At 32.6% G+C, this 55898-nt stretch overlaps 3 protein-coding genes across 3 annotated transcripts; all 3 read left to right on the forward strand.

The window, feature by feature from the left end:
• The first annotated feature begins 948 nt into the window (after positions 1–948).
• On the forward strand, positions 949–14974 carry LOC142235324 (arylsulfatase B-like). The gene is made up of 10 exons (XM_075306579.1): positions 949–1031; positions 1169–1196; positions 4946–5105; positions 5184–5410; positions 5479–5731; positions 9171–9328; positions 9393–10140; positions 12197–12206; positions 14764–14874; positions 14953–14974. The coding sequence occupies exons 1-10, from the start codon at positions 949–951 to the stop codon at positions 14972–14974; spliced, it is 1800 nt and encodes a 599-aa protein (XP_075162694.1).
• Positions 14975–21863: 6889 nt separating this feature from the next.
• Positions 21864–29785, forward strand: LOC142235325 (arylsulfatase J-like). Its single transcript, XM_075306580.1, has 7 exons — positions 21864–21980; positions 25529–25688; positions 25750–25973; positions 26137–26389; positions 28717–28874; positions 28933–29677; positions 29739–29785. Exons 1-7 carry the CDS (start codon positions 21864–21866, stop codon positions 29783–29785), a joined length of 1704 nt encoding a protein of 567 aa, XP_075162695.1.
• Positions 29786–36017: 6232 nt separating this feature from the next.
• Positions 36018–49979, forward strand: LOC142235326 (arylsulfatase B-like). Its single transcript, XM_075306581.1, has 7 exons — positions 36018–36131; positions 38492–38651; positions 38714–38945; positions 44235–44488; positions 44553–44710; positions 48922–49669; positions 49732–49979. Exons 1-7 carry the CDS (start codon positions 36018–36020, stop codon positions 49977–49979), a joined length of 1914 nt encoding a protein of 637 aa, XP_075162696.1.
• The last annotated feature ends 5919 nt before the right edge of the window (positions 49980–55898 follow it).

Raw genomic sequence — 55898 nt, forward strand, 5'->3', positions numbered from 1 at the left:
ATTTTCAAAAATATCGAATACACCAAATTACCTAATTGCTTCCCCGAAAAATTTAGCGAGAACGTCTTACAAATCGTCCACGATTGTAAAATAAAAACGTGTAATAATAGTGGCAATAGAGTATGCAATACAATCTATATCCCTCACACCGATGAAATGGAAGTATTCAACATTATTAATATACTAAATATCAGAAAAAGTGCTGGGGTCGACAATATTCGTGTGAAAGATATAAAAAAACCATTCAATTATACTTACTCCAATAATAACAACACTAATAAACATGAGTATGAACGAAGGAGAAATTCAAAACCTGTTGAAAACTGCAATAGTTCGTCCAATATACAAAGGTGGGACATCACACGATTTCAACAATTATCGACCAATATCAATATTGCCCATTATAGAAAAAATATTGGAGAAGATAATCTCAACAAGGATAAATGACTTTGTCGACAAATTTGAACTCATAAATCTAAATCAATATGGCTTTCAGAAAGGAAAATCAATTAATAAACTTCTGGGAAACTTTGCAAACCAAATAAATCAAGCCTTAAATAAAAATTTACATACTATAGTGAGGTTTATAAATTTCAGCAAAACATTTGATATGCTCTCACATACAAAGCTCATAGAATGTTTGGAAAGAAAAGGAATTAGGGGAAATATTCTCTCATGGTTCAATAACTATTTACAATATCGCTCATATAAAGTGAAAATTGGAAATAATATTAGCAAGAGCATGGTTGCAGAATATGGTGTTCCTCAAGGATCAAAACTAGGCCCATTACTCTACATAATATTCGCTAATGACATGCCGACGACACTGCTATAGTTGTTACGCATAAAAATATAAACGAAGCCCATAAAATCATGCAAAACGAATTTAACAATGTAACAAAATGGTGTCATGACAACGGGCCTATTATAAATGCTAGCAAAACCAAAATGATGCACATCAGATCGCCTCAAATGAGCTCATCAATAATCGAACAACATATAAAATATGTGATAAATAAGAGTCATGAAATGTAAAATTTTGCTTAATTCCATAGAGACAATGTTTTTTTTGAAATTTTTTTAAAATGGAGAAAAAAAAATATTTATATAGAATAATTTGTATTAATGAATTAAAAGCTATAAGGATCATATGTACTTTTTCCTGCAGACAAGCCTTTGCGGCTTCGCGGGGTTGTGTATATTGTAATGAATTTTATTATAAATAAATTTATTAGAAAACAAGTAAGGAAAGTCTAAAGTCGGGCGCGGCCGAATGTTATTATACTCTGCACCATTTTGTAGATCTAAATTTTCGATACCATATCACATCCGTCAAATGTATTAGGGGCTTTATATATAAAGGTTTGTCCCAAATACATACATTTAAATATCACTTGATCTGGACAGAATTTGATAGAGTTCTACAAAATCTATAGTTTCAAAATTTAATTCGGCTAATGCACTAGGATGGAACACAATGTTAGTAAAAAACAAGTAAGGAAAGTCTAAAGTCTGGCGCGGCCGACTATATTATACCCTGCACCATTTTGTAGATCTAAATTTTCAATATCATATCACATCCGTCAAATGTGTTGGGTGCTATATATAAAGGTTTGTCCCAAATACATACATTTAAATATCACTCGATTTGGACAGAATTTGATAGACTTCTACAAAATCTATAGTTTCAAAATTTAATTCGGCTGATGCACTAGGATGGAACACAATGTTAGTAAAAAATATGGGAAACATTTAAATCTGAAGCAATTTTAAGGAAACTTCGCAAAAGTTTATTTATGATTTATCGCTCGATAAATATGTATTAGAAGTTTAGGAAAATTAGAGTGATTTTTATAACTTTTCGACTAAGCAGTGGCGATTTTACAAGGAAAATGTTGGTATTTTGAACATTTTTGTCGAAATCAGAAAAAAACATATATATGGGAGGTATTTCTAAACTGAACCGATTTCAACCAAATTTGGCACGCATAGCTACAATGCTAATTCTACTCCCTGTGCAAAATTTCACCTAAATCGGAGTTAAAAATTGGCCTCTGTGGTCATATGAGTGTAAATCGGGCGAAAGATATATATGGGAGCTATCTCTACATCTGAACCGATTTCAATCAAATTTGGCACACATGACTATACTACTAATTGTACTCCTAGTGCAAAATTTCAACCAAATTGAACCAAATCTCTGGCTTCTAGGACCATAATAGTCCATATCGGGCGAAAGATATATATGGGAGCTATATCTAAATCTGAACCGATTTCAATCAAATTTGGCATACATGACTATACTACTAATTGTACTCCTAATGCAAAATTTCAACCAAATAAGGCCAAAACTCTGGCTTCTGGGGCCATATAAGTCCATATCGGGCGAAAGATATATATGGGAGCTATATCTAAATCTGAACCGATTTCAATCAAATTTGACACACATGACTATACTACTAATTGTACTCCTTGTGCAAAATTTCAAGCTAATCGGGATAAAACTCTGGCTTCTGGGTCCAAATAAGTGCATATCGGGCAAAATATATATATGGGAGCTATATCTAAATCTGAACCGATTTCAATCAAATTTAGCACACATGACTATACTACTAATTGTACTCCTAGTGCAAAATTTCAAAATTTCTGAGCATTATTGCCAAAGACACCATATGTCTACCTCGTCTCCTTCTGGGTGTTACAAACATATGCAGTAACTTATAATACCCTGTTCCACAGTGTGGCGCAGGGTATAACAAGTAAAGAAAGTCTAAAGTCGGGCGCGGCCGACTATTTTATACCCTGCACCATTTTGTAGATCTAAATTTTCAATACCATATCACATCCTTCAAATGTGTTGGGTGCTATATATAAAGGTTTGTACACATACATTTAAATATCACTCGATTTGGACAGAATTGGATAGACTTCTACAAATCTATACACTCAAAATTTAAGTCGGCTAATGCACTAGGGTGGAACACAATATTAGTAAAAAATATGTGAAACATTTAAATCTGAAGCAATTTTAAGGAAACTTCGCAAAAGTTTGATTTATCGCTCGATATGTATGTATTAGAAGTTTAGGAAAATTAGAGTCATTTTTACAACTTTTCGACTAAGCAGTGGCGATTTAACAAGGAAAATTTTGGTATTTTGACCATTTTTGTCGAAATCAGAAAAACATATATATGGGAGCTATATCTAAATCTGAACCGATTTCAACCAAATTTGGCACGCATAGTTACAATGCTAATTCTACTCCCTGTGCAAAATTTCAACTAAATCGGAGCAAAAAATTGGCCTCTGTGGTCATATGAGTGTAAATCGGGCGAAAGCTATATATGGGAGATATATCCAAATCTGAACCGATTTCACCCAAATTTGGCACGCGTAGTTACAATGCTAATTCTACTCCCTGTGCAAAATTTCAACTAAATCGGAGTTAAAAATTGGCCTCTGTGGTCATATGAGTGTAAATCGGGCGAAAGCTATATATGGGAGATATATCCAAATCTGAAACGATTTCTGAAATTGAAACTCTGGCTATTAGAACCATATTAGTCCATATCGGGCGAAAGCTATATATGGGAGCTATATCTAAATCTAAACCGATTTCAATCAAATTTTGCACACTTAACTACACTACTAATTGTACTCCTAGTGCAAAATTTCAAACAAATTGGGCCAAAACTCTGGCTTCTGGGTCTATATAAGTGCATATCGGGCGAAAGATATATATGGGAGCTATATCTACATTTGAATCGATTTCAATCAAATTTTGCACACTTGACTATACGACTAAGTGTTGTGTTTGTACAAAATTTCAAACAAATCGGTATAAAACTCTGGCTGCTGGGTCCATATTAGTGCATATCGGGCGAATGATATATATGGGATCTATATCTAAATCTGAACCGATTTCTTCCAAAATCAATAGAGTTCTATTCTGACCCAAATTAGGAACATGTGCCAAATTTTAAGTCGATTGGACTTAAATTGCGACCTAGACTTTGATCACAAAAATGTGTTCACAGACAGAAGGACGGACGGACGGACAGACGGACATGGTTATATCGACTCAGGGACCCACCCTGAGCATTATTGCCAAAGACACCATGTGTCTATATCGTCTCCTTCTGGGTGTTACAAACATATGCACTAACTTATAATACCCTGTTCCACAGTGTGGCGCAGGGTATAAAAAAAAAATATATAAACAGATCCCGAGATTTGATTTTGGAGCCCCTTGGAGGATCAAATTTCATTCGAGTCAGTTGAAATTTGGTACATTGTGCTAGTATATGGCCGTTAACAACCATGCCTAACTAGGTCCATATCGGTCTATAGTTATATATAGCCCTCAGATAAATCGATCACCAATCACACAAAAATTGGTCCATATCGAGTTCATAATTGTATATAGGACCCATATAAGCGACCCCCATATTTCAATTCTGGCTCCCTAAGTACAGTGCAAAAGTCCATATCGATTCGTAATTATTTGTAAACTTCCCTATATATACCTTTTTTGTCTAATTTATACCACTTATGGACTAACTCACAATGTTAAGAAGTTTTAAGATACCTTGCCATCGGTAAGTATTACCATTGTAGATGACAGTCTTTCGTAGAAGTTTCTACGCAATCCGAGGGGGGGTACATAATATTCGTCCTGGCCGAACTTACGGCCGTATATACTTGTTACAATTCAAATCGTTATTGAAGTTGCAAAAATAATCAAATAAAGAATTAAATTATTTAATTAACTTAATTAAAAATAATTGATTCATTTAGATTTGTAATCAAAACAAAAATTAATTGAACTAATTTTTTTAATTCGATCAACTAATTTTTTAATTGGTTGTGGAGATTGACAATATCATTATCGTGATGTAATCAATTTCAATTGAAAATTAAAGATAAATAATTTTTTTCTCTTCAGGGATCCGATGATGTAAGTTTCCGTGGATCCAGGGAATTTCTAACACCCAACATTGATGCCATGGCCTATCATGGAAAAATCCTTAATCGGTTCTACACTCCTCCTGTGTGTACACCATCAAGATCCAGTCTCATGACTGGTTTATATCCAATACGGACAGGTAAAATGACAAAAAAAATGTTCGCAATTGGAAATGCTTAATTTTTAATAATTTGTTCATAAATTTTCCATTCTACAGGTAGCCAATATTTTGTGCTTAAAAACAATGAACCTTGGGATATCTTAGAAAATCACAATACAATGGCGGATATATTCAAAAACCATGGTTATTCCACAAACTTAGTGGGAAAATGGCATCTAGGAAATGGACGCAAAGACTTTACACCAACATTTAAGGGTTTCGATTATCATTATGGATATTGGGGTGGTTTCATAGACTACTATCGGAAACGATCCCAAATGCCTGTAAGTGGTGATTTTAATTTTTGACGATCTCATTGGCTGACACTATATATAAATTTTCCTTGAATCAGGATTCTAATATTGGCTATGATTTTCGTAGAAATCTTGATATTTTATGTACACCAAAAGATTCATATGCCACGGATTTATTTACTGAAGAGGCTGAACGAATTATTTCTATGAATAATGGTTCGCAGCCTTTATTTCTACTTGTATCTCATTTGGCCCCTCACACTGGAAATTTTGATGATCTAATGCAAGCACCACAAGAGGAAATTGAAAAATTCTCTTATATACCCGATAAACAAAGGCAAATGTATGCAGGTTAGTATACACAGATCGAAAAATAGAAAATTTTATTTGATAAATAAGTATATAGGGCCATAAAATCGGCCAGGCCGAATCTCATGTCCCCTCCACCATGGATTGCCTATAAACTTCTCCTAAAGGCTGTCATCCACAATCCAATTACTTGGGATGTGGTAATATTTACCGATGGCAGATACCTTGCTTCTTAACCCTCTAATGCCCCAATTTCTTTGTATGCTGATTAAATATTCAATGTTAGCGACACAAAAGCAAGAAAACTAATCAAGAAAAAATTATACGGTAAAATTCAGTATATGCTGCAAAGGCTCTTGAACAGGTTCAACTAAGTTTTCTTTTTATACCCTCCATCATAGGATATTAAATATACTATATATATTTTAAATTTGTCATTCCGTTTGTAACACATCGAAATATTGCTCTAAGACCCCATAAAGTATATATATTTTGGGTCGTGGTGAAATTCTGAGTCGATCTAAGCATATCCGTCCGTCCGTCCGTCTGTTGAAATCACGCTAACTTCCGAACGAAACAAGCTATCGACTTGAAACTTGGCACACGTAGTTGTTATCGATATAGGTCGGGTGGTATTGAAAATGGGCCATATCGGTCCACTTTTACGTATAGCCCCCATATAAAGGGACCCTCAGATTTGGCTTGTGGAGACTCTAACAGAAGCATATTTCATCCGATCCGGCTGAAATTTGGTACATGGTGTTGGTATATGGTCTCTAATAACCATGCAAAAATTGGTCGACATCGGTACATAATTATATATAGCCCCCATATAAACCGATCCCCAGATTTGGCTTGCGGAGCCTCAAAGAGAAGCAAATTTCATCCAATCCGGCTGAAATTTGGTACATGATGTTGGTATATGGTCTCTAACAACCATGCAAAAATTGGTCCACATCGGTCCATAATTATATATAGCCCCCATATAAACCGATCCCCAGATTTGGTTTGTGGAGCCTCTAAGAGAAGCATATTTCATTCGATCCGGCTGAAATTTGGTACATGGTGTTGGTATATGGTCTCTACTAACCATGCAAAAATTGGTCCACATCGGTCCATAATTATATATAGCCCCCATATAAACCGATCCCCAGATTTGGTTTGTGGAGCCTCTAAGAGAAGCATATTTCATCCGATCCGGCTGAAATTTGGTACATGGTGTTGGTATATGGTCTCTACTAACCATGCAAAAATTGGTCCATATCGGTCCTTAATTATATATAGCCCCCATATAAACCGGTCCCCAGATTTGGCTTGTGGAGCCTCTAAGAGAAGCATATTTCATCCGATCCGGCTGAAATTTGGTACATGGTGTTGGTATATGGTCTCTAACAATCATGCAAAAATTGGTCCACATCGGTCCATAATTATATATAGCCCCCATATAAACCGATCCCCAGATTTGGCTTGTGGAGCCTCTAAGAGAAGCATATTTCATCCGATCGGGCTGAAATTTGGTACATGATGTTGGTATATGGTCTCTAACAACCATGCAAAAATTGGTCCACATCGGTCCATAATTATATATAGCCCCCATATAAACCGATCCCCAGATTTGGTTTGTGGAGCCTCTAAGAGAAGCATATTTCATCCGATCCGGCTGAAATTTGGTACATGGTATTGGTATATGGTCTCTAGCAACCGTGCAAAAATTGGTCCATATCGGTCCATAATTATATATAGCCCCCATATAAAACGTTCTCCAGATTTGACCTCCGGAGCCTCTTGGAGGAGCAAAATTCATCCGATCCGGTTCAAATTAGGAACGTGGTGTTAGTATATGGTCGCTAACAACCATACCAAAATTGGTCCAATCACACAAAAATTGGTCCATATTGGTTCATAATCATGGTTGCCACTAGAGCCAAAAATAATCTTCCAAAATTTTATTTCTATAGAAAATTTTGTCAAAATTTTATTTCTAGAGAAAATTTTGTTAAAATTTTATTCAGTTCATAATAAAATTTTCATTATTGTAAAAATTTTATTTCTATAGAAAATTTTGTTCAAATTTTATTCGGTTCATAATCAGGTTGCCACTCGAGCCAAAAATAATCTACCAAGATTTTATTTCTATAGAAAATTTTGTCAAAAGTTTATATCTATAGAAAATTTTGTTAAAATTTTATTTCTGTAGACATTTTTGTCAAAATTTTCTTTCTATAGAAAATTTTGTGAAATTTTTTATTTCTATAGAAAATTTTATTTGTATAGAAAATTTTATTTCTATAGAAAATTTTGTTAAAATTTTATTTCTGTAGAAAATTTTGTCAAAATGTTATGTCTACTTTGTCAAACTGAATTATATACGTATTGGATCGATCTTTTTTGATTTAATATATACCACGTATGGACTTACATACCATTTAGAAGATGGTGTTAGGAGGTTTTAAGATACCTTGCCATCGGCAAACGTTACCGCAACTTAAGTAATTCGATTGTAGGTGGCAGTGTTTAGAAGAAGTTTCTACGCAATCCATGATGGAGGGTACATAAGCTTCGGCCTGGCCGAACTTACGGCCGTATATACTTGTTATTTTATTCATTTTTGTTGGCTTAGTGTGTGTTTTACTAAAAGCTTCCTTATTTAATGAAGTCCGCCTAAAAGCGGGATTGGACATTAGAGGGTTAACATCGTCTTCTAAATTCAGGGTTCGTCCATACATGGTATATATTAGACAAAAAAGGGCAGATTAAATACGTCTATAATTCAGTTCTTGACCGGTATATATAAGGAAGTCTACAAATAATTACGAACCGATATGAACTTTTGCGTGGTAGTTAGAGAAATATGGGGGTCGCTTTATAAGGGGGCTATATACAATTATGTACCGATATGGATCGATGTGATTTCCCAATTACACAAAAATTGGTCCCAATCACACAAAAATTGGTCCCAATCACGCAAAAATTGGTCCATATCGGTTTATCAGGAGGGTATATATAACTATAGACTGATATGGACCAAGTTTGGCATGATCATTAGCGGCCATATACTAGCACAATGTACCAACCTTCAACTGAATCGGATGAATTTTGCTCCTCCATGAGACTCCGGAAGAGTGTGATTTAGAGTGATTTCAACAGACAGATATTTGAACGATTTTTTGCATTGTAATCAAGATGCAAAAAGACAACAAATTTAAAGACAATTTCATTAAATGTAAAGAAACATTTTTCCAAACATTTTTTCTTTCAATGTATGATACCATTTTTAAGTGAAATCACTTAATTATAAAGACAACATGACTTCATTGAAAAAGTTTATCGACTTTTGGACAAGGAAAAAACTTTATATTGGGGAAATTCGTCTTCTATTCTAAGCAAAATTCGTATTTTAAAGACATGAAATCTTTGATCTCACGACGATATTTTTTTTTCAGTGTATACAATTAACCAAATTATACTATTAACTTTTTAGCTATGGTTTCTAAATTGGATGAAAGCATTGGTCGCATTATTCATGCCCTTGATCAAGCTCAGATGTTAGAAAACTCCATAGTTTTATTCTACAGTGATAATGGGGCTCCAACTATGGGTCTATTTAACAATACAGGATCTAATTGGCCATTAAGAGGGGTGAGAATATTTGTGTTTTACTCATAAGGTTTTTGGGAACGACATTAAAAATTATTCTTTGCAGCAAAAAGATTCACCCTGGGAAGGAGGTATACGTGTTCCTGCAGTTATATGGAGTCCTTTCATTAAAAATAGGGCTTCCATTAATGAAGAACCTATTTATGTAGGAGATTTATTGCCTACACTGGCATCGGCGGCCAATATAAAATTGAATGAGAATTTGGATGGAATCAATATGTGGTCCGATTTGGCAGAGACAGATGAGATACCCCGTTGGCCTCGAAAATATCGGGAACGTGAAATACTTCATGTATTAGATGATATTCGGAATTGTACTTCCTATATGAGAGGACAATATAAATATATAAAAGGCACAACATTGGATGGTCTATATGATGAAGTTCTATATCAGAGAAATCCCAATGTCATTGATCCCAGAGAGTTTACTTATGAGCAAACCATTAGATCATCTTTAGCTTTCCAATCTCTTAGGAAATACGATCTAAAACCATTGACCTTGGGTAAAATGTTGAAATTGCGTAAGCAATCTGGTCTAGTTTGTAGAAAGCCTGGGACTGCTTGCAATCCTCTTGAAGAAGAGTGTCTCTTTAACATTTGGCTTGATCCATGTGAACAAAATAATTTAGCAAGGAATCCGAAATTTGCCAAAATTTTGACAACAATGCGCCAAAAGGTTGAACTCTTAAGGAATAATGCAGTAGAACCAAAAACTGGATCAGGTCTAACGGAATATGACCCAACTCGTCACAATTGCATTTGGAGTAATTTTTTGGAAGAACAACCGACAGATTGTAAGTCAAAACTATTCAAAACAAATAATAATTATTTCCTCCGAAACGAAATTTTATTGGTAAAGATTTTTCTTTAAATAAATATAACCCGTTGTTATATTTATTTCAAACGAAATTTGTTTAGCCCAAAGGTCCAAGGTTTTAATAACAAATAAAAACTATGATGGTCTTAAATTTCGTTTCCCTGAAAAAACAAAAAAACAAAAAATATGTGGGTGCAATTCGTTTATAGAAACCTCTAAAGGATCGAAAAATTTCGACGTTATATCAGATCTAATGCGTATAACCACACTGAGAGAGGAGATTACTTTTCTCAGGAACGAAGTTTATGACCATATTTTCGTTTGTCATTAGAAAAATATTCCTTAAAAGCCAATAGACCAAATTAGAGACTTTGGTTAAATCTCCTGTCAAAAAGTCTGGCAAATTTTCTTAAAACGAATATACTTTGTAAGAAAAGGGGAAATTCGTTTGTCTAAAATTTCGTTCCGGAAGAAAGTATTTTTATACCCTCCACCATAGGATGGGGGTATATTAACTTTGTCATTCCGTTTGTAACACATCGAAATATAGCTCTAAGAGCCCATAAAGTATATATATTCTGGGTCGTGGTGAAATTTTGAGTCGATCTGAGCATGTCCGTCCGTCCGTCTGTTGAAATCACGCTAACTTCCGAACGAAACAAGCTATCGACTTGAAGCTTGGCACAAGTAGTTGTTACTGATTTAGGTCGGATGGTATTGCAAGTGGGCCATATCAGTCCACTTTTACGTATAGCCCCCATATAAACGGCTTGCAGACCCTCTAAGAGAAGCAAATTTCATCCAATCCGGCTGAAATTTGGTACATGGTGTTAGTATATGGTCTCTAACAACCATGCAAAAACTGAACCACATCGGTCAATAATTATATATAGCCCCCATAAAAACCGATCCACCGATTTGGCTTGCGGAGCCTCTAAGCCTGAAATTTGGTATTTACATGGTGTTAGTATATGGTCTCTAATGACCATGCAAAAATTGGTCCACATCGGTGCATAATTATATACAGCCTCCATATAAACCGATCACCAGATTTGACCTCCGGAGCCTCTTGGAAGACCAAAATTCATCTGATTCAGTTGATAGTTGGTACGTGGTGTTAATATATGGCCTCAAACACCCATGCAAAAATTGGTCGAAATCGGTCCATAATTATATATAGCCCCCATATAAACCGATCCCCAGATTTGACTTCCGGAGCCCCTTGGAAGAGCAAAATTCATCCGATTCGGTTGAAATTTGGTACGTGATGTCAGTATATGGTATCCAACAACCATGCAGGAATTGGTTCATATCAGTGCATAATTATATATAGCCTCCATATAAACCGATCCCCATATTTGAACCCCGGTGCCTTTTGGAGAAGCAAAATTCATCCGATCTGGTTGAAATTTGGTAGTATATGATATTTAACAACCATGCCAAAAGTGGTCCATATCAGTCCATAATCATATATAGCCCCCATATAGACCGATCCCGAGATTTGGTTGTGGAGCCTCTTGGTGGAGCAAATTTCATCCGAGTGAGTTGAAATTTGGTACATTGTGCTAGTATATGGCCGTTAACAACCATGCCTAACTAGGTCCATATCGGTCGATAGTTATATAAAGCCCTCAGATAAATCGATCCGCAATCACACAAAAATTGGTCCATATCAAGTTCATAATTGTATATAGCCCCCATAAAAGCGACCGCCATATTTCAATTCTGGCTCTCTACGTACCGTGCAAAAGTCCATATCGATTCGTAATTATTTGTAGACTTTCCTACACATACCTTTTTTGTCTAATATATACCACGTATGGACTAGCTCACAATTTAGAAAACGATTTAAGATACCACAACCCAAGTAATTCGATTGTGGATGACAGTCTTTCGTAGAAGTTTCTACGCAATCCATGATGGAGGGTACATAAGAGTCGGCCTGGTCGAACTTACGGCCATATATACTTGTTTTTGTGTGAAATCTATTTTATTTAATAATTTTAATTTGAATGTAATGACTTTTCTTACAGATACTTTGCAGTGTGACCAGAGTACAATACCATGCCAAAATTATTAACACCCAAAATAGATATAAGAAATGGATCGAGAAGAATAATTTCACTACAAGTAATTTTTGGATTATTTTTACTTTAGCAAAAAAAAAAATAAAATAAAAATATACAGCATCATTGTATATACAGAAATCACGATGTCATAAAATTTTTGAATCACCAACATAATTTGCATATAATAAAAAATATACCAAATTTCTGAAATTTTATGTTTTGATATTGTAACAACCACAACAAAGACCGTGAAAATTGTACACACAAAGAGAATGAGTATCGCAAATGTTGTTATTTTATTACAGTTTTTTTTTTTAATTTCTGCGAAAAGTTCAAACCTTTATCACCAAAAACATATGTCACAAAATTTTTATTTTTGCAATAAAAACTTTTTATTCTAAAATAGTGCACTGCGATTTCGTTTGTATCAGTGCTTTTTTAACTTTTTGTCTTAAATGAAATATATTTTCGAAGTAAAAATTTAATATTATAGTATACTCAAAAAAAAAGTGAACCCTATATGGCACTAAAGCCAATTTAATTTTAGTTCATGGAATTATTATGTTTTGAGTTTGTTTTCTTGACCTTGATAACTCTTTGTTTCGAATATATACACCCTCAAAAAAAATCGCTTCTTTAACATATGTTCCAAACATATTTTGCAGGAAGCACATATATTATTGCATACTGCCGAAACATTAATATGTTTGTTTTATGTGAACATATTATATGTTTGGAAGCATTTTGAGCCAAAAATATTATATGCTTGGAAGAATTTTTCCCAAACACGATTGTGCTCATTCCCTAACATACTCGTAATTTTCACTTCCACGAAATTTTTTAGTTATTGGAACCTTTCTCTGTAATACAAATAATGTTGAAGAAATTATTCACTTTTATAAATTTTTTAAATTTTACCTTTCGCCTGCACGGAGAATCGAACCGAGGACCATACAGTTTGTAAGCCAACACACTATCCACTGGGCTACGTAGCTGTTATAGCCACCAGTAGATAATTATCGTTTTAAGTTACATTTATATAGCATAGTTTGCAGCGCCCACGAGCCCATGCAAACATAACATTATTTAACAGAAACATACATTTGTTTGCCACGTGGATCAGTGGTTAGCATGTCTGCCTTGTATGCAAAGGGTCGTGGGTTCAATCCCTGCTCCGACCGAACATTTTTTTTGTTTTTTTTTTTTTTTTTTTTTTTATTTACACATTTATATTTATACTATATTATTTTTTTTTAAATGAAACTTCGAAATGTGCGTTATTAAAGATTTATAGTCAGTAACAGTGCTTGATATAAACGAAATTGACTGATTTTTGGATAAAATATTATTTTTTATTGCAAAAATAACAATCTTGTAATAAAAAACTGTTTTTGTACAAAACTTTAAAATTTGGAAGGAATTCAAAAACTAACAAAAGAAGAACGTGGAGTCGAGTATAAACATACATACATAATTTTATAATATAAACATAAATTTATTTAGGAGTGAACAGTTTTTTACTAGCATTTAACACCATCGCTCTAAAATTCCTTTTACTTTTCTTTAATAATTCATTTTAAAGAAAATAAACTTTTTAAATTGTTTTAGCTGTAAAACTCGAACTTAATGCCCGCTTTTATATTTGATGGTGTCCGTCAACTCCTCGTGGACTACTTTTTAATAAAGAGGAACTAAAGTTTGTTTTTTTACATTTTACTGTGTAATTTTTCACTATTTCCTCCTTATTTCATTTTACTGTCCCAACTCTAAAAAGAGTATAGTGCCCTTTCGTTATTTTTATGAAGACCCCTGATTTCTTTTAACGAACCAAGAAAAAAATTGTGCCCATAATGCCAAAATGATAAACAAAACACATGTCCACACATACATAAAATGCTGCTCTCAAGGCGAAAACATAAGCTGTTTGTTTTTCAAATGTCTATTCTCTTGGTTCAGAATGTATATTCTCTTTATTCAAATTAAATAATATTTAGACTTAAACATATCAAATTTTTGGCCTTATCATAAAACAGTTTTCCGAAACAACATACAAGCGGTTTCACAGGAATTGTTCTCTTTTGACTCTTTTGCTGTGTTATATTGATATCTTTCGTCAACTCTCCCGGTTTCCATCTCTATTTCTCTCTATACTCTCTCTGTCGCTTTGAATAAAATATCACAACATATGTATGTTTAGTCGAAATTTGTAAATTTATATATGTTTGTATTCACACATATGGTTTTTATGAAACATTGATGCCCCAAACATAATATATTCTAACATATTAACATAGATGTCCCAAACATTTAGTGTTAGTTTAGGAACATTACATGTTCGCACTTAAATATATTGTGGTTTAAAATCGTGCCCGAAACACATTTTGTTTATATCGGAACATATGAAAAACATATTTTTCTAACAGTGTATGTAAAGTTAAATTATTCCCGTTGTAAAATTTCATTATGTTGTATGTGATTCATCGTTTGTAAGAAAGGCAACGACTAAAGTGTTTTGTTTTCTTTGTATAAAGTTTCTTTACATTGGCTTGTGTGTGCCCAACAATGTTGTCAATAAATGTTGATGGCTACAGCGATAATTGTGTTGATGACAGTAACATAAGAGCTGCATGGCCCAGTGGATAGTGTGTTTGCTTACAAATGTATGGTCCGCGGTTCGATTCTATGGACGAATAATTTCTTCTACATTGTTTGCATTACAGTCAAAAAAGTGCTGAGAAGTAAATAAAACACATGGAAGGCAGAAATATGTGAGTAAAGATCCAATTAGCCAGAAAATGATTTTTTCTTCATTAAATTGTGATCTTGTAAAAGAGTCAAAGTTTATCATAACAATTATATAGGGCTTTAAGTTGAGCCGCACGGAATCTTAAATACCCACCACCATGACAGATTCACACACTCTCAAAAAAAAATCGCTTCTCCAACATATGTTCCAAACATATTGTGCAGGAAGCACATATATTATTGGATACTGCCGAAATATTAATATGTTTGTTTTATGTGAACATATTATATGTTAGGAAGCATTTTGAGCCCACAAATATTATATGCTTGGAAGAATTTTGCCCAAAGAAGATTGTGCTCATTCCCTCACATAATTTTCACTTCCACGAAATTTTTTAGTTCTTGGCACATTTTTCTGTAATACAAATAATGTTGAAGAAATCATTCAATTTGATAAATTTTTAAAATTTTACCTTTCGCCTGGACGAAGAATCGAACCGAGGACCATACATCTTGTAAGCCAACACACTATCCACTGGGCTACGTAGCTGTTATAGTCACCAGTAGACAATTGTCGTTATAAGTTACATTTATATAGCATAGTTTGCAGCGCCCTCGAGCCGAAGCAAACATAACATTATTTAACAGAAACATACATTTGATGGCCACGTGGAGCAGTGGTTAGCATGTCTGCCTTGCATGCACAGGCTCGAGAGTTCAATCGCTGCTCCGACCGAACACCGAGTTTTTATACCCTCCACCATAGGGTATAAAAAAACGAAATAACTTTGTCATTCCGTTTGTAACACATCGAAATATTGCTCTAAGACCCCATAAAGTATATCGTTGGCAGAAATGCAAAAGCACATAACTAACAAAAATTCGAAAAATGGTTTTTTGACTGCAATTGGCGTGTTTTATCAACAGCCATTGTCTCACAATCTTTTAGGTTGCTACGATCAAAAATAAAGATTTTATTAAGAACAAGCATATACAGCAGTAAGTTCGGCCGGGCCGAATCTTAAATACCCCCCACCATGAACCAAATATTAGGGTTTCCTTTGAAATTTCAGGAGGGCTTGAGGACTTGAGGACACTTCCCGAAGATAAATTTTCACCTGTGAGGACTATATCAGATTCTGGATTTATAAGAACCATTTTTGTTTGAGTTTTAGAGGAATCATTAACATCTCTTGTAAGTGTGCAAGAAAATTATAAAATAACGTCTTGAAGTTAATTCGGTCTATATGGAGCCATTACCAAATGGACCGATAAAAACTTAATCCGATACACGTTTTTGTGAGCCTAAAATACCAGAATATTTACAATTTCAGGCAAATCAGATAAAAACTACGTGTTCTAGAAACCCAAGGAGTTAAATCGGGAGATCGGTCTATATGGGGGCTATACCAAAATATGGACGAATACTCACAATTTTCGGCACATCTCTTTATGGTCCAAAAATACCTCTAGATTTCCAATTTCAGACAAATTGGATAAAAACTACGGTTTCTATAAGCCCAAGAAGTAAAATCGGGAGATCGGTCTATATGGGGCGTCTTTGTGGTCCTCAATACCTCTAGATTTCCAATTTCAGGTAAATTGAATAAAAACTGCGGTTTCTATAAGCCCAAGAAGTAAAATCGGGAGATCGGTCTATATGGGGGCTATACCAAAACATGGACCGATACTCACCATTTTTGGCACACCTCTTTATGGTCATAAAATACCTCTAGATTTCAAATTTCAGGCAAATTGGATAAAAACTACGATTTCTATAAGCCCAAGACCCCAAATCGGGAGGTCGGTTTATATGGGGACCATAAGCGTAGGAAGGTCTCTGGGGAGGGGGCTTGGACCCCCCAGAAAAATTTTAGCCCCCCCCCAGAATTTGAAACTCTATTTATGATTTTCCATTTTTCAATAAATGTCAATAGTTTTTCTAAATTTTTTTTAACAACTAAACAAGTATATACAATCGCACAAAGTTCCGCTAAAGACTTTCATGAACAATCGAATTACTTGGGTTATGGTAGCAGTTGCCGATGGCAATGTTTGAAGTCAGATATTTCTGAAATAAAGCTGTGGTTGATCTTTTGATTGATTTAGTTTAGTCAATTTAATTAAAAAAATAGTAATTGATATTAAAACTATTCTTTCATAAATTAATATCTTAATAATGCTGCGAAAAAGCGTCGCCAAAAAAGTAGTGAAATGTTCTTTTTGGGTGTAGAAGTGGTGCAAAATTGGCGGAGAAGCAATGAATGTAATATGAGCTTGTCATATGACAAATGTCCACCATTTCAACAGCCGTTGCAATGAATTTGCATCACTTCTTAAGGTGAGATCCGAATTCAGTGTTTTGAATGTGAATTTAATAATTTTGTGATATTTTCCCAAATAAATAATTTTTTTATTGTTTTTATGATTTTTAATGCATTCTGACGCTTGTTTGAAACGTTTTTCTTCGAATAATTTCCAAAAGTATCGATTTTTCTATAATGGATTAAGCAGTTTTATGGCAAATTTTGCAATTTTGCAAAATTTGTACCAATTTATTTATTCTTACTCTTTTTGTAAACTATTTAAAAAAAATAGAAAACAAAAAATTACACATTAAAATATAAAAAAATGAAGTAAAAAACTTCCTGTGTAGTTAAAATAATTGAGGACATTTTTGGAAGTGCTTTTAAAGTTGTGCCTTTAGAACAACTCACAATTTTTTTGCTGGGAAAATTGAGGAACTACTTTTAGTTGCTTTATTATAAATTAATTGTCGAGTTATTTTGATGTTTAATTGTTTAGTCAAATTTATGAAATAAAACAATAATTGAACCTATAAGTTCAGTCTATAAATTTTTAGCTAGGGGGCCTATAGCCCCCCCTAGGAAAATTGCCTAGCTACGCTAATGATGGGGACTATATCAAAACCTGGACCGATATAGCCCATCTTCGAACTTGACCCGCCTGCAGTCAAAAGACGAGTTTGTGCAAAATTTCAGCACGATTGCTTCATTATTGAAGACTGTAGCGTGATTACAACAGACAGACAGACAGACAGACGGACATCGTTATATCGTCTTAGAATTTCTCCCTGATCAAGAATATATATACTTTATATAGTCGGAAATCGATATTTCGATGTGTTACAAACGGAATGACAAACTTATTATACCCCCGTCACCATTCTATGGTGGTGGGTATAAAAATTATTGCAGTTAGTGAGAATAAAGAGACGGCAAGTAAAAACGTTTTTACCTTCTCCTGTAAAAAATGAAAATTGTAGTTACGTTCTTTTGCATTTCTGCCAACGATATGTAGTCTGAGTCGATCTAACCATAAAGTATATATTTTCTGAGTCGATCTAAGCGTGTCCGTCCGTCCGTCTGTTGAAATCACTCCAAAATCCGAACGAAACAAGCTATGGACTTGAAACTTGGCACAAGTAGTTGTTATTGACGTAGGACGAATGGTATTGCAAATGGGCCATATCGGACCACTTTTACGTATAGCCCCCATATAAACCGACGCTCAGATTTTGCTTGCGGAGACTCTTGGAGGAGCACAATTCATCCGATCCGGTTGACATATGGTATATGGTGTTAATATATGATTTCTAACAACCATGCAAAAATTGGTCCATATCAGTCCATAATTATATATATCCCCCATACAAACCGATCCACAGATTTGGTTTGCAGAGCCTCTAAGAGAAGCAAATTTCATCCGATCCGGCTGAAATTTGGTACATGGTGTTAGTATATGGTCTCTAACAACCGTGCACAAATTGGTCCATATCGGTCCATAATTATATGTAGCCCCCATATAAACCGATTCCCAGATTTGGGTTGCGGAGCCTCTAAGAGAAGCAAATTTCATCCGATCCGGCTGAAATTTGTTACATGGTGTAAATATGTGGTCTCTAACAACTACACAAAAATTGGTCCACGTCGGTCCATAATTATATATAGCCCCCATATAAACCGATCCCCAGATTTGACCTCCGGAGCCTCTTGAAGGAGCAAAATTCATCCGATCCGGCTGAAATTTGTTACATGGTGTAAACATGTGGTCTCTAACAACCGTGCACAAATTGGTCCATATCGGTCCATAATTATATGTAGCCCCCATATAAACCGATCCCCAGATTTGGGTTGCGGGTCTCTAAGAGAAGCAAATTTCATCCGATCCGGCTGAAATTTGTTACATGGTGTAAATATGGGGTCTCTAACAACTAGACAAAAATTGGTCCACGTCGGTCCATAATTATATATAGCCCTCTTATAAACCGATCCCCAGATTTGACCTCCGGAGCCTCTTGAAGGAGCAAAACTCATCCGATCCGGTTGAAATTTGGTACATTGCGCTAGTATATGGCCGATAACATTGCCCTTTACGGTTCATAATAACGATTGCCACTCGAGGCAAAAATAATCTACCAAAATTTTATTGGCATAGAAAATTTTGTCAAAATTTTATTTCTATAGAAAATTTTGTCAAAAATTTTATTTCTATAGAAAATTTTGTCAAAATTTTATTTCTATAGAAAATTTTGTCAAAATTTTACTTCTATAGAAAATTTTGTCAAAATTTTATTTCTTTAGAAAATTTTGACAAAAATTTTATTTCTATAGAAAATTTTGACAAAAATTTTATTTCTATAGAAAAAATTTTATTTCTATAGAAAATTTTGTCAAAATTTTACTTCTATAGAAAATTTTGTCAAAATTTTACTTCTATAGAAAATTTTGTCAAAATTTTATTTCTATATAAAATTTTGTCAAAATTTTATTTCTATAGAAAATTTTGTCAAAATTTTATTTCTATAGAAAATTTTGTCAACATTTTATTTCTATAGAAAATTTTGTCAACATTTTATTTCTATAGAAAATTTTGTCAAAATTTTATTTCTATAGAAAATTTTGTCAAAAATTTATTTCTATAGAAAATTTTGTCAAAATTTTATTTCTATAGAAAATTTTGTCAAAATTTTATTTCTATAGAAAATTTTGTCAAAATTTTATTTCTATAGAAAATTTTGTCAAAAATTTTATTTCTATAGAAAATTTTGTCAAAATGTTAGTGCCATAGAAAATTTTGTGAAAATTTTATTTCTATAGAAAATTTTGTCAAAATTTTATTTCTGTAGAAAATTTTGTCAAAGTTTTATTGCCATAGAAAATTTTGTGAAAATTTTATTTCTATAGAAAATTTTGTCAAAATTTTATTTCTATAGAAAATTTTGTCAAAGTTTTATTTCCATAGAAAATTTTGTGAAAATTTTATTTCTATAGAAAATTTTGTGAAAATTTTATTTCTATAGAAAATTTTGTCAAAATTTTATTTCTATAGAAAATTTTGTCAAAATTTTATTTCTATAGAAAATTTTTTCAGAATTATGTTTCTGTAGAAAATTTTGTCAAAGTTTTATTTCTATAGAAAATTTATGAAGCACCTCTTAGTTGGAGAGGAATATATTGCAAAATCTTTTAAAACATCAAGAATTCTAGCAATCTAGCAAACAGTAAAAAATCTACCATTTTTGGTAGAATCGTGTTCATAATTGTATATAGCCCCCACATAAAGCGGTCCCATTTCAATTCTGACTTTATAATTACCGGACAAATGTTCATATCGGTTCGTAATTATTTCTTCCCTATATATATCGGTCAAGAACTGAATATATACGTATTTATTCGGCCTTTGTTTTGCCTAATATATATCCCGCATGGACTAACTCACAATTTAGAAGATGATGTTAAGATGTTTTAAGATACTTTGCCATCGGCCGCAACCCAAGTAATTTAATTGTGGATGACCGTCTTTAGTAGAAGTTTCTACGCAATTCATGGTGGAGGGTACATAAGATTCGGCCTGGCCGAACTTACGGCCACATATAACATAGTTGCTTTTAATTCACATCCAAAACACTGAATTCGAATCACACCTTAAAAAGTGATGCAAATTCAGCGCAACTGCTGTTGAAATGGTGACAAACCCATGTATAATTCATTGCTTCTGCGCCAATTTTGCACCACTTCCGGATCAAAAAAAAAAAAACATTTTCCCTACATTTTTTGGCGACCATTTTTTTGCTGGGTACTTGTGCCATATCAAGTCGATAGCTTGTTTCGTTCGAAAATTAGTTTTGTTTCAACGGACGGACATAACTAAATCGACTCAGAATTCCTCCACGACGTAGAAAATATATACTTTTTGGGGTCTGAGACAAATTTTTTGATTTGAGGCAATTGGAATGACAAAGTTAGTGTATACTCCATCCTGTGGTGGAAGGTATAAGACTGTTACAAATCTAATTAGTATTTTACCTATGAGAAATAGTGCTACTTAAACCACGTTTTTATTACGGTTTCTCCTTTTATAATATGTGCCATTTTTTAGAAACACTCAACTGGATGTACTTATGGCAGCTAATACAAGGTTTTGCTGGAGAAAATACACCGAATTTTACACCGTTCTTACTTATTTGCAATTTTTAACTAACTTAAACTGTATAACTCCGCCTATATCCATTCGAAAAAAAAATCATTGACTAAAATGCATTCTATGTCCAGTTTTTGTGAATCAGGGTCAATGAAATAAATTTTTGTCTGACGCAATACATCACTGGCCAAAAAAACATTCTGAAGTGACAAATGTTGTCGAATTAAAGCATTTATCAGCTTTAAAATAAAATTCAATGAACCAAAAACAATAACCCATAAACAAAAATTTATTGAAACAAAAAAATCACAGAATATTTTTACAGATTTGATGTTATTTCCAAAAGGGATTTTTTTTGTAGTCGTATTATATATCAAAATTTTTCAAAATTTTTATTTTCAAAAGTACCAGTGAAAGGCACGGTCTTGTGTATTGAGTAACGATGAGAAGAAAAGAATTACAGCAAATAATCCTTTCATTGTCCGGTTTTGTAGTTTTTTGGCAAATAGAGGCTAAACTAAATCAACCGAATATTATAATAATTTTAGCTGATGACATGGTAGGTGAACACAAGATATTCATATATGGATTTTATTTGCTGTATGGTATTTTTTGTGGGTACGGCACTTCGTTTGTAAGCAAGGGATCGACTAAAGTGCATTGTTTTATTTCAATAAAGTTTCTTTACGTCGGCTTGTGTGTGCTCAAACAATGTGATCTTTAAATAGAAAAAAAATTAAAAATTTTTGCATTCATTAGGAAAAAAACAAACTAATATACGGCCGAACGGACTCACAATTTGAAGACTTTGAAAAACATTTGAAGTGAGAAACGAAATTTTTTTATTTGTTTAAAATTTAATTCCGGAGTAAAGTTTTGTTTCTTTGTATGTATGAGGTTCTAGGCCAATATTTTAATGTGATATAAACTTATTGATATCGTCAAGTAATTCGTTATCTTATGGCCGAGGATAATACACGGAAAAAATAATTCTTCCCTCTCAAACGAAATTTAAGACAAACAAATATTGTTTCATAAAAAAAGAACTAAAATTATTTTCTGGCTAATTGCATCTCACATTTGTCTCATTTCCACGAGGTTTTTTAGCGGTATTAGCACCTTTTTCGGTAATACAAACAAAGTAGAAGAAATTATTCGATTTTTTAAATGTTTTAAATTTTACCATTCGCATGGACGGAGAATCGAACCGCGGACCATGTAGTTTTTAAGCTAACACACTATCCACTGGGCTACGTAGCTGTTGTTGTCATCAACAGACAACTATCGCTATAGCCATCAACGCACACGCAACGCAAACAGTCAATCAGTTATATTTATATAGCGTAGTTTTGGGCGCCAACGAGCCGATGTAAAGAAACTTTATTTAACAGAAACATACATTTAGTTGACCACCCTGGAACAATGGTTAGCATGCTCGCCTTGCGTACAAAAGTCGAGGGTTCAATCCCTGCTTCGACCGAATATCAAAAAGTTTATTTTTACATATATTTTCACATATATTCCAAAAATGTTCGGAAGATTCCGAAAAGATGTATGGTATTATATACATTTTTACTATGAAACTTCAAAATGTGTCTTATTAAAGACTTAGGTTAGGTTAAAGTGGCAGCCCGATTAAGATTCAGGCTCACTTAGACTATTCAGTCCATTGTGATATATTAAATACTTAAACTAATAGAAAAAACTACGCTCGAAAATCGTGAACGGACGGTAACAAAATGAATGTGAAGCGTTCACAAAAAATCGCAACGGAATGTTCACGGCTTCGACCTCGGGCGTTCACGATTTCAACGGCATTAGTTTTTGTTTGGCCATGAAAAATCTTTAAATATTCGTTATACGTTCTTATGGCAATTCGGTCGGTGGTTCAATATGCCAATGTGACTGTTAACACGTATGGAGCATACAATCCAGGTTCGAGTCACGGTAGCTGATTTTTTTCCTAATAAATTCGTAATCGTTACGTTTTCAGATCATGAACGCTGGTTGTTTAGACAACGCAGGGTGTTATTTTATCGTTGTCAGACTGACGCCGTCTATTCTAGTTTTGACACCAATTGTGTGTTGATCCACATTCATGAACAGGTCGTTTTGAAATGTACACGCCGTTCATAATTTGTTCTATATGTGTAAAGTCAGAAAACGAACAATGCTTGATATTAACAAAATGGACTGTGTTTTTGGATCGAAAAATAAAAATTTTGTAACAAAAATTGTTTTTGGTCATAAAAGCTTGAAATTTTCGAAGAAATTAAAAAGATCTAACAAAAGACAAACGTTTTCGGTACACGTTTTCCAAATGTTATTCTTTTTTGTTTTTATTTTTTTTTTATCAAAATTTTTTAAAAATGTTATTTCTCTAGGAAATTTTGTTAAAATTTTATTTCTATAGAAAATTTTGTAAAAATTTTATTTCTACAGAAAATTTTGTCAAAATTTTATTACTCTAGAAAATTTTGTAAAAAATTTTATTTCTACAGAAAATTTTGCCAAAATTTTATTACTCTAGAAAAGTTTGCCTAAATTTTATTTCTCCAGAAAACTTTTTAAAAATTTTATTTCTCCAGAAAACTTTTTAAAAATTTTATTTCTCTAGAAAATGTTGAATAAATTTTATTTCTCCAGAAAATTTTGTAAACATTTTATTTCTACAGTAAATTTTGCCAAAATTGTATTACTCTAGAAAATTTTGCATAAATTTTATTTCTCCAGAAATTTTTTTTAGAAATTTTATTTCTCTAGGAAAATGTTATTACTCTAGAAAATTTTGCCTAAATTTGTTTTGTTAAAATTTTATTTGTATAGAAAATTTTGTAAAAAAATTTATTTCTACAGAAAATTTTGCTAAAATTTTATTACTCTAGAAAATTTTGCCTAAATTTTATTTCCCCAGAATATTTTTTGAAAATTTTATTTCTCTAGAAAATTTTGTTAAAATTTTATTTCTATAGAAAATTTTGTAAAAATTTTATTTCTACAAAAAGATTGCCTAAATTTTTTGTTAAAATGTTATTTCTATAGAAAATTTTGTAAACATTTTATTTCTACAGAAAATTTTGCCAAAATTTTATTACTCTAGAAAATTTTGCATAAATTTTATTTCTCCAGAAAATTTTTTAAAAATTTTATTTCTCTAGGAAATTTTGTCAAAATTGTATTACTCTAGAAAATTTTGCATGAATTTTATTTCTCCAGAAAATTTTTTAAAAATTTTATTTCTCTAGGAAAATGTCATTACTCTAGAAAATTTTGCCAACATTTTTTTGTTAAAATTTTTTTCTTAGAAAATTTTGTAAAAAATATTATTTCTACAGAAAATTTTGCCAAAATTTTATTACTCTAGAAAATTTTGCCTAAATTTTATTTCTCCAGAAATTTTTTTGAAAATTTTATTTCTCTAGAAAATTTTGTTAAAATTTTATTTCTATAGAAAATTTTGTAAAAATTTTATTTCTACAAAAAGATTGCCTAAATTTGTTGTTAAAATTTTATTTTTATAGAAAATTTTGTAAAAAAAATTTATTTCTACAGAAAATTTTGCCAAAATTTTATTACTCTAGAAAATTTGCCTAAATTTTATTTCTCCAGAAAATTTTTTGAAAATTTTATTTCTCTAGGAAATTTTGCTAAAATTGTATTACTCTAGAAAATTTTGCCAAAATTTTATTACTCTAGATAATTTTTTAAAAAAATTATTTCTATTGAAAATTTTGTCAAAATTTTATTTATCTAGAAAATTTTGTCAACATTTTATTTATCCAGAAAATTTTGTCAAAATTTTATTACTCTATAAAATTTTGTCAAAATTTTTTTTTAATAGAAAACTTTTTCAATTTTTTTTTCTATAGGGAACTTTTTCAATATTTTATTTTTTTATAAAAATTAAAGTACATTTTAGTTGGAAAGGAATATTTTGCAAAATCTACCAAAATTTCAAGAATTCTACCGTAGATTGGAAGAACAGTAAAATATCTACCATTTTTTGGTCGAATTCTACTAACTGTGACAACCGTAATAGTCACATTATAAATGATTATTGTGATATAATTAATATTCCTCTGTATTTATTTCATTTATTTTATACAGGGATCTGATGATGTCAGTTTTCGAGGTCAACGGGAATTTCTAACACCCAATATTGATGCCTTGGCCTATCATGGGAAAATTTTGAATCGTTTCTATACCCATTCAATGTGTTCCCCATCAAGATCAACCCTTTTAACTGGAATGTATCCCATACATATAGGTAGGATTTCATTTTATTCTGCAGAACTTGGGCATACTAACAGCCGACTCTGTATTTATAGGTAGTCAACATTTTGTCCTGTATAATGATGAACCTTGGGGACTTTTGGAAAATCATCTAACAATGTCCACGATTTTCCAAGCACATGGTTATTCAACAAATTTAATAGGAAAATGGCATTTGGGTATGGGTCGTAAAGAGTTTACACCAACCTATAATGGTTTTGATTATCACTATGGATTTTGGGGTGGATTTATTGATTACTATCTTAAGAGGTCTCAAAGTGTGGTAACTAAAAGAAAAAAAATAATTTCCCATTTTCCGATATTCGGAATCGCATATAGCAAGAGTTTAATGTTCTTATAAAGAAAAAAATTGAGATAACGAATATCGGAACATACCCCAATATTTTTTGTTTTAGTTTATTTGATTTTCTCTTGCTTTCCAGAATACTTCAATTGGCTATGATTTCCATAGAAATCTTGATATTTTGTGTACCCCAAATGATGTCTACGCTACAGATCTTTTTACGAATGAAGCAGAACGTATTATCTTGGAGAATAATGGTTCTAAACCCTTGTTCCTAATGTTAGCCCATTCTGCTCCACATACAGGAAATCTTGATGATCTTATGCAGGCTCCACCTGAGGAAATTGAAAAATTTTCCTATATACCCGATATACAAAGACGAATATATGCTGGTAAGTTTAATCGGGATCGGGGTGACATTTTGAGTCGATCTAGTGATGATCGTCCGTTCGCCTGTTGAAATTCCTCTAACTTCACCCATAAAAAAATTAGAGTACAGCGGCCACGTTTGAAAACAATCCGTTCATAACGGAGAACGATCAAATGATAACATGCGTTTTAAAAAGAATAACCAGCGTTCGTGATATGGAAACATAATGGTTACGAATTTGTAATGAGACATGCACGCTTGAACTTTAAATGCCAAACAAGAGCTATTAGGATCCAGGTTCGGATTTTTTTTATATTTTTAGATTTTTTTTTCAAAATGTTACTTCTATAGAATATTTGTCGAAATTTTGTTTCTATAGGAAATTTTGTCAAAATTTTATTTCTATAGAAAATTTTGTCAAAATTTTATTTCTGTAGAAAATTTTATCAAAATTTTATTTCTATAGGAAATTTTGTCAAAATTTTATTTCTATAGAAGTTTTCGTCAACATTTTATTTCTATAGAAAATTTTGACAAAATTTTATTTCTATAGAAAATTTTGTCAAAATTTTATTTCTATGGAAAATTATATCAAAATTTTATTTCTATGGACATTTTTGTCAAAATTTTATTTCTATAGAACATGGTTTCCAAATTTTATTTCTATAGAAAAAATTTTCCAAACATATATTTCTATAGAAAGCCTTTTCAAAATTTCATTTCAATGGAAAATTTTGTCAAAATTATATATCTGTAGGAATTTTTTTCAAAGTTTTATTTCTATAGAAAATGTCAAAATTTTATTTCCATAGAAAATTTTGTCAAAATATTATTTATATAGGAAATTTTGTAAATTTTTGTTTCTATACGAAACTTTGTCAAAATTTTATTTCCATAGAAAATTTTGTCAAAAGTTTATTTCTAAGGAAATTTTGTGAAAATTTTATTTCTAACGAAACTTTGTCAAAATAGGGAGCCACCGTGGTGCAATGGTTAGCATGACCGCCTTGCATACACAAGGTCGTGGGTTCGATTCCTCCTTCGACCGAACACCAAAAAGTTTTTCAGCGGTGGATTATCCCACCTCAGTAATGCTGGTGACATTTCTGAGGGTTTCAAAGCTTCTCTAAGTGGTTTCAGTGCAAAGTGGAACGCCGCTCGGACTCGGCTATAAAAAGGAGGTCCCTTGTCATTGAGCTTAACATGGAATCGGGCAGCACTCAGTGATAAGAGAGAAGTTCACCAATGTGGTATCACAATGGACTGAATAGTCTAAGTGAGCCTGATACATCGGGCTGCCACCTAACCTAACCTAACCTAACCTTGTCAAAATTTTATTTCTATAGAAAAGTTTGTAAATTTTTTTCTGTAGGAAATTTAGTATAAATTTTACATCTATAGAATATTTTGTCAAAATTTTATTTCTATAGAAAATTTTGTCAAAATTTAGTTTCTATAGAAAATTTTGTCAAATTTTGTTTCTATGGAAAATTATATCAAAACTTTATATCAATGGAAAATTTTGTAAAAATTTTATTTTTATAGAACATGGTTTCCAAATTTTATTTCTATAGAAAAAATTTTGCAAACATATATTTCTATAGAAAGCCTTTTCAACATTTCATTTCAATGGAAAATTTTGTCAAAATTTGATATCTGTAGAAAATTTTTTCAAAATTTTATTTCCATAGAAAATTTTTTCAAAATATTATTTATATAGGAAATTTTGAGAATTTTTTTTTTCTATACGAAACTTTGTCAAAATTTTATTTCCATAGAAAATTTTGTCAAAAGTATATTTCTATAGGAAATTTTGTGAAAATTTTATTTCTAACGAAACTTTGTCAAAATTTTATTTCTATAGAAGTTTTTGTCAACATTTTATTTCTATAGAAAATTTTGTCAAAATTTTATTTCTATAGAAAATTTTGTCAAAATCTTATTTCTATGGAAAATTATATCAAAATTTTATTTCTGTAGACTTTTTTGTCAAAATGTTATTTCTATAGAACATGGTTTCCAAATTTTGTTTCTATAGAAAAATTTTTCCAAACTATATTTCTATAGAAAGCTTTTTCAAAATTACATTTTTATAGAAAGTTCTGTCAAAATTTTATTTCCATAGAAAATTTTGTGAAAATTTTATTTCTATACGAAACTGTGTCAAAATTTTATTTCTATAGAAATTTTTATCAATATTTTATTTCTATAGAAATTTTTGTCAATATTTTATTTCTATAGAAAATTGTGTCAAAATTTTATTTCTATTGAAAATTTTGTCATTTCCCCATATAAAATGTAATTAAAAAATGTACAGTCAAATATTCATTTATGCCATCTTCTTTTCAGCTATGGTCTCGAAATTGGATGAAAGCATTGGAAAAGTCATAGAATCTTTGGACAAAGCTCAAATGTTAGAAAACTCAATAATATTATTCTATAGTGATAATGGAGGCCCCACAAGGGGTATGTTCAATAACACTGCCTCTAATTGGCCATTGAGAGGAGTATGTATAACAATGAATAAATGACAAAAGTTAATTAGAACAAATTTTATTTCCATAGCAAAAGAACTCTCCATGGGAAGGTGCTGCCCGGGTGCCTGGAGTTATATGGAGCCCCTTGATAAAAAATAAAGCTTCAATTAGTGAGCAACCAATTTATGTGGGTGATTTATTGCCCACATTTGCAGCAGCGGCTAATATAAAATTGGAATACAAATTAGATGGCATTAATATCTGGCCCGATTTGAAATCAGATGAAACTAATCGATGGCCTCAAATGCATATGGAACGAGAAATAGTCCATATGCTAGACGATATATGGAATTTGACTTCCTATATGAGAGGTCAATATAAATATATCCAAGGCACTACATCAGATGGCCAATATGATGATGTCTTATCCCAAAGAAATCCCAACGTTATTGATCCAAGAGATATTGTTTATGGTCAAACAATTAAAGCCACTCCCACTTCGATAATCTTAGAACGATACGATGATGAATTACTTACAATTGAGAAAATGATTGAATTGCGTAAACAGTCTGGTATTATATGTAGTCGATCGGGCTCATCATGTGAACCCCTTAGCGAAGAGTGTCTATTCAATATATGGCTCGATCCTTGCGAACAAAACAATTTAGCAAAGGATCCTATGTACGCCAACGTTTTGAAGAAAATGCGCCAGAAAGTAGAAGTATTTCGAAAATCGGCTGTTCCACCCCGAACCGGTCGAATACTTCCTGAATATGCACCCGAGAGACATAATTGTCTCTGGACAAACTTCTTAAATGAAGCACCAATTGAATGTAAGTATTTTCGGATTTTTTTTTAATTACACCATTAACTTTCTGTGTTATTCATTTTCAGATATTTTACAGTGTAACACCAAGACAATACCATGTCAATCTGTTTAGAAGTGTAGTGTATAATTGTGATAATTGTATTTTTTAACTAATACCAAAGAATTTAATAAATATTTCTACCTCAATTTTATTCATTAATGGGAAAAAATCTCTTAGGTTTGGTATAGCCCGTTATTTCAGGCTAACTTACAATATTCATTCAATTGTGATACTACCGCGGTGAACTTCTCTCATACTACTGAGTGTGACCCGATGTTTAGCTCATGAGTCCAAACGGCGTTTCGGTGAAACCACTTAGAGAAGCCTTTGAAACCCTCGGATGTGAGAGGGGATAATCCAAATATAAATTCTTGATCCTTGTCTGAACGAATTTTTATACCCTCCACCATAGGATTGGGGGTATATTGACTTTGTCATTCCGTTTGTAACACATCGAAATATTGATCTCAGACCCCAAAAATATATTCGGGGCCGTGGAGAAATTCTGAGCCGATCTCGCGATGTCCGTCCTTTCGTCTACCTTCCGAACGAAACAAGATAACGACTTGAAGTATCGGACAACTTTTAGGTATAATCCCCATATAAACATATAAACACATCATCCGATGCGGTGGAAATTTGGTACATAGTGTAAGTATGACAACTACACAGAAAAAAAAGCATACTCGGTTCCAAAGATTTTGTCTTTACTTTAAGAAATTTGGTATTGATTCCGAGCCAAAGAAGCGGAGAATACAAGTAAGGATACTTTTAAGACACAATTCTCTTTTAAATTTAGGTTTTGTGTACTTGCTTCTAGGAAGCAAATTTTAATTTTTCGCTTTCTCAGCTTTTTTTCTTCAAAGACCTTTAAAAACGAGTTAACGGCAACTTTATTTTCCAAATTAAGACTCGACTCCAGTAGAAATTATGCTATGTTTGAAGTAAAAACTTCTTTAAAATTAAGTTTTGAAAAACATGTCCAATATTTGAACTATTTTTTGCTTTGTAGTCAAGATGCAAAAAGACAACAAATTTAAAGACAATTTCATTAAATTTAAAGAATTTTTCTGAATTATTAAAGTCAAGTTGACCTTAGCCTATAAATTTTTTCTTTCATGTTAAGATACCCATTTGTAAGTAAAATCACTTAATTATAAGAACATTACAACTTCATTGAAAAGTTTATCGACTTTTGGACAAGGAAAATAACTTTATTTTAGAGAAATGCGTCTTCTATGCTAAGTAAAATTTGTATTCGTATTTTAAAGACATGAAATCTTTGACCTCAGGACAATATTTTTTTCAGTGTAACAACCATTGGTCAATATCGGCCCATAATTATGTATAGCCCCCATATAACCGATCCTCAGATTTGGATAGCAGAGCCTCTTGGAGGATCAAAATTCATTCGATCTGATTGATAAGTGGTGTTAATCTAGGTCTCTAACAAACATACAAAAATTGGTTAAAAATTGAATAAATTCAAATTTGCTTCCTCAAATCAAGTACGCAAAATAAAATTTTAAGGAGAACTGTACCATAAATGCATCCTCACTTCAATTTTCTGCTTCTTTGGCTCAGAATCAATAATGGTACATAGGATTCGGCTGGCTGAAATTTTCACCATATATGTCCTTTTTTAAGAAATATGAAATATTAACAATTACAGAAATATTAAAAGAAAGACTTTGCATGGACATTAAAAGACAGGGATCCAAGCAAAATTTAATTTTTCATATGAAAATGTTTCGCATTTCGTTAATCGATAACTTAGCACTAAAAAAAAAATATTGTCGTGAGCCCAAAGATTTCATGTCCTTAAAATCAAATGCGCATTTCTCTGATATAAAGTCTTTTTCCTTATCCAAACGTTGATAAACTTTACAATGAAGTCGTTCTGTCCTATATAATAAAGTGATTCGACTTAAAAATGGGTATAATAACATGAAAGAAAATATTTTTGTAGATTATTTTTGGCTCGAGTGGCAATCGTGATTTTTCTGTGATTGGGGGTCGGTTTATTTGGGGGGCTATATATAATATAGATCGATACGGACCAATTTTGGCATGGCTGTTATCGGCCATACACTTGCGAAATGTACCAAATTTCAACCGGATCGGATGAATTTTGCACCTTCAAGAGGCTCCGGAGGTCAAATCTGGGGATCGGTTTATATGGGGGCAATATATAATTATGAACCGATATGGACCAATTTTTGCATGTACAAACATTCTTTTCCTCTGTTGGTTTAGCTACACTTGTAGTTTAGTCAATGCATGGTTTTAAGCTGAAATAAAAAAACAACAACAATGCTTAAAGAACAAAACCAACAATAACAAAACAAAATGAATGAAAATTTTATTTCTATAGAAAATTTTGTCAAAATTTTATTTCTATAGAAAATTTTGTCAAAACTTTATTTCTATAGAAAATTTTGTCAAAATTTTATTTCTATAGAAAATTTTGTTAAAACTTTATTTTTATAGAAAATATTGTCAAAATTTTATTTCTATAGAAAATTTTGTCAACATTTTATTTCTATAGAAAAATTTGTCAAAATTTTATTTCTATAGAAAATTTTGTCAAAATTTTATTTCTATAGAAAATTTTGTCAAAATTTTATTTCTATAGAAAATTTTGTCAAAACTTTATTTCTATAGAAAATTTTGTCAAAACCTTATGTCTATAGAAAATTTTGACAAAATTTTATTTCTATAGAAAATTTTGGCTAAATTTTATTTCTATAGAAAATTTTGTCAAAATTTTATTTCTATAGAAAATTTTGTCAAAATTTTATTTCTATAGAAAATTTTTTCAAAATTTTATTTGTATAGAAAATTTTGTCAAAATTTTATTTCTATAGAAAATTTTGTCAAAATTTTATTTCTATAGAAAATTTTTTCAAAATTTTATTTCTATAGAAAATTTTGTCAAAATTTTATTTCTATAGAAAATTTTGTCAAAATTTTATTTCTATAGAAAATTTTGTCAAAATTTTATTTCTATAGAAATTTTTGTCAAATTTTTATTTCTATAGAAATTTTTTTCAAATTTTTATTTCTATAGAAAATTTTGTCAAAATTTTATTTCTATAGAAAATTTTGTCAAATTTATATTTCTATAGAAAATGTTGTCAAAATTTTATTTCTATAGAAAATTTTGTCAACATTTTATTTCTATAGAAAATTTTGTCAAAATTTTATTTCTATAGAAAATTTTGTCAAAATTTTATTTCTATAGAAAATTTTGTCAAAATTTTATTTCTATAGAAAATTTTTTCAAAATTTTATTTCTATAGAAAATTTTGTCAAAATTTTATTTCTATAGAAAATTTTGTCAAAATTTTATTTCTGTAGAAATTTTTGTCAAATTTTTATTTCTACGGAAAATTTTGTCAAAATTTATTGCTATAGAAATTTTTATCAAAATTTTATTTCTATAGAAAATTTTGACAAAATTTTATTTCCATAGACAATTTTGTCAAAATTTTATTTCTATAGAAAATTTTGTCAAAATTTTATTTCTATAGAAAATTTTGTCAAACTGAATTATATACGTATTTGATTGGCCTTTTTTGTTTAATATATAGCCCGTATGGACTAAGTTACACTGAAAAAAAAGCATACCCGGTTCCAAAGGTTTTGTCTTTATCTTAAAAAATTTGGTATTGATTCCGAGCCAAAGAAGCGGAGAATACAAGTAAGGATACTTTTAAGACACAATTCTCTTTTAAAATCGGGTTTTGTGTACTTGCTTCTAGGAAGCAAATTTTAATTTTTCACATTTTCAGCTTTTTTTCTTCATATGATATCAAAATCCTTTAAAAACAAGTTAACGACGACTTAATTTTCCAAATTAAGACTCGACTTCTAGAAGAAATTATACTGTGTTTCAAGTAAAAAACGTCTTTAAAATAAAGTGTTGAAAAACATGTCCTATATTTGAACGATTTTTTGCTTTGTAGTCAAGATGCAAAAAGACAACAAATTTAAAGACAATTTCATTAAATTTAAAGATTTTTTCTAAATTATTAAAGTCAAGTTGACCTTAGCCCTAACATTTTTTCTTTCATGTTATGATATCCATTTTTAAATCAAATCACTTAATTATAAGGTCAATACCACTTTATTGAAAAGTTTATCGACCTTTGGTCGAGGAAAAAAACTTTATACTAAAGAAATGCGTCTTCTATGCTAAGCAAAATTTGCATTCGTATTTTAAAGACATGAAATCTTTGACCTCACGACAATATTTTTTTCAGTGTACAATTTAGAAGACGGTGTTAAGAAGTTTTAAGATACCTTGCCATCGGCAAATGTAGCCGCAACCCAAGTAATTCGATTGTCGATGACAGTCGGTAGTAGAAGTTTCTACGCAATCCATGGTGGAGGGTACATAAGATTCGGCCTGGTCGAACTTACGGCCGTATATACTTGTTTTACTTGAAACATAGCATAATTTCTACTGGAAGTCGAGTCTGAATTTGAAAATTTATGTTGTTATTAACACATTTGCAAATGATTTTGATAGCATATGAAGAAAACAATTAGAAAAAACGAAAAATTAAAATTTGCTTGCCAGAATCAAGTACACAAAACCCAAATGTAAAAGAGAATTGCGTGTTAAAAGTATCCTTACTTGAATACCCCGCTTCTTCGGCTCGGAATCAATACCAAAATCATTAGGGTAAAGACAAAATCTTTAGAACCGGGCATGCTTTTTTTCAGTGTGGGTTTTCGAACTCAAACAAATCGCACTCATGCAAATCGAGCCAGACATATATATATTATATTTATTAATAAATCATTGCATACTTTTAGGCACCATTTTTGTTGAAATTACTCTTGAAATACTCGGACGACTTTTAAATCAAAAGTCAGCAGAAAGGAAATTAATCACATACAAATATTTAATATATGTTAATTACGTATATGTTTCCTCAAATGTATCCCCCATAATATACGCCTTCAGTTACACTGTTTAAAGGTTTTCAAAACATTATCTAGATTTCAATGTACCCCCATTAATTTGAGTTATATTTATTTTTATACCCACCTCTATAGGATGGTGATGGAGGTAGATTTAGTTTATCATTCGATTTGTAAAACATCGAAATTTCGATTTTCGTCAGTATAAAGAATATATATTCTTGATCAAGGTGAAATTCTGAGACGATTTAACGATATCCGCCTGACTATTATAATCAAAGTAACACCGAAAAAAAAGTAAACTACATTATGGGAAAAATGAACTATCTTGTGCGAAAATTGAACTAAATTGTATTCCAAAATTTCAAATTCTTTAAAATTTTCCAACATTTTTGGATTCTTAATTACTATTTATGAAATTCATTTTTCTCGAAAAGAAAAAACTTAACTAAAAATAAAGAAAAAATTTAAGCGTTAAATTATTCCCATTTTAACAACGCTGTAGTTCTTCTTACTATTACTATTTTTGAGAAGTGTACGAAAAACTTCGTCTGTTTTAGTTAGAATTGAACTAATTTATAAGTCATTGAAATTTTACTGTCATTTAGTTCATAAAATTTTTGAGACATACATAGAATAATGAAAAAATCGTTGGGCTGGTGTAAAGTTCTTACAAAATTTTAAAAATAAACTAAAATAAAATAAAATTTTTGCAATAAATCTTAGTTCATTTTAGCATCATTTTTACAACAGACTTTTTTTCTGTGAAAGTCTTCAATAATGAAGCTATCGATTGGTAATTTGATTATGATATATCCCATATAAACCAGACCCCTGACTTGATTTTTTGATCAAAGAGAATCTTTGCATCGCTTCTCATAAATGCTTAAAGGAAATTCTTTTTAACAAAAGTTAGGTCAGGTTACCTATCATAACCTATTGCTTGGCCTAAAAATTTGGGGTTTTTCGGTCTTTAAGAAATTACTTTGTAACAAAGGCGAATTTCATTTGTCTAAAATTAAACTTCCTGAGGAAAGTATTTTTGTTCTTGTATGTATATATTCTCAAGTAACTCGCTATGACGAGTAGTTTTCAACGCAGACTATTATGTTTTATCCATGGTGGTGGGTATTGAAAATTCGGCCTGACCAAACTTTCGGTCATATAAACGATTTTTTTTTAATATTAAGTACCCATATATGTGGCATTTAAATTGGTGCTTGAAAAGAACCTTTGGTAATATGTCAGTTAAAATTACTGCTTGGCTAATACCTTCCTATAAAAATATTATTTTAATTTGTCAAAAATAACCAAAACATGAACTTTAGAAATTTTTCAGTTGATTATCTACATTCAGTTTAAGACGTTGATTATGCGCGGAATTTTTTTAAAGTTAAATTATTTTTGTTTCTCCTGGTTTTGGCTACACATATTCGCTAAGGAGTTTGTTCCACCTAATATTGTTATCATCGTGGCCGATGATATGGTAGGTTTAAAATAAATTGAAGTGAGTTTATCAATTGCTTAACTTTGAAATATGAGAAATAAAACAAAAAAAAAACAAGTAAGTAAAGTCTAAAGCCGGGCGGGGCCGACTATATTATACCCTTCACCAACTTGTAGACCAACATTTGTGTTACCATCTCAACTACTTCAAATTTGCTGGGAGGCCTATCTAAAGGTCTGCATTTCCAGATACAAATACTTATAATGGAGACAATTTTTTGTACTTCTACAAAATCTCTAGAATTAAAATTGAAATCGGCTAACGCCCTGGAATGAGACATAATATTAATAAAAACGAATATGGGAAATATGAAGCGAGAGAAATTTTAATGCAATTGTACAAAAGAGCATTTATGATATACCAGGCGATACTTATGTATTCGAGATATTGGACAATTTGAGTAACATTTACAATTTTTGCTACTCAGCAGTGACAATTTTACAAGGATATTGATTAGATCTTGCCAAGATATGCGGTCAAGTGTGGGTTGTGATATATTATTTGGTCAAGTCAGGCGACTTGGAGCCTTATTTAAAACTCAACCGTCCTGTGGAAAGTCTGGCATTACAGTGTATAGGATATGACTAAGATATGGGGAAATCATCACAGAATATTGTGTAAAGTGTGGGAATTTGGCCATATTTGTATAAACCGGAAGAACGAATATATGGAGGCTTTATCTAATTCTGAACCAAATTAGATCAAACTTGACACACTTAAATATGATATTAAATATATATACCCATTGAAAATGGGTCTAAAATATGAAATAGTCTACATTATTTTCCCAACTGTGGTGTACATATATATGGGAGCTATATATAATCTGAACCGATTTCGACTAAATTTGACGTGCATAGTTAGAATAATAATTCTGCTATCTCTGCAAAATTTCACGTAAATGGGAGTATAACTCTGGCCCCCGTAGTCATTTGAGTGTAAATCGGGCGAAAGATATATATGGGAGCTATATCTAAATCTGAACCGATTTCCGTACTCCTTGTGCAAAAGTTGAAGCAAGCCATGGCTTTTGAGACCATATAAGTCCAAATCGGGCGAAAGATATATATGGGAGCTATATCTAAATCTGAACCGATTTCAACCAAATTTGGTACACCTACCGATACTATTAAACGTACTCCTTGTGCAAAATTTGAACCAAATCATCGCAAAACTCTGGCTTTTGAGGCCATATAAGTTCAAATCGGACGAAAGATATATATGGGAGCTATATCTAAATCGGAACCGATTTTAACCAAATTAAGCACACACAATTTGAAGCAAATCAGGGCAAAACTCTGGCTTTTGGCCATATAAGTCCAAATCGGTCGAAAGATATATATGGGAGCTATATCTAAATCTGGACCGATTTCAATTAAATTTGGCACAATTAACGATACTATTAAACATACTCCTTGTACAAAATTTTAATCAAATCAAGTCAAAACTCTGGCTTTTGAGGCCATATAAATCCAAATCGGACGAAAGATATATATGGGAGCTATATCTAAATCTGAACCGATTTCAACTAAATTTGGCACAATTAACGATACCATTAAACGTACTCGTTGTGCACAATTTGAAGCAAATCAGGGCAAAACTCTCGCTTTTGGGGCCATATAAGTCCAAATCGGACGAAAGATATATATGGGAGCTATATATAAATCTGAACCGATTTAGCTGATATTTGGCAGTTTTTACGGGACTGACAAAACATTCAGACGTACAAAATTTGAAGAACGTCGGTTCATAAATACGTGAATTATGATCAAATCGGTGATAACTATATATGGCAGCTATATCTAAATCTGAACCGATTTTTTCCAAAATCAATAGCGATTGTCTTCTACCCGAAGAAAGACGTTATGTCAAATTTTAGGACGATCGGACTTAAACTGCGACCTGTACTTTGTGCACAGACAGACAGACGGACATCGCTAAATCGACTCAAAATTTAATTCTAAGCCGATCGGTATACTAAAAGATGGGTCTATGACAATTATTTCTTGGCGTTACATATAAATGCACAAACTTATTATACCCTGTACCACAGTAGTGGTGAAGGGTATAAAAATGTATATTTATGTGACAATTCATTAAATTATAATTTTGTCAGCTAATTATAAATCCCTTAATTAGAAACACATCATTTGAATCTGTGGTTCTCTAAATCATTTGATTTGAAGAAGTTTCATTTTAAATGAAAAAGGTTTCATTTGATTTGAAAAAGTTTCATTTGATTTGAAACAGGTTTCATTTGAAAAGAAAATTCTATAAAAAAAAATATTATTGTCTCTTCTTTTGAAATTTCTTTATCTTCTTATCCTTCTATCCCATAGGGTTTCGATGATGTTAGCTTTCGCGGAGGCCATGAATTCTTAACACCTAATATCGATGCCTTGGCATATCATGGACAAATTTTAAATCGTATGTACACACCACCCTTATGTACACCATCGAGGGCTACTTTACTTACCGGTTTATATCCAATACACACAGGTATGATGGTGCATAATTTGGTCTTCTTTAGTAATTCTCGTATAACTCGTAAAATTTTGCAGGTTCACAACACTATGTTATTGTTAACGAGGAACCATGGAGCATTCTAGATAATCAAACTACCATGGCTCAGATATTTCAGAAGCATGGCTATTCTACAAATTTAGTTGGAAAATGGCATTTGGGTATGGGTCGTCGTGAGTTTACACCAACTTATCGTGGTTTTGATTATCACTATGGATATTGGGGTGCTTATATAGACTATTACAGGAAGAGATGTAAAATGCCGGTAAGATAAATATGAGAGAGAGAGAGTAAGGTTGTTACCTACCTATTCAGATTTGTATAGCACGTTATGTAGGACTTGTCGGAAATTGGGAGTTTTTTAAATAATACGACACTTTCAGTACTTTTCCAGCAGCAATGATGTTAGGCCTATCAATCTATGTGGCTTTTGAGTCGCATAACCACCGTTTCAGTGGCCTTTGGAGAGTCATTATGGTGCAATGGTTAGCATGTCAGCCTGTGTTGTGCCAATTTTTGTAAGCGCTGACACTTTTGTGCCATTAAATGCTGTGCTTTTTGTGCAACCCTTTTGTAATGTTGTACCATTTTTTGATTAATTCCTTATTAGTGCAATAGTTTTCATAAATTGTGATCCCGGATCCCTTTAAAATTACGGCTGTGGTCGGTGCCTTATGCTAATCGAACTAATGCGTCCAATACTACTAACAGGTTGGCTGATAATTCCCCCGTCTGACACCTAGATGGCGTCGCTAGTATTAAATGCATATTATTTTTATATTGTACCAACCTTCAAATGATTCGTGTCAAAATTTGACGTCTGTAAGTCAATTAGTTTGTGAGATAGAGCGTCTTTTGTGAAGCAACTTTTGTTATTGTGAAAAAAAATGGAAAAAGGGAATTTCGTGTTTTGATAAAATAAATGTAGGGAAAAAATACGGTGGAAGCAAAATCTTGGCTTGATAAGGAATTTTCGGACTCTGCCCCAGGAAAATCAACAATAATTGATTGGTATGCAAAATTCAAGCGTGGTGAAATGAGCACGGAGGACGGTGAACGCAGGGGACGCCCGATAGAGGTGGTTACCGACGAAAACATCAAAAAAATCCACAAAATGATTTTGAATGACCGTAAAATGAAGTTGATCGAGATAGCAGAGGCCTTTAAGATATCAAAGGAACGTGTTGGTCACATCATTCATCAATATTTGGATATGCGGAAGCTCTGTGCAAAATGGGTGCCGCGCGAGCTCACATTTGAAAAAACAGCAACGTGTTGATGATTCTGAGCGGTGTTTGCAGCTGTTAACTCGTAATACACCCGAGTTTTTCCGTCGATATGTGACAATGGATGAAACATGGCTCCATCACTACACTCCTGAGTCCAATCGACAGTCGGCTGAGTGGACAGCGACCGTTGAACCGTCTCCGAAGCGTGGAAAGACTCAAAAGTCCGCTGGCAAAGTAATGGCCTCTGTTTTTGGGATACACATGGAATAATTTTTATCGAGTATCTTGAGAAAGGAAAAACCATCAACAGTGACTATTATATGGTGTTATTGGAGCGTTTGAAGGTCGAAATCGCGGCAAAACGGCCCCATAAGAAGAAGAAAAAAGTGTTGTTCCACCAAGACAACGCACCGTGACACAAGTCATTGAGAACGATGGCAAAAATTCATGAATTGGGCTTTGAATTGCTTCCCCACTCACCGTATTCTCCAGATCTGGCCCCCAGCAACTTTTTCTTGTTCTCAGACCTCAAAAGGATGCTCGCAGAGAAAAAATTTGGCTGCAATGAGGAGGTGATCGCCGAAATTGAGGCCTATTTTGAGGCAAAACCGAAGGAGTACTACCAAAATGGTATCAAAATATTGGAGGGTCGGTATAATCGTTGTATCGCTCTTGAAGGGAACTATGTTGAATATTAAAAACGAATTTTGACAAAAAAAATGTGTTTTTCTTTGTTGGACCAGGGACTTATTAGCCAACCTGTTATTTGAGCACTTTTTCCTACTCAAACCATTGTGTTATCAGCGGACAGTTGTGACGTCTGAAATTATGCAAAGACAATTTTCTATAATAGGTAAACCGGGTTATCCCATGATTGATTTTCGATGAAATAGAGATAAGATGATCGTTGGGTTGGTGTAAATCTACTACACAATTTCGTAGAAAAGAAAAATATACTCAATGCGTATTGTTTCTTAATTCGTTAATTTTCAACGTTTCAATTTTGCTACAACACAAAAACATTTCATGACAGATTTATCTTCTCTCTGAATAATGCTGGTATTTCGAAAGTTCCTTAAGAGTTTTCACACACAAATTGGCAAGCCGTTCGGACTTGAATATAACATATAGCCTTCGCCTTCTCTGGAGCTCGTTCGAGGGTTATTTTGAATTTGTTTCGTTATTTTGAATTTGTATGCCACCTTTTAGCCATCTTATGCCACTTTGAATTAATACCTTTTTTAGTGGAATAATTTTCGTAAATGTTTGTCCTGGATCCCTTTAAAATTACGGGTGTGATCGATGCATTAACATGAAATTGAAGTAAAGCGTCCAATGCTGAAATTTGAGCACTCTTTCCTTCTCAAACCATTGTGTTATCAAGCGAACAATTTTGACGCCAGAAAATATGCAAATAAATTTTTTTGTATTTGGTAAACCGGGTTATCCCATAAACTGTTAATTTCAAAGATTGATTTTGGATGAAATAGAGGTAAAATGATTGTTGAGTTGATTTAGATCTTAATTGAAAAAATCCGACTTTGTACAAAAAAAAAACCTATACAATATATTTAATGGGTTATAGTACTTTGTAAAAACGAGAGTCAATTATTAAAAACTATTGTGCCAACTTATATTGCAAGTGAAACTTTTTGTACTACTTTTTAGTAATTGTCAACGGTAACGCTAACCCCCATATTTGCCAATTACAAAAACGTTTTATTGCAATATTTATTCGAGCTTATTGGACAGGAAGGTGAAGGGAATTGATACTATCCAGTTATTGAAAAGAAAATGGCAGATATCAATCTACACAAGCTTAAATATACTCTTGTGTCATGGTAATTCATCATAATTCGAATTTCCATTGCCTTTAGCATAGCTCCGGCGGGGGGAAAATTATTCATTTTGGGTCTTATATGCTAACATCTTATGGAAATTACATACGAAAATAATTCTTCCCAAATTAAAACTTTTTTCACCACCACTGTGCATCATCTTCGCATATAACTACAATCCCTTAATCTTATTTTTATACCCTTTACCGTAGGGTGAGGAGCAACCGTGGTGCAATGGTTAGCATGCCCGCCTTGCATACACAAGGTCGTGGGTTCGATTCCTGCTTCGACCGAACACCAATAAGTTTTTCAGCGGTGGATTATCCCACCCCAGTAATGCTGGTGAAATTTCTGAGGATTTAAGAGCTTCTCTAAGTGGTTTCACTGCAATGTGGAACGCCGTTCCGACTCGGCTATAAACAAGGCGGTCCCTTGTCATTGAGCTTAACATGGAATCGGGCAGCACTCAGTGATAAGAGAGAAGTTCACCAATGTGGTATCACAATGGACTGAATAGTCTATGTGAGCCTGATACATCGGGCTGTCACCTAACCTAACCTAGGATGGGGTTACATTACTTTGTCAATCCGTTTGTAACACATAGAAATATTGGTCTAAGACCCCATAAAGTATATATATATATTCTGGGTCGCGGTGAAATTTTGAGTCGATCTAACGATGTCCGATGTTCTGAGACGATGTAACTTTCGAACGAAACAAGCTATCGACTTGAAACTTGGCACAAGTAGTTGTTATTAATGTAGGTCAGATGGTATTGCAAATTAGCCATATCGGCCCTCTTTTACGTACCGCCCCCATATAAACGAATCCTCAGATTTGGCTTGCGCAGCCTCTTGGAGGAGAAACTTTCATCCGATCCGGTTGAAATATGGTAAAGGGTGATTTGTTAAGAGCTTGATAACTTCTTTTTAAAAAAAAAACGCATAAAATTTGCAAAATCTCATCGGTTCTTTATTTGAAACGTTAGATTGGTCCATGACATTTACTTTTTGAAGATAATTTCATTTAAATGTTGACCGCGGCTGCGTCTTAGGTGGTCCATTCGGAAAGTCCAATTTTGAGCAACTTTTTCGAGCATTTCGGCCGGAATAGCCCGAATTTCTTCGGAAATGTTGTCTTCCAAAGCTGGAATAGTTGCTGGCTTATTTCTGTAGACTTTAGACTTGACGTAGCCCCACAAAAAATAGTCTAAAGGCGTCAAATCGCATGATCTTGGTGGCCAACTTACCGGTCCATTTCTTGAGATGAATTGTTCTCCGAAGTTTTCCCTCAAAACGGCCATAGAATCGCGAGCTGTGTGGCATGTAGCGCCATCTTGTTGAAACCACATGTCAACCAAGTTCAGTTCTTCCATTTTTGGCAACAAAAAGTTTGTTAGCATCGAACGATAGCGATCGCCATTCACCGTAACGTTGCGTCCAACAGCATCTTTGAAAAAATACGGTCCAATGATTCCACCAGCGTACAAACCACACCAAACAGTGCATTTTTCGGGATGCATGGGCAGTTCTTGAACGGCTTCTGGTTGCTCTTCACTCCAAATGCGGCAATTTTGCTTATTTACGTAGCCATTCAACCAGAAATGAGCCTCATCGCTGAACAAAATTTGTCGATAAAAAAGCGGATTTTCTGCCAACTTTTCTAGGGCCCATTCACTGAAAATTCGACGTTGTGGCTCGTTAGTAAGTCTATTCATGATGAAATGTCAAAGCATACTGAGCATCTTTCTCTTTGACACCATGTCTGAAATCCCACGTGATCTGTCAAATACTAATGCATGAAAATCCTAACCTCAAAAGAATCACCCTTTACATCCATGCAAAAATGTCCATATCGGTTCATAACTATATAGCCCCATATAAACCGATCCCCATATATGACCTCCGAAGCCTCTTGGAGGAACAAAATTCATCCGATCTAGATGAAACTTGGTACGTGGTGTTAGTAACAACTGTGCAAAAATGTACCCATAGCCATCCATAATTATATATAGTTGCCATATAAACCGATCTCCAGAATTGACCTCCGGAGCCTCTTGGAGGAGCAAAATTCATCCGATTCAGTTTAAATTTATTGCATTGAGCTAGTATATGGCCACTAACAACCATGCCAAACCTGGTCCGTGTCGGTCTATAGTTATATATAGCCCCCAAATAAACCAATAAACACACAAAAATTTGTCCATATCGTCTATATCCCCCATATAAAGCGATCCCCATATTTCAACTCTGGATCCCTAATGAGCTCATATCGGTTCTTAATTATTTGTAAACTTCCCTAGACATCCTCAATTTTCCTAGAAAATCAATAATGAAGCATATTTCCAATTCAGTTAATTCGCCATAAAGCTAATGATTAATGATAAATCAAGTGTGATTTTTAATTAGAATATTTCTGATGATATCAAATTTATGTTATGCCATCGGAATTTATTTAAAGTTTATTCTTGAATCTACTTTATATTTCCAGACCAATGCTACAATTGGCTATGATTTTCGTAGAAATCTAGAAATTGAATGTACTTCAGAAGATGAATATGTCACCGATTTATTCACTTCGAAAGCGGAACGTATTATCATGAATAATCCTGTAAATAAGCCTTTGTTTTTAATGGTATCGCATTTGGCTCCTCATGCAGGCAATGAAGATGATCCCCTACAAGCTCCTATAGAAGAGATCGAGCAGTTTTCTTATATTCCCGATGTAAGAAGAAGAATATATGCAGGTATATTAATTGGTTTAACATTTAGTTTTATTTAGTTTTCTTAATTTTTTTTTTTAATTCTAAGCCATGATTTCAAAACTGGATGAAAGTGTCGGAAGAATCGTTAGAGCTTTGGATGATGCAAAAATATTGAATAACACCATAATTATATTTTATTCTGATAATGGAGCTCCAACTGTGGGATTTCTCAGCAATACAGGATCGAATTGGCCTTTAAAAGGGGTAAGGTACTACAGTTGTCGAACAAGAGTCCCAACCACGGTTGCCACTCGTACCAACCAGCGTTACCGTTGTGCCACTTTAGTGGCAAATTTGCCACTTTTGTGCCACTAAATGTGATACTTTTTACGATTTTGTGCCACTTTTCCAATAATGTGTGCCACTTTTTTAAAAGTTTAAATTTTATGGGTAGTTATCACCATAAAGAAATGTGCTATTCAGAAAATTGAATATTGTGCACCAACGATAAACAGCTTTCGTCCATTAATTCTTATTATTAGGTGAACAGCTACGATTGAATTTATTTGGTAAACGTTTATTTTGAATATGCCAAATTTATTGTGGCGTTAAATATCAGGTCTATTATAAATGTGAAAATGTTTCAGGTTTGCATTGCGACCGCAAGGAATAATTGATGATGGATCCTCAGTAAAAAAATGCAATCTCATTTTGAGGCTTATTGTTCCAATTCCACAGACTATAGCCCTGTAATTGAATGCTGGAGCAGTGGACAGTAGTGAAGCATTACTTGTTTACAGAAAAGATGGAAGAAAAATGTCCAAAAAAGTAGAAAAATATAAAGAATCCAAAATGCACTCTCAAATACCAACGAGATTTATCATAAAATTTTTTGTTTATATTTTCAAAAGTATGAATACATTTAGCAAAACATTCCAAAGCGAATCGAATTGTTTATTTAAAATATTTAACAAAAATTATTCTATTACAAATACGCATAAATTTTGTAAAAGAGTTATATTGCAATTAGTGATTTAACAGATATGGACTATAAAAATTCTTTGTATATTAAAGAAACTAAGAAAATATAATTTGTGATTTGGTTTTGTAGCATATCACAAAACCAAATCACAAATTATTTCAGACAACATCCCTGAAACATATATTATTAGAGTTAAAGCTAATATTCTAAAATTTTAACTGATAATTGTGGACAAATTTTATCATGAATTTACATAAATGACAAAAAATTTGATAAAAGAAGGTTCTTAGATACGCATTGCTTAACATAACAATCAATGGTGATATAAATTATTTTGATATCGTAAACAAATCGAAAGATATAATTGAAAGGTCTGATTATTTTATAAACGCCTAAAAATAATAGGATTTGTTCTCCAGTTTATTTAATTTTTATTAACTTGACCTCAAGTATTTTAACTTGACCTCAAAGAAGTATTTATTTATTGAGGTTTTTGTATAAGTTAATAAAAGAGAATGCCACTTTTTTCAACGCTTGCCACTTTTTGAAAATTCTCAACGGTAACGCTGGTACCAACAAAAAAATCTTTTTTTTTTTAAGTATTCGATCATATTTTTGTGGTTATTTTAAAAATGTTTTAATTTTTTTTCAACATTTTATTTCTATAGAAAATTTTCTCAAAATTTTATTTTATTTCATGTTAGCCTGATACCGAAACAGGCAATTAACGTCCAAATACATTATATCTAATTTTACAATTATTAATCGAGCTTTATTGACAGATTTAGATTAAGGAACATGATTAATAGAGCCATTGAAAAGAAATCGCCAGATACAAATCTATACACGCCTGGACTGTACATGTTTCGATTCGGGCGAATAAATCTTTCCACAGCCTTTAGTATAGATCTATATATATATATATATATATATATATATATATATATATATATATATATATATATATATATATATATATATATATATATATATATATATATATATATATATATATATATATATATATATATATATATATATATATATATATATATATATATATATATATATATACTGTTAACGATACTATTGTATGTGCCAAATATGGTCAAAATCAATTCAGATGTAGATATAGCTCCCATATATATCTGGCCTCAAAATCCAGGGTTTTGCCGTGATTTGCTCCAAATTTCGCACAAGGAGTACGTTTAGTAGTATCGGTAATTGTGCCAAATTTGGTTGAAAACGGTTCAGATTTAGATATGGCTCCCATATATATCTTCCGTCCGATTTGCACTCATATGACCAGGGGGGCCAATGTTATACTCCCATTTACGTGAAATTCCGCATAGATAGCAGAATTATTATTCTAACTATGCATGTCAAATTTAGTCAAAATCCGTTCAGATTATATATAGCTCCCATATATACGTACACCAGAGTTGGGGAAATATGGTAGACTGTTACACATTTTAGACCCATTTTCAATGGAAGTTTCCTACAATTAACTGGATAGCGTTAGCCGATTTAAATTTTAATTCTAGAGATTTTGTAGAAGTAAAAAAATTGTCTCCTTTAAATATACAGCTTCCACCAAATGTGAAGTAGTTGAGATGGTAACACAAATTTTGGCCTACATAGGGGTGAAGGGTATAATATAGTCGGCCCGCCCGACTTTATATGAAATGTTTTATAATTTTATTTCTATAGAAATATTGCCAAAATTTTATTTTTTTTTATACCCCCCACCATAGGATGGTGGTATATTAACTTTGTCATTCCGTTTGTAACATATCGAAATATTGCTCTAAGATCCCATAAAGAGCTCTAAGACCCCCAATATATATATTCTGGGTCGTGGTGAAATTCTGAGTCGATCCGGGCATGTCCGTCCGTCCGTCTGTTGAAATCATACTAACTTACGACCGAAACAAGCTATGGACTTGAAACTTGGCACAAGTAGTTGTTATTGATGTAGGTCGGATGGTATTGCAAATGGGCCATATCGGTCCACTTTTACTTATAGCCCCCATATAAACGGACCCCCAAATTTGGCGTGCAGACCCTCTAAGGGAAACAAATTTAATCCGATCCGGCTGAACTTTGGTACATGGTGTTAGTATATGGTCTCTAACAACCATGCAAAGATTGGTCCACATCGGTCCATAATTATATATAGCCCCCATATAAACCGATCCCCAGATTTGGCTTGCGGAGCCTCTAAGAGAAGAAAATTTCATCCGATCCTGCTGAAATTTGGTACATGATGTTAGTATATGGTCTCTAACAACCATGCAAAAATTGGTCCGCATCGGTCAATAATTATATATAGCCCACATATAAACCGATCCCCACAATTGGCTTGCGGAGCCTCTAAGAGAAGCAAATTTCATCCGATCCAGCTGAAATTTGGTACATGGTGTTAGCATATGGTCTCTAATAACCATGCAAAAATTGGTCCACATCGGTTCATAATTATATATAGCTTCCATATAAACCGATCACCAGATTTGGCTTGCGGAGCCTCTAAGAGAAGAAAATTTCATCGGATCCGGCTGAAATTTGGTACATGGTGTTAGTATATGGTCTCTAACAACCATGCAGGAATTGGTTCATATCAGTCCATAATTATATATAACCCCCATATAAACCGATCCCCAGATTTGACCTCCGGTGCCTTTTGGAGAAGCAAAATTCATCCGATCTGGTTGAAATTTGGTACGTGATGGTAATATATGATATTTAACAAACATGCCAAAAGTGGTCCATATCAGTTCATAATCATATATAGCCCCCATATAAACCGATCCCGAGATTTGGTTTTGGAGCCTCTTGGTACATTGTGCTAATATATGGCCGTTAACAACCATGTCTAACTAGGTATATAGCCCCCATATAAGCAACCCCCATATTTTAATTCTGGCTCCCTACGTACCGTGCAAAAGTCCATATCGATTCGTAATTATTTGTAGCCTTGCCTGCACATACCTTTTTTGTCTAATATATACCACGTATGGACTAACTCACAATTTAGAAAACGATTTGAGATACCATAACCCAAGTAATTCGATTCTGGATGACAGTCTTTCGTAGAAGTTTCTACGCTATCCATGGTGGAGGGTACATAAGATTCGGCCTGGCCGAACTTACGGCCATATATAGTTGTTTTTTTTTTTAATTTTTTGTTTTTTTTCAAAATTTTATTTTTATAGAAAATTTTGTCGACATTTTATTTCTATAGAAAATTTTGTCAACATTTTATTTCTGTACAAGATTTTGTGCAAATCTTATTTTTATTGAAAATTGAAGTATATCTTATTTGGAGAGGAATTTTTTGCAAAAATCTACCAATACATCAAGTATTCTACCAATCTACCAAACCGTAAAAAATCTACCATTTCTGGTAGAATTCTACAAACTGTGGCAACCGTGTATTTTATAATAATGATATCTGTTCATGCAACTTTGTTATAAACGAAAGTCTCAATTACAGCAAAAACACTCACCTTGGGAAGGGGCAATACGTGTGCCTGGAGTTATATGGAGTCCTTTGTTGCCCAATCGTGGTGCTCTCTATCAGCAAACTGTATATGCTGGCGATTGGTTACCCACATTAGCTGCAGCAGCCAATATTCAATTAAATTTAAAATTAGATGGCCTTAATTTATGGCCTGATTTAGTTACAGAGGACAGAACGGATGAATTTTCTAACCAATATCGAGATCGGGAAATTATTCATATGGCCGATGGTATATGGAATATTATGTCCTACACAAAAGGACCTTACAAATACATTAAGGGTACAACTATAAATGGTCAATATGACAGAGTGCTATCCCAAAGGAATCCCAATGTAACGGATCCCAGAGAATATCAATATGAAGGAGTGATTAGAACATCTTCGGCATCACAATCTCTACAGAAATATGATACGAAGCCCTTAACAAATGAGAGAATACAATTCATGAGGTTACAATCGAAAATAGAATGTGGCCCAGAGGGTCCATCCTGTGATCCTTTAAAACAAGAATGCTTATACAATATTTTGTTGGATCCTTGTGAACAAAATAATTTGGCCAATAAACCAGAGATGACTCATATTCTCAGAGATATACGAAATAGAATGGATAATCTTCAACTGTCAGCTATTGCGCCCAAGACAGGTGGTAGTGTATGGAAAAATGATCCATCAAGACATAATTGCATATGGAGCAATTTCTTAGAGAATCATCCCACAGACTGTATGAGATGATCTCAAGAGAAAAAAACGAGTTTATATTATTCGCAACCTTTTTCTTTTCAGATATTTCTCAGTGTGATTATCATTCACCACCATGTAAGATTCTATTAACTCCTAAACTTTGGATCTATTTGCTATTTGGTATTTTCTCATCACTGGGCATAATTACGATATTCGTAATTCTATACTGTTGGAAACATTACTCCAGCGAGGGCAGGCAAGGTGCAGATTATCAGAGCCCTGCTGAAAGGATTCAACTCAATACCTTAAATGCCGATTATATACCTTGCCCTCAACTATACGATATGTAGAGATTAAATTTTATGATTTTTATATATAAGAGAAAAAAGGAAGTTTGGGGTGATCATATTGGAAGAGATATTATTTATATGAAATAATTTAAATATACAAATGTATTGCTAAATATTAGTAACTAAGCAAATTGAATTAGCAAATACAATATTAATATGTTACGCAAAAAAGTGAAGCGCTATATTTCTTAATTTTTTTTCTAAAGCTAATTTTTAGCTGGAAATAAGATCAAAGTCAGAGATCAGACGACCGAGAAAGCCATCACACGCTACCCGAAACTGGTACTACGGTATTATGGCCCATTCCCGGCGATGTGCCGTCAGAGATTATTGAAACTATGGTATTTTGTAGTGCCAATTGTACTCTTTACAATGTCCCTGGCGTAAAAATCCAACGGATAGAGATCTGGGAATTTTGGTGGTCATTGTGCGGTAGAAATGAAACAATGAACCTCCCAGCAAAAAAAAAATTGGATGTTCTTCTCAAGGCACAACTTTAAAAGAACTTCCAAATATGCTCTCCCAAAGATGTTCTTTATATTAACTGCACAGGAAGTTAATTTGAGTCAATTTTTATAACCCGCTTTTTTCATATTTTTAATGGGAAATTTATATTTTTTTTTTTTGTTTCAAATAGGTTAAAAACATATTAAGAATAAATAAAATGGTACAAATTATTTAAATTTAGCCGAAAAAAAATTAAATCCTTTCTAGAAAAATTGCGAATTTTTTAAAATATTTGATGACAAAGATCCAGACAAGCGTTATAATGCATTAAAAATCATAAAAATAAATTAAAAATTATTTATTTGTCAAAATATCACAAAACTTCTTAATTCACATCCAAAACACTGAATTTACCTCACACCTTAAGAAGTGATGCAAATTCAGTGCAGCGGCTGTTGAAATGTTGGACATCCGTCCAATGACAAGCCCATGTAAAATTCATCGCTTCTGCGTCACTTTGGCACCACTTCCGGATCCAAATACAACATTTTCACTACTTTTTTGGCGACGCTTTTTTTGCTGGGCTTCTTTTTAAGACATTCTAGAGTGACGCGTGCTGAGTCCTGTTGGAAGGTCCATTGTCTGTCCAGAGTTTCATTATTGTCATTAGGATATTTTCCCGATAACATACGAGGTCTTACGGCGGCACATACCATTACCACGGGGGCAACAAGTGAAAAAGTCCAACGGATTGAGATCCGAATATTTTGGTGGTCACTGTGCGGTAGAAATGAGGCGGGGAACCTCCTGCTTAATCTATTCCCGGTTAACGGGTGCTGAGAGTGAAGGTGCCGAGTACTGTAATCTCCATTGTCTGCGGCCGAAATGTTTGTCGGCTCAGAGCTTCAATAAAGTCTTTTGGGATATTTTATTACGAGCGGTGAGGGACCAAGAGGTACATTAATTTTCTATAGAAATAAAGTTTTGACAAAATTTTCTATAGAAATAAAAATTTGACAAAATTTTCTACAGAAATAAAATTTTGACAAAATTTTCCATAGCAATAAAGTTTTGACAACATTTTTTATAGAAATAAAATTTTGAGAATATTTTCTATAAAAATAAAAATTTGACAAAATTTTCTATAGAAATAAAATTTTGACAAAATTTTCTATAGAAATAAAATTTTGAGAAAATTTTCTATAGAAATAGAATTTTGACAAAATTTTCTATAGAAATAAAATTTTGACAAAATTTTCTATGGAAATAAAATTTTGAGAAAATTTCTATAGAAATAAAATTTTGACAAAATTTTCTATAGAAATAAAATTTTGACAAAATTTTCTATAGAAATAAAATGTTGAAAAAATTCTCTATAAAAATAAAATTTTCTCTAAATTCAATATCTTTAAAAAATTTAATTTTTTAAAGTTCGGTCATACTATCAAAGTCCATTGTAAGTTCTCTAAAATAAACAAGTAAGGAAAGTCTAAAGTCGGGCGGGGCCGACTATATTATACCCTGCACCACTTTGTAGATATAAATTTTCGATACCATAGCACATCCGTCAATTATGTTGGGTGCTATATTTAAAGGTTCGTCCCACATACATACAATTAAATATCACTCGATCTGGACAGCATTTGATAGACTTCTACAAATTCTATAGACTCAAAATTTAAGTCGGCTAATGCACTAGGGTGGAACACAATGTTTGTAAAAAAATATGGGTAAGATTTAAATCTGAGGCAATGTTAAGGAAACTACGCAAAAGTTTATTTATGATTTATCCCTCGATATATATGTATTTGAAGTTAAGGAAAATTACAGCCAGTTTTACAACTTTTCGACTAAGCAGAGGCGATTTTACAAGGAAAATGTTGGTATTTTGACCATTTTTGTCGAAATCAGAATAAAATATATATGAGAGCTATATCTAAATCTGAACCGATTTCAATCAAATTTGACACGCATAGCAACAAAGCTACTTTAACACCCTGTGCAAAATTTCAACTAAATCGGAGTAAAAAATTGGCCTCTGTAGTCATATGAGTGTAAATCGGGCGAAAGCTATATATGGGAGCTATATCTAAATCTGAACCGATTTCAATAAAATTTTGCACACTTGACTACACTACTAATTGTACTCCTAATGCAAAATTTGGCCAAATTGGGCCAAAACTCTGGCTTCTAGGACCATATTAGTCCATATCGGGCGAAAGATATATATGGGAGCTATATCTAAATCTGAACCGATTTCCATCAAATTTGGCACACATGACTACACTACTAGCTGTACAGATTGTGCAAAATTTCACCCAAATTGGGCCAAAATTCTGCCTTCTAGGACCATATTAGTACATCTCGGGCGAAATATATATATATATATATATATATATATATATATATATATATATATATATATATATATATATATATATATATATATATATATATATATATATATATATATATATATATATATATATATATATATATATATATATATATATATATATATATATATATATATATATATATATAGGATTTTCATGCATTAGTATTTGACAGATCACGAGGGATTTCAGACATGGTGTCAAAGAGAAAGATGCTCAGTATGCTTTGACATTTCATCATGAATAGACTTACTAACGAGCAACGCAAATCATTGAATTTTATTACCAAAATCAGTGTTCGGTTCGAATTGTGTTTCGCGCTTTACGTCCGATTTATGGTCTACATAATCGACCAAGTGAGCAAACAATTAATGCGATTGTGACCAAGTTTCGCACTCAGTTTACTTTATTGGACATTAAACCAACCACACGAATGCGTACAGTGCGTACAGAAGAGAATATTGCGTCTGTTTCTGAGAGTGTTGCTGAAGACCGTGAAATGTCGATTCGTCGCCATTCGCAGCAATTGGGTTTGTGTTATTCGACCACATGGAAGATTTTACGCAAAGATCTTGGTGTAAAACCGTATAAAATACAGCTCGTGCAAGAACTGAAGCCGAACGATCTGCCACAACGTCGAATTTTCAGTGAATGGGCCCTAGAAAAGTTGGCAGAAAATCCGCTTTTTTATCGACAAATTTTGTTCAGCGATGAGGCTCATTTCTGGTTGAATGGCTACGTAAATAAGCAAAATTGCCGCATTTGGAGTGAAGAGCAACCAGAAGCCGTTCAAGAACTGCCCATGCATCCCGAAAAATGCACTGTTTGGTGTGGTTTGTACGCTGGTGGAATCATTGGACCGTATTTTTTCAAAGATGCTGTTGGACGCAACGTTACGGTGAATGGCGATCGCTATCGTGGTTTCAACAAGATGGCGCTACATGCCACACAGCTCGCGATTCTATGGCCGTTTTGAGGGAAAACTTCGGAGAACAATTCATCTCAAGAAATGGACCGGTAAGTTGGCCACCAAGATCATGCGATTTGACGCCTTTAGACTATTTTTTTTGTGGGGCTACGTCAAGTCTAAAGTCTACAGAAATAAGCCAGCAACTATTCCAGCTTTGGAAGACAACATTTCCGAAGAAATTCGGGCTATTCCGGCCGAAATGCTCGAAAAGGTTGCCCAAAATTGGACTTTCCGAATGGACCACCTAAGACGCAGCCGCGGTCAACATTTAAATGAAATTATCTTCAAAAAGTAAATGTCATGGACCAATCTAACGTTTCAAATAAAGAACCGATGAGATTTTGCAAATTTTATGCGTTTTTTTTAAAAAAAAGTTATCAAGCTCTTAACAAATCACCCTTTATATATATATATATATATATATATATATATATATATATATATATATATATATATATATATATATATATATATATATATATATATATATAATATATATATATATATATATATATATATATATATATATATATATATATATATATATATATATATATATATATATATATATATAATATATATATATATATATATATATATATATATATATATATATATGGGAGCTATATCGAAATCTGAACCGATTTCAATAAAATTTGGCACACTTAACTACACTTCTAATTGTACCTCTAGTGCAAAATTTCAACCAAATTGGACCAAAACTCTGGCTTCTAGGACCATATTAGTCCATATCGGGCGAAAGATATATATGGGAGCTATATCTGAATCTGAATCGATTTCAATAAAATTTGGCACACTTGGCTATACTACTAATTGTACGCAAAGTGCAAAATTTAAAGCTAATAGGGATAAAACTATGGCTTCTGGGTCCATATAAGTGCATATCGGGCGAAAGTTATATATGGGAGCTATATCTAAATCTGAACCGATTTCTTCCAAAATCAATAGGGTTCTATTCTGACCCAAAAAAGGAACATGTGCCAAATTTTAAGGCGATTGGACTTAAATTGCGACCTAGACTTTGATCACAAAAATGTGTTCACAGACAGACGGACGGACGGACAGACGGACATGGTTATATCGACTCATGGAACCACCCTGAACATTATTGTAAAAGACACCATGTGTTTATCTCGTCTCCTTCTGGGTGTTACAAACATATGCACTAACTTATAATACCCTGTTCCACAGTTTGGCGCAGCGTACAAAAATAAAACATTTCTTTCGAAGAAAAAAAAATAAAAAATTTTCCAAATAAGATTTTGGTTTTAAATTTGGTAGATTTTTGGTAACATTTTCTTCAAACAGTTACTCACATTTAAAGCTGGAGGGTTCTGACTACAGCCACTTGCGGTATTCTACCCAAATATAAAGCAATCACGCATGCATTTCATGGCGAATAACTTTATTTCTGAATGCAACCGGAAGTTGGTATGCCCAAAATGTCATGTTCTTAAAACACTAATGCCTTTTGTACGCACACACCCACAGAGGGTATTTGATCAGCTCCTACAGCATCACCTCTCGGATATTATATATCTGATTTCGACAACCATTTTATGTTTGACGTGAAAACAACATTTTTGCGGCAACAATTTTGTCTTCTCCACAACCAAAAATAATGTTTTGCTCAAGGAGTTGATCATGTTCCTTCTGTGGGTGTAGCATAAAAAACTTAGTTTTGCGATACAAATATTTTTTACTTGAGCAAAAGCCGATAATCTCTTCATTGAAGGCGTTTACTTGAAACATGACATAATTTATTTTTGAAGTATCTATTTTAATTTGGTATTTAATATAAAGAATGACTTTGATTGTACGCGATGACAAAAGATGAAAATAATCATAGATAAAAATTTAATTTGAAGTGAATTGCATCTTCTATTTAAAGTAAAGATAACATTTTTAGAATTTAGATTTTTTCAGTGTAGAAAATTTGGTATTTCAAAAAACCATTTATGAAACAATAAAAGTTAGTTCTCTATATACTACCATTTTCGTTTGAGTGTAAGACTGTATTCAACGATCTCTATTAAAAAGAAGAGTTATTCACTTTTCATGCGAATTGCCAAAATAGAATTCAAC

The sequence above is a fragment of the Haematobia irritans genome, chromosome 4 (assembly GCF_050003625.1).
Source record: "Haematobia irritans isolate KBUSLIRL chromosome 4, ASM5000362v1, whole genome shotgun sequence".
NCBI lineage: Eukaryota > Metazoa > Arthropoda > Insecta > Diptera > Muscidae > Haematobia > Haematobia irritans.

Coding starts and splice junctions, on each gene's coding strand:
- LOC142235324 (XM_075306579.1), top strand. CDS start 949: ATGATGCACATCAGATCGCCTCAAATGAGCTCATCAATAATCGAACAA. Junction 5,106..5,183: donor TTTATATCCAATACGGACAG/GTAAAATGACAA, acceptor TCCATTCTACAG/GTAGCCAATATTTTGTGCTT. Junction 9,329..9,392: donor CTAATTGGCCATTAAGAGGG/GTGAGAATATTT, acceptor TATTCTTTGCAG/CAAAAAGATTCACCCTGGGA.
- LOC142235325 (XM_075306580.1), top strand. CDS start 21,864: ATGAGAAGAAAAGAATTACAGCAAATAATCCTTTCATTGTCCGGTTTT. Junction 25,974..26,136: donor ATCTTAAGAGGTCTCAAAGT/GTGGTAACTAAA, acceptor CTTGCTTTCCAG/AATACTTCAATTGGCTATGA. Junction 28,875..28,932: donor CTAATTGGCCATTGAGAGGA/GTATGTATAACA, acceptor TTATTTCCATAG/CAAAAGAACTCTCCATGGGA.
- LOC142235326 (XM_075306581.1), top strand. CDS start 36,018: ATGCGCGGAATTTTTTTAAAGTTAAATTATTTTTGTTTCTCCTGGTTT. Junction 38,652..38,713: donor TTTATATCCAATACACACAG/GTATGATGGTGC, acceptor AAAATTTTGCAG/GTTCACAACACTATGTTATT. Junction 38,946..44,234: donor AGATGTAAAATGCCGGTAAG/ATAAATATGAGA, acceptor ATATTTCCAGAC/CAATGCTACAATTGGCTATG.